At 31.0% G+C, this 52,929-nt stretch overlaps 3 protein-coding genes and 3 long non-coding RNA genes across 9 annotated transcripts; 4 read left to right on the forward strand and 2 right to left on the reverse strand.

The window, feature by feature from the left end:
- The first annotated feature begins 850 nt into the window (after positions 1-850).
- LOC108463731 (uncharacterized) lies at positions 851-9,629 on the forward strand. Its single transcript, XM_053024385.1, is given in 6 exon segments — positions 851-1,165; positions 1,285-1,575; positions 2,209-3,081; positions 4,060-5,214; positions 6,855-9,354; positions 9,356-9,629. Coding segments are annotated over 5 exon segments (4,824 nt in total). The 5' UTR covers positions 851-1,165; positions 1,285-1,385; the 3' UTR covers positions 9,462-9,629.
- A 136-nt stretch (positions 9,630-9,765) lies between these two features.
- Positions 9,766-12,108, reverse strand: LOC108463732 (uncharacterized). Of its 3 annotated transcripts, XM_017763637.2 has the most exons (5): positions 11,861-12,108; positions 11,009-11,155; positions 10,617-10,910; positions 10,466-10,514; positions 9,766-10,384 (listed from the first exon to the last, which is right to left on the reverse strand). In XM_017763637.2, the coding sequence occupies exons 2-5, from the start codon at positions 11,141-11,143 to the stop codon at positions 9,885-9,887; spliced, it is 978 nt and encodes a 325-aa protein (XP_017619126.1). In that variant the 5' UTR covers positions 11,144-11,155; positions 11,861-12,108; the 3' UTR covers positions 9,766-9,884. The 3 variants fall into 3 exon arrangements, with proteins under 3 accessions (XP_017619126.1, XP_017619125.1, XP_017619124.1); XM_017763636.2 differs by having other exon boundaries at positions 9,766-10,514; positions 11,009-11,126; XM_017763635.2 differs by having other exon boundaries at positions 9,766-10,514.
- A 14,689-nt stretch (positions 12,109-26,797) lies between these two features.
- LOC108463442 (uncharacterized) lies at positions 26,798-29,330 on the forward strand. Of its 2 annotated transcripts, none has more exons than XR_001868067.2 (3): positions 26,798-26,962; positions 27,102-27,253; positions 29,156-29,330. It is a non-coding gene; the product is annotated as an uncharacterized LOC108463442 (long non-coding RNA). The 2 variants fall into 2 exon arrangements; XR_008277548.1 differs by lacking the exon at positions 29,156-29,330 and adding an exon at positions 28,727-28,951.
- A 9,741-nt stretch (positions 29,331-39,071) lies between these two features.
- On the forward strand, positions 39,072-39,926 carry LOC128286400 (uncharacterized). Its single transcript, XR_008276941.1, has 2 exons — positions 39,072-39,254; positions 39,701-39,926. It is a non-coding gene; the product is annotated as an uncharacterized LOC128286400 (long non-coding RNA).
- Positions 39,927-41,445: 1,519 nt separating this feature from the next.
- On the reverse strand, positions 41,446-44,351 carry LOC128286911 (uncharacterized). Its single transcript, XR_008277601.1, has 4 exons — positions 44,213-44,351; positions 43,691-43,766; positions 41,935-41,976; positions 41,446-41,783 (listed from the first exon to the last, which is right to left on the reverse strand). It is a non-coding gene; the product is annotated as an uncharacterized LOC128286911 (long non-coding RNA).
- Positions 44,352-47,509: 3,158 nt separating this feature from the next.
- On the forward strand, positions 47,510-48,305 carry LOC108465836 (uncharacterized). The gene is made up of 3 exons (XM_017766213.2): positions 47,510-47,713; positions 47,796-47,947; positions 48,068-48,305. The coding sequence occupies exons 1-3, from the start codon at positions 47,569-47,571 to the stop codon at positions 48,086-48,088; spliced, it is 318 nt and encodes a 105-aa protein (XP_017621702.2). The 5' UTR covers positions 47,510-47,568; the 3' UTR covers positions 48,089-48,305.
- The last annotated feature ends 4,624 nt before the right edge of the window (positions 48,306-52,929 follow it).

Here is a 52,929-nt window from a genome sequence, read left to right on the forward strand (position 1 = left end):
TTTTTTACATATTCTCTAGGGACTTATTATAAAATCCTTAGTCTCCACTCATTTGTTTTGTGAGCTTAATTTTGCAAACACGCACCTATTAGAAATTTATCGTTACCTTTCTTAGTATTGGGAAAAAAGATATACAAATTGTAAATGTTATACATTTTCTTTTAAAGGTAATGATTCTTATAATGAAGTAAGTAATCCAAAACCCTTAGTTGAAGTATATTAAAAAAGTGGAGGTAAACAGTTAGGAACGAACTATTATAAGTTTAAGAGTCCGAGATTTTTTCCTTTGCTATTTTATCTTGGAATAAATTTTAGATTAAATAAAAATTAATTTAAAATATTAAAAAGTAAGAATTGATTAATGTAATAGATTTGAATGGATAGAATTTGGTTGTTATTTTTCACATTCAATTTAATTTCAGGTTTTTTAAATCAGATTGGTGGTCAAATCAGTCAGGTCACGGATTCGTTGGTCTAATTAAAAATTATTAAAAATTTAATTCAATTATTAATTCAATCAATTTTTTAGTCGTTTCAATTTATCTGTATCGACTCTAATTTGATTCAAACAACATTTATTTCAATTTAATATTTTAAAAATTATAATAAGATAAGATAACCATAATTTTTAAAAAACTGATTGAATCGAACCATTAACCGTCTAGGTTTCTTTAAACCAATTGCAAAAAACATTCTTTAATTAAAGGGCTTAATTGTAAAAACAAAAGAGAAAAGGCTTTAACTAAAAAATAAGTTTCGAATGGAATCCAAAATTAAATAATTTATAATAAAGTCTTTAAACAATATTTAAATTTAATTATAAAAGAAAAAGAATTTTTTTTTAATATAGCGGACGTGAAAGTAGAATGAAATGTGGTTTAATAATGCCGTTGAGATACGGATGCCTATCTCTCTCCTCCCTTTCTCTCCCAAACCCTTTCTCCCTTATCGGCTTCACGTTCTCACTTTTTCGCCTTCGCAGATTTTCTTCCCAAACAAACAGAATACCCTTAGAAAATCCGATAAATTCCAAGAAAATTCTCTGTTCTTTTTTTTCTCTCTTCAATTCCCCATTTTAAACAAAGATAACCTTTCAGAAGCTGAAGATCCCCGCCGTTGCCGCTGCAGTTGGATCCGGTTCACTAAGTTCGCAAAATCCGGTTCGGTAAGTTTCTATTCTCGAAGGACGCCACAGTTATATTCCGTCACGGTGCCATTTTGGTTTCTGGAACTAAGAAACCCTAGTAAGAACCGGTTTTTTTGTTTGTTTTCTTTTCGGTTTAGAGTAGAAGTCCTTATGTTTTCTTAGAGCTGGGTAATTTGGGGGGAAAAAGGAAGGAAAACGGTGGCGTTTTGTTGGGGGTGGTATTGCCTCGTACGATTTGATGCCGCAAGAACCGTTGCCTTGGGATCGGAAGGATATTTACAAGGACAGGAAGCACGAGAGGGCGGAGTTGCAGCCACCGCCTCTGTCGGCAGCTCGATGGAGAGAGGCGTCTTCTATGTCGTCTTATCAGCACGGGTCCTTTAGAGAATTCGCCCGTTGGGGATCCGCTGACTTTCGTCGTCCTCCGGGTAAGCTATTACCTCAATTAGATTTAGTTTGTATCATCATGAGATTTCCCGTATGATATTTTTTTTGGGGGTGGGGGGAGTAAGATAGGGTTGATCCATGGGTCTTCTAGGTTTTGATTTAATTTCTTTTGAGCATTTTGATTTTTTGTTGTTCTTTTGTTTCATTCAAGGATATATGTTCATTATTACAGTTGAGGGAAAATCTTTTCCCTTTTTGAGTAACTTTTGCTTTTCTCGTTTTGCCGTATCAAAATCAACGCTCCTGGGTTTTCTGGGCAAATTTTTATTTTCTTTTCATCACGGACATGAATATTAAGTTTCCTTTTTCTTGGGTTTATGGAAAAATGTATTTGATTTTGATGAGTGGGGAACTTTAATATATTTTTTAACATTCTTCCTTCCGCTTTGTTGATGGTAATATTTTGACCTTTTTTTTTTTGTTCTGGTAATAGTAGGAAAGATCAATTTGAGACTTTTAGTATTCGTTTTTTCCTACTAATTAAATTATTTTTTGGGCTAAGAGTTGAGAGATTGATGAAGGTCTTTTGTTTTTTTTTCCTGGGATTTCTAAGAAATACATAAACATCGCATTTTTTTGTGAATTTTCTTTTATTGTTTAAATATTTTATGAAGGTCATGGTAAGCAGGGCAATTGGCACCTGTTTCCCGAAGACATTGGTGGTCATGGATATGTGCCATGGCGGTCAAGTGACAAGATCTTGGATGGTGAGACCTACCGTCAGTCAGTTTCTCGTGGAGATGGGAAATATGGTCGAAGCTACAGTAGAGACAACAACAGAGGGTCCTATTACCAGAGAGATTGGAGAGGTCATTCTTTGGAAACTAGCAATGGGTCACCAAACACTTCTGTGAGGCCTCATGATGTGAATAATGAACAGAGGTCTGTCGATGATATGTTTACCTACCCGTCTCGTACTCATTCTGACTTTGTAAACACATGGAATCAACTTCAAAAAGACCAGCATGATAATAGGACATGTGGTGTCAATGGGTTAGGGACAGGACAAAGATGTGAGAGAGAGAACTCTTTAGGCTCGGTGGATTGGAAGCCTCTTAAGTGGAGCCGTTCTGGAAGCTTGTCTTCATGGGGGTCGGGCTTTAGCCATTCAAGTAGCTCAAAGAGCTTAGGAGGTATTGATTCTGGCGAAGCCAAGCTTGAGTTACATCAGAAAAATTTAGCCCCAGTTCAGTCCCCTTCTGGGGATGCAGCAGCCTGTGTCACATCTGCTCCACCTTCTGACGAGACAACTTCAAGGAAGAAGCCACGCCTTGGATGGGGTGAGGGTCTAGCTAAATTCGAGAAAAAGAAGGATGAAGGCCCTGATACAAGCATTAATAGTGGTGGGGCTGCAATTTCTCTTTGTAATACTGAACCTAATACTTCTCTGAATTCTAACTTGGTAGATAAGAGCCCAAGAGTTCTTGGATTCTCTGACTGTTCTTCTCCTGCTACTCCTTCATCTGTTGCTTGCAGCTCCTCACCAGGTATATATTATATCTTCTTATATGTTTTTCAGTGTTAAGCATACATGTTTAAAACTTGTGTAATATCATTGAAAACCTTCCTTGGGAACCGTATTGTTGCTTACGAGGGCTCTGGGGAAAATAATCCTTGTGCTTTTTTTTACTGTTCTCTTCATTTACCATTTTTTTTACTGTTCTCTTCATTTACCAGCTTTAGTTTGACAGTGATGTGACTTTTATATCGGTATGACCCTTTGTCTGCTCATATGCTATTGATCTTCACTTCTTGCTCCTCCCTGCCATTCACTTAATAACTTGAATATCAAAATATGATAGGTTGGATGGTTTGATATCTATCATGATGATACTGTAGGCCTACATGACAATTTAAATTGATGTTTTAATATGTTCTTGGTATTCTGCATACATATCTTTTTTAGTTGTGATCTTTATTTATTGGCTTTAGTTTGATAGTTACGTGACTCTTGTTGCTACCATGACCATTCAATGGCTTCTTATGCTTTAAGAACTGTTTATATATATGGTTATACACCGTTATACACATACATTCTCGACTCTCTACTTCCTCCTTAAGCTAATTCTGTATTGTCTTAATGACTATGAGGTGTTTGCTCTTTTCCTTCTATCATTTCTAGATTTCAGATTTTGATGGTATCCATGTGGAACCCGGGCTTTACTTTGAAGGAGGGAAAGTGTTAAATATTTGGCAAGATTAGTTGTTCTTTGCTAGGAATTTACCTTTGTCCCAAAATGTATTAATGTTGAACTTCGCTTTCTTCGTTTTTGACTCACTTATTCTCAAGTTATTTTCTTCTAGCTTCAAAAGCCTGTCCAAATTAGGTTACTTTTTAGTTCCCTTTAAATGGAAATTATCTAACTGCTGGATTTCAAATAATAACCCTGCTATCTGTGCCCTTTTCCTTGTGTTGAGTAGTTTTTGTCTCATTGATTACCAAAACATGTTCCTGGTTATTGCAGGCGTGGAAGAGAAATCATTTGGTAAAGCTGCAAATATTGATAACGATGTTAATAATTTGTGTGGTTCTCCAAGCTTTGGGTCTCAAAATCAGCTGGAAGGGTCATCTTTTAGCCTAGAGAAATTGGATATTAACTCAATTATTAATATGGGCTCTTCACTTATTGATTTGCTTCAGTCTGATGAGCCTAGTACAATGGATTCTAGTTTTGTTCAATCTACCGCTATAAATAAATTGCTACTATGGAAGGGTGACATTTTGAAAGCATTGGAGATGACTGAATCTGAAATTGATTCTCTTGAAACTGAACTTAAGTCATCGAAAGATGACCCTGGAAGGAGATGCCAATGCCCAGCAACATCCAGTTCTTTTCCTGTTCAGGAAAATGGAAAATCTTGTGAAGAACAGGAGGCTGCATCTAGTATGATTCCTCAACCTGCCTCTTTGAAAATTGATCCTTCCAATGATGTTCTTGAGGTCCTGCAAGAAGCTAATGCTGATATAAAGGATGGGGTCATTGATAGTCCTGGAACAGCTACATCTGATTTTATGGTATCGTCATCTTTGGAGAAAGCAGAGTCTCTGTGTGATGTTGTGAAGGTTCAGGATTGTTCTGGTAATTCTAGCTCTGCTCAATTGACAACAATGGAACAGGTGATTTTAGCTACTGATTCTTGTAATGAAGAGGCTGCTGCAGTCGTTTCTGGGGAAGGCAGTGTACTTGTAAAGATTGATAATGAAGCTCATGTTCCAGAATCTTCAAACTCTGATGCTGCTGGAGAAAATATGACATGTGATGTAATATTGACCACGAATAAGGAATTGGCAAACAGAGCTTCTCTTGTATTTAAGAAATTATTGCCGAAGGATCAATATAGCATTGAGATTTCTGAAATTTCCAATGCTGTATGGGGGCAGATTAGTTCTTTGATCAGGGAAAAAATTGCGATGCGGAAGCGGCACTTAAGATTTAAGGAGAGGGTTTTAACGCTCAAGTTTAAGGCCTTTCAGTATGCTTGGAAGGAAGATATGCTTTCGCCAGCAATGAGAAAATATTGGGCAAAGTCTCAGAAGAAGTATGAACTAAGCTTACGTTCAACCTATGGTGGCTACCAAAAGCATCGGTCCTCGTATCGTTCTCGAGTTACTTCTTCTGGTAACTGTTTGAGACTCCTGCTTCAGAATTTTTTTTGTGTTGTTCTGGTATGATTTTGCATATGGTTGATTGGCATTACTTTAATTTAAGTACATGTTGCAGTTGATTTTCCTCTTGCCTATCTATTTGATTATTCATCTACTTGAATGCATTTAAGGAAAGTGTTTGATGATTATTTCATATAAAATTAAAGTGTGGTTCATATTAGTTCCTCTTGAATGCAATTATCATAAAGTGTTGCTGATGATCGGTATGCGAAATAAAAGTGAATCTTGAATGGAGAAAAGGAGAAGACTTACCCCTCTTTTTTTAATAATATACACGTGGATAATCTAGCTTCAGTTCTCTGAGGCCTGGAGAATATTTGTTAAAGAACTCTATGGTACATCAAAGCAATTCAAGAGAAGAATTTTGTCGCTTGATTTTAATTCAGATAATAGTAGTCAACAATATGAAGGTTAGCAAAGCTCCTATGAAAAATCATTATATTTGGATGCTAGGGTCCTCTGAAGAGATGGTTGTTCTAGCTGAATCTTGTAAGGGAAGATGCAGTATTAGACATGTTATGGATTGAAATATACCTTTTATTTGCACAGTGTGTCTATATACAAGTTTTTTAAATGTTCTTTCATTCATGGTATTAGAGATACTGGGTTATTCATTAATAAGTGGAATACATAGAAGGTAAATAGTACATCATAAGCTAAACCTGTGCTGACGAAAAGCCAACCCACGATGAATAGGGAAGGTATAGTAGTACTGCAAGTAAAAGACTAACTATGATTTCTTGGAATTTTGTTACCAAAACTAGTCTACCTCATTCCTCTCCCAAGTTATATTTTGTGAATGTAGGGGTGGGTGCATTATTCTCAATATGCCTCGTGTGTTATATATGTGAGCTGGTAATACTGATTGCTTGGCAAGACTATTTTTAGTTGAATGCTTTGTTGTTGGGTCCTATTCTGGAAGATGTGATAATCATATCTGATTTGACAATTGCATGTTGCTGCAAATGTTGGACTGTCAAATGAGATAGCTATGATCTATATTCTCAAACTTTCTGAAGAACCGTGATCTCAAGAAATTTTGCATCATGTCAAACAACTTTGGATTTGCATGGTTGTGTCATTGAACTAGGATTTGCTCGACTGGATGGATTTGGGTTCACCTAGTGTGTTTTATGGTTGGAAATTTAAGTATTATGAAGAGTCAAAATGCACATGGAACTTATGGCATCTTTTCACTTCTGTAGGTAGTTTAATGTCTGATGCATTTAATGCAACATAATGTTTGCCTCACTGCAATTGCATTAAAATGCAATTTTTGCTGTAGTGCTGTTTTTTCATATGCTTGTGGCAAAGTAAGTTTAAAAAATAAATGTTTCCCTATATTTTGTTTCGCTTAAATGACTTTTTCCTGTGCTAACTGTATATCTAATGCTAGCTGTTTTATTTTATTTAATTTTATTGTTCCATATGGATGTATTGCTTGTCAATTTTTAACTAGTTCTGCTGCATTGTGTACCACTAATCGATTGATAATTTCTGTTCCTTTACTTTATGTTCTTTGAGATTGTTTATTTAAGGATTTAGCATTTATCAGCATGTTCTCAATGAATTTTGGGTTTGTTTTTTCAGCAGGAAATCTGGTCTTAGAACCTACTGCTGAGATGATAAATTTTACAAGCAAATTGCTTTTAGATTCCCATGTCAAGCTTTACAGGAATGCCTTGAAGATGCCAGCATTAATTTTAGATGAGCAAGAGCAGCTGTCGAGGTTTATCTCTAGTAATGGATTGGTTGAAGATCCATGTGCCATTGAAAAGGAAAGAGCTTTGATCAATCCTTGGACATCAGAAGAGAAGGAAATTTTTATGGATAAGTTGGCTGCGTTCGGGAAGGACTTCCGAAAAATTGCCACCTTTCTGGATCACAAGACGACTGCAGACTGTGTTGAGTTCTATTACAAAAATCACAAGTCTGAATGTTTCAAGAAAACAAAGAAGAAGCTTGATCTGACTAAGCAGGGGAAGTCCTCCGCGAATACCTACTTGTTGACATCGGGAAAAAAGTGGAGCAAGGAATTCAATGCTGCATCCATTGACGTTCTTGGTGCAGCTTCAGTCATAGCTACTCATGCAGAAAGTGGCATGCAAAAGCATCAAACATCTTCTAGTAGGATCTTTTTCGGAGGGCGTTATTCTAAAATATCTCGAGCTGATGATAGGATTGCTAATAGGTCGAGCAGTTTTGATATTATTGGGAATGATAGAGAAACTGCAGCAGCTGATGTCTTAGCAGGTATATGTGGTTCGTTGTCTTCAGAAGCCATGAGTTCTTGTATCACTAGTTCTGTTGATCCAGGAGAGAGTTTCCACCGTGACTGGAAGTGCCACAAAGTTGATTCTCTTTTCAAAAGGCGTTCAACATCCAATGTTGCTCAGAATGTTGATGATGGTACTTGTTCAGGTGAGAGTTGTGGGGAAATGGATCCTGCTGATTGGACAGATGAGGAGAAGTCTGTCTTTATACAGGCTGTCTCGTCTTATGGTAAAGATTTTGCAATGATCTCGCGATGCGTTCGAACAAGATCCAGGGATCAATGCAAGGTTTTCTTTAGCAAGGCTCGCAAATGCCTTGGACTGGACTTGATAGATCCAAGAACTAGAAACTTGGGAACACCAATGAGTGATGATGCCAATGGTGGTGGGAGTGATACAGAAAATGCTTGTGTACTTGAGTGCCTGGTTGTTTCCAGTGATAAGTTGGGATCTAAACCGGAGGATTTGCCTTCCAATATAGTGTGCACGAATATGGATGAACGTAATCCTACCAGCAAACTAATTTTGCCAACTGACCTGAATGTACCAGACGAAAACGATCGGAAGCTAGTAGATCATAGAGATTCTGAGGCAGTGCAAACTGTGGATTCTGATGCGGGCCGGGCTGAGCTGATTACTGAATGTAGTGTGGATATGAATATTGATAGCAAGGCTGGGTCACTGCAGGTTCAGAAAAGTGTTGTTGCTTTGGGGAACCTAAATGCAGGAAGGGATGTTACTGAACAGGGTGTTTCTGTTGCAGTATCAGCATTTCTTGGGGCAGCAGCTTATCCTTGCATTCCTAGTTTAGATTCTGTGGCTGAGTCCAAACCTGCTACTAGTTTGTATGAACATGATACAAAATGCAGTGCAGAGACTAGCAGCCAAAGTATATGTAGGATGGATTCGAATAAAGCCACAGATGAATCTGTTGGTAAAAACTCTTGTTCAAGTTTTAGCTTGAGTGCCAAAGGTTTGCATCAGATTCCTCCTGATTTGGATTCTGCCAAGAAGCCTTCCGTTAGTAATAACTCTTCTGCTAATGGTTCTGCATTGCATGATTCGGATGCACTTCGATGTGAGAAAATTTGCAACCTAGATAGGCTGTCATCAACACTTGATTACAAGGAGAATGAAACCAAACAAGCCCAAAAATCTGTCCGTGAAGATGAGTCTGGTCGTCTATCCGGAAAGACCTCTGTGAATATTACCGAACCCCGCCGGATCTTAAGGGGTTATCCCTTGCAAGTTTCAACTTTGAAAGAAATGAACGGTGATGTTAAAGGCCTTGCAACATCCAAGACGGGCTCTGCTGGTCCGTGTTTGGCTCAAGAATGTTATCTTCAGAAGTGCAATAGCTCAAAATCAGCTGCTGAGCTTCCACTCCTAGTGGAGAATTTAGAACAAGCCAAGGATCGTCCGAAATCCCATTCTAGGATATCAGATACAGAAAACCCTGGCAGGAATGGTAATGTTAAGCTTTTTGGTCAGATACTAAATTCTAGTTCCCGGGATGATAAGGTATCCCATTTTTCGAAACAGAACACAAAACCATCAAATTTGAAACTCATTGGTAATAATGTTGATGGAAACTCAAAGTTCGATGCAAATAATCATGTAGCAGAAAATGTTCCGAAGAGGAGTTATGGTTTCTGGGATGGGAAAAGGATTCAAACGGGGTTGTCATCTTTGCCCGACTCATCCATTTTAATGGCTAAGTACCCCTCTGCATTTGCCAATTATCCTCCCACATCCTCATCTCAGATGGAGCAGCAGGCATTGCAGACTGTGGTCCACAGTACTGATCGAACCTTGAATGGTGTCAGTTTCCCCCTCAAGGGAAATAAGCAGCAACAACGGTGAGGCCCTCATTGTACCAAGGTTATGCCATTTAGTCTATCCTGTCCTAATCATTTCGATCTGTTAGTATATAGATTTTGGTATGTTAGTATATTCGTGTTGTATTTGTATTCTTTTTGATATTATGTCGTGTTTTTAGGTTGTTTTTTTTCGTCTGGGCTCAAAATAAGGTTGAGCTTGTTTGAACTTTGTTAATGGTTTTTTAATAAAAAAAAAAAATCTTCTTTCATGCAAAGACGGCATGTGGGATATCTGGCGTCCTTTGTAAAAATAACACCCAAATTGACAAAAATAATTGACATTGAAAATGTCAATAAAATGTGGCTGGCAGTAGCCACCTTTTATTAATTTATTCCCATGAAGTGTTGCAATTGTATATGTTTATCAAGTCAATCTTTCAAGAGCGAAATATGCATTAAAAGTGTCTGGTACAAATAAAGAAACACTTCAAAACATGTAAAGATCAACATACAATTGGGGGAGAAAATGATTAGCAGAACATGTCTGTTGATGAAGAAGGTGTTGCCACCTGAAGAGAAACTGGATTCCATTCGTCTTTCCTGCAATAACCATCCTTAAAACCGACGACATCCAAATGATTTGCAGCACCAACAGAAACAGAGGATTCCCTGATATGTAATTGTTTTGCTGCTACTGCTCTCAATCGATACCGTTCAGCCCTAGAGCCGATAACCTGTCCTAATATGGATGCTGCAATTGTGAAAGCCATAGCTGTCTTTGGCATCAAAACAGATTTCCGGAGCATGGCTATGAATGGAACAGCCGCATGGACAGCCACAAACCAAGATGGTGAGAACTTTTTGGTATGCTCTCTCCATATCCCCAACGGAACATTTGCCGCCATGCCTAACATCCCTATCACCATTACTTTGGTGGGCAAGGATTGAGGGCGGAGGCTCTTGGCAAAAGCAGTTTTTGCCAGTGCTGCCCGGGCTGCTACCACTGCAGGCGGGCACTTGAATTTCATTCCTGGAGGTGGCTGAAAAACTTTAGCAACAAGTGGCAAAACACCCGTGACTGCCCTATATGATTTTGCTATTGGACAGTTACCATTTTGCAGCCATTCATTGCCCGATGCTTCGTGATTGGAATTTCTGCCCTGAAACATGAAAAGATTTTGATGATGATTGGTTTTAGGTCTCAACTCTAAACTACCATCAGTGAAGAAATGGGTACATTCTGCGAATCCAAGTTTGATTACCTTTGAAGAAGATTCTTTCTTTGATGGTTTTGATTTTCCATTTTGATTCTTCCACTTATTAGAGAACGCGTAGAAACTGAAAGGCCCTCCTAATCCAAATGATGAGAGACTAATGGTGGCTGCCTTCGCAGCCAAAGGATTGAACTCGGGTGGGGCTGTTTCAGGCTCTGCTTTCTTAACATGCAAGGAAGATCGTTCCGACAGTGGAACTACTCCATCCTGACCATGAAAAAGCCTGAACGCCACGTCAAAATTGGGCCCATCTTCAAAAATCGGGCCTTTGGCTCCTCGTACCTAAGGCATAGAAGTGAAAAGCTAATGAGATCACGAACCAAAGACATGATGCAAGAAGCGTAGAGCTCTCATGATAGACATGAAACTTCAAATCTTACCGGCAAGGGAAAGGGCAAAGCCGACGAGAACGAAAAGTTAGTCGGCTCATTAATGTTGCTCAAAAATGGACATCTAAGGATTTCCATTTGGGAAGTTGCAGAATCCTCATTTAAGCTTCTAAAGTTAAAATTCATTTCAGATAACCTCTACAAAGAAACATAATTACTATTAAACAAAGTCGCTAAAAGCACGAAAACACCTCATTGATACTAAGCAAAAACATTAACATGTTAACAGTTTGCGTAAAAACCGATCGAACTCTAAGCATATCGAAATCCTGAAACAACTATACATTACAAAAAACAGAAAAACAATTTGGTTATGTATTGCCATAACAACATGTAGACAAAGACTAGCATTCAAAGAGCCATATTTATATGAATAAATCAAAGCCCATATACATCAACATTGTTGATCAAATTAAAGCAGTCTAATCCAGAAGATTGTGAACTTGTTACTCGGACTCTTCGATATAACCTATAAAGATGCTCTGAATATATGCAAAAAACATAGAAAAATCTATGGAATACATGGAATTTACTAAAATCATTCTTGAATGAATGTAAAGCTAAAGAAATTGACGAGTCATGTTAACAAATTACACTAAAAAATAACCTGAATACAATACATGTTCTTCATAGACAAGTAAATGGTAAACTAAAAAACAGTAGAAAACAGGGGGAAAAAAGATGAACCATTAAATAAAAATCTGAAACAAACCCATCAAAGATTAAGAAACTGATAAACAATTAGAATCAAAAGGAAGGTAAAAAGAAAAAGGCATTACAAGCAACGAATAAGGCAAAATCTATCCAAAAAAACCCAGAAAAAAATAACTGAAAATTTTGTACCTTTCGGCAGATAGAACAGGATCAAGAAGAGCAAAAAAAAATGGAAAAAAAAATGAGGGTATTGGACTTTGAGAGAAAAATGAAAAGAATGAGAACAAAGAAAGGAATCAATGGAGTTAGGTGGCAATAAAGAGCATTTAGAAAATTTATGAGACGTTCACAATAGTTTGAGAGAGTGGAAACGACGCCGTGGTCAGACTTCTTTTTGGAATGGTCATCGTTGGCGTGTGGCGGCCATTATTGTTTCTTTCCGAATTAATGGAGTATTTTAAAGATTATTGGGTAAACTTCTATGAGTAAGTTTACGTTTTATTTATTTAATTTTTAAAAATTACGAAATTATCACTAAATTATTCGAAAATTTTTATTTAAGTCATTGAGATATTAAAATCATTATTATATAGCAGTTTCTGTTTACACTGTCTGTACTAATTGGAAACTTTTTTTTTTCCTTTCTCTTCTGTAATTCAGTTTTTTTCATGAAACATTTTTTAATGTTACGAATTGCGAATCAAAATCCAAACAACTTTTTTATCTGATCTTCGACATAGATAGTCAGATTGATTTGGATTTAAGGTATGTTCTTCTACTTGTTGATGGGTACTAATCTATTGTATTGATAGTCACTTGGAGCTCGCTAGTTAGACTTTTTTTTAAAAAATAAAAAACTTAACAGTCCAATGACGTAAATAAAAACTTTCAAATAGTTCAGTGACTTGATTAAAAATTTTCAAATAATTTATTGATTATTTTATAACTTTTTGATGTTGAGTGACTAAAATATAATTTTACTAATAGTTTAATGATCTTGAGTGTAATCGTCCTTAATATTTTCATTAATATTAAAAATTTATTCAAATCATAATACTGCTACAATTTATCAGTAAATTATTGATAGTTTGAACAAAACATATCACAACTAACTAATTTACGCACGACACAATCCGGCCCATAAAGAAATCAATCATCCACCAAAAATTCCATATATTATTGAACTATCATGTGGTTGAAAAAAATTTGTACTTTTCAGCCACAAGATAATTCAAAGGTACAAAGATTTTTTTGGGGTTGAATTGAGTCATGGATAAATAAGTTGAGTATGATATATTTTATTTAAATTATCAATAATTTAACAATAAATTATAGCAGTATCATGATTCAAATAAAATTTTAATTTACAAGGATTATTTGGAGTAATTTTTAGTAAGAAGAATAGTAGTACAGGGACTCCAGGTAGAATTTAACCTTTTTTATGCCTAAATGAAACATGTGCCCTCAACTTTTCCTTTTTTAGAATCTAAATCAATCATTGTACTTTAAAAAATTATATAAATCATGACATTGTTACAATTTATCGTTAAATTACTAATAATTTAGACAAAATATATCATACCTAACTTATTTACCCAATACCCGATCTACTTGATAAAAAACTCAACTATCCCTGCACAAAATTCATGTATTTTTGAACTATGTTTATAGCTGAAAAGATCCATTAAGTATATTATTTTCAGCTACACATAGTTCAAAAATACATAATTTTTTTAGGATAGTTAGATTTTTTTATGAGTTGGGTTATGAGTAAATTAATTAGTTATGATATATTTTGTTCAAATTATTGATAACTTAACAAGAAATTGTAACAGTGTCATGGTTTGAATAAAATTTTAATTTACAAGGACTAATTTAAAACAATTTTTAATAGAGAGACTAAAATGAACTTTACATAGAATATGTAAGCTCAGGGTCAATATTAACCTTTTTTGCACCTAAATAAAACATGTACCACCGACATTATTTATAGAATCTAAAAACTTCACCGTATCAAGTGATTTTCCATAGTAAAAGGATACAAAATATATAATTCACAATATTGTTGACTTGGGTATTTAAATAGTACAAAATATTTAGGGGCTTGGGATCTTTGGCTGTATAAGCTTGAATTTACATATCAATTATTGGACCTCACATTATTCAAATATCAATACATACTCCAATTTAATAGTTTATATAATTAATATTTTAATAATTCAATCGATAATTTACTATGATATTTGTATTTGTTATGTATGTAAAATTTTAAATCGATTTGATATTTCTATCATATCGATCTAAAATATTATCTATATTAATATATTTTTAAAAATTATTTTTTATATAAAACAAATAATTAAAAATTTTAAGAGTAAACTACTTATCTAGTCACCGGTTTACCCGCATTCCTACTTTGGTCACTCATTTAAAAAATTTGTTATTTTAGTAACTCTTGTTAGATAAATTGTTAATTTTAGTCACTCCCTGTAGATGAGTTGTCAGTTTTAGTTACTCTACCGTTAAAATGGATTTTATCATCAAATGAATGTTGACGTGTCTTGGTATATTAACAAAATTAACTCTCAATATTTACCCATTTTATTAATTTAATCCTAATTTTTTTAAAATAACCTTTAATATTTACACATTATATCACTTTACTCATGGTCCTCAATATGAGTTCTCCAAGCAATACAATTTTCATAAGCGGGTTAGATACCTTCTAAATTAACAATTCAACCCACTTACGTGTTCAATAAATTGCCAATACTCAAATATGAAAACTGCCATTACATAGCTCTAGTGTTGGGGAAATGGGCACTTCCCTAACACTTAAAAACTAGTTTCATATTTTTCAACTCCGTGACTTAACCTATCAAGTCACTGATTCATTTGGTTTATGAAAATCAATTTGCTTAAAACTTAAAATTTGATATTCATTATTCAAATTTAATTTAATTTTTTTAATAATTAATAGAGTCAAATGTTACATAACTATTTTTTTCTTAAATTGTGTTATTTATGTTCTTCAATAGATTATTTATATTTATATTTTATTTATTATTGATTTAAGTGAATAATTGGATAAAAATGTTTAAAGTTTGTCGTTGATAAAAATTTTACGGAGCGAACTTTCAACATAACATTACTTCAGTATTTTGACCATAATTTGAATTACAAAACTTAATTTTGGGCTTATAATATTTCAATTCGAAGGAAATTGAGAGATCCAATCTAAATCATGATAACTTGAGCCCAAAAAACATCAAGAAAGTGTTAAAAATAGGCCTGAAAGTTTGATGCGAAAATTGTCAAGAAACCTAGAATAGCTCTACTTTATTTAACTAAGGTTATTTTTGTATTTTCTCCAATATATTAATTATTTTTCCGATAAATAGACATTATTAGGTTAAGATTAAAACATATCTAGACATCGCCGCCTAGTATTATTTTTACTTTTTGTGTTTTGCTTTCTTTATGAATTTCTAAACTTCATTTTCTAGTTAAAGGATTATCGAAGTTTGATTCTATAAATTCGTGAGTCTTAATTTGTGTTTAATGTTTATTTGTTCTTTAGTATTTACACATCTTCTGTTTAAATCATAATTGTGTAGGTTTTTAAATATGTGACCAATATTTGAAAACTTAGAATGATTACTTTACCAATTAGAATAATTAAATTTATTCTAATACTTATGAAGAACTAAATAATTGTGTATGTCATAGTTTATGATTTTGTGGTGTGAACTGTGAATGTTTGATCTAGCTTAAATAAACCTCGTTGAGGTGAGTTTGTTGGTTAGAATTAAGTTTATCTTGTTCTTAATGTTGCTGATAAGTTAAATCTTAGACATTGAGTTGAAAGATTATTTATTGGTTAGGGAAATAATTTCAAACGAGTTGTCTCTTAGTTACCAAATAGGTAATGAGAGATTGGTTGCCTGGCATTGAGTTAACAACTAGAATTAATTTATTAAAGATATTTAAAATATCATTTTGTCTATGATTGGATTTACGAATTAAATGAAGATTTTAACTTTGACTAGAGTTTTTTCTCATTGATTTTTCCATACAATTAATTACTGCTTTCTTAGTTAAGTTTTTAATTTAATTTTAGTTTTGATTTTCCAAAAACCCCATCACATTTACTTTATTTATTTTTGTTCAAGAAATAAAATTATTATCGATCTCTATGGATACAACCCTATATCTGTTATCTATTAATATTATATTTTAAGTAGATTTTTATTTTTATAGGTCTCGACAGTCTAACATACCGAATTCATTTATTTATATGAATATGAATTTAAATATTTCGGATCATAAAATTTCAAATAAATTAAACAAACTCAATTTATAGTATTTAAAAAGTACTAATATCCTTTTTTTTCTTTACTAACAAAAATTGTTATTTTTTTAAAAAAATAAAATGTAATGAAACTAAAATGTGAAATAACTATATTCAACGGTTTAATAAATATAGACTTATGTACTAGAAAAAGTCATTGAAAATTGCAATCAATTGACCCATTGATTGAAAGTTAGCAATCAATTGAGCTTGTAATATAATTTTTCGTTGAAGCCTCTGATGAGCTGTTAAGTGTTAACATGGTAGTTGATGCGCCGGTTGATATGAGAAAGATGATGATGTAACTCTTAATGTGACATTTGACGTCAAAAATGCTGGTGTGAAAAGCTTAATTTTTTACAAGGACTTAATTGACTTTTTGATTATTTAAATTAAAACCTCACAAAATATCTAGCAAATCAATCAAGCCATCCATGTTAGATATATTTTCTCGTCCACTGCCCTGATAGCTGCCACATCATCATATTTCCATGTCAGTTGTTGCGACGTTAATCACCATGTCAACACTTAATAGTTCGTCAAAGGATTTGATCGAAAATCATATAACATAAGTTCAATTGATTGCTAACTTTGGATTAATTGATTATATTTTTTGGTTGAGGATCCGATTATTTTTAATTATTTTACAAGAAAATTTTTAGTACTTAAGTCATAGAAATAAAACAATTTGATATAGTCAATTATAAATAATTCAAATTGAATCTTGGATTCAATTGTTGTAACAAAAAAATAAATTCGAACATATTTAAATATATTTTTTCCTCAAATTTACAAGTGAACAAATTTATAGGTAGATTAAACATTGTATTGAAAAAAATTAGTTCAAAACGGTTATCGTAGATTGTAGATGCCCTGATAACAAATAATTATAGAAGCTGTCCCCATTGGAAAATAATTCAGCTCCATAGCAGCAAGCATAGATTTATTTTTGTCTAGTAACCTAATTTGTAATTCCCCCTTTCTTTAATTTCTTCCAAGTTTTAACAATGGTGGAACAATAGAAGCTTATTTCTATTAAATGCTAATCTCTCTCCATAACAGGAAAATGGGACAAACCAGTTATTAAATTGTCGAGAAACAAGCAAAAGATGTCTTCCGTTGAGCAATCCCAATTCCCAAGGTGTTTTTGAAGATAAAGAGAAGCAATTGGTGTTGGCTTTGACAGGGACTCTCACTCGGGTTGTTTCCTCATTATTGAGCCAAAACCAAGATAGACTCACTGCGGAAATTTTCCAAACATTGGGTGGGTTATTGTCATAAATGGAATACCACCCTCCGGTGAATGCTGCACCCTCTCTCTCGACCTTACAAAGCATCTTTGAGACATAAAGTTTTAACCTCTATAGGCACAGCCATAGGGTCGAATCGATTCACTCTGCATAACGAATAGAGTGGTACACTTAAAATAATCGGTTAAAAATTCCATCAATATGTGCGGTTAAATAATAATTTGATTTTTTAGTTTTTTATTTCCTTAAGTGATATGGAAATAAATGATGAGTAGTATTAAGTAAAGCATCATGGAACCTCTAAGGAGTCGAGTTGCATATTATTATTTTATTCAAAAAAATATAAATTGACTCTTTATGTTAGATTAAAGAGTAAATTAGTAATTTTGTTAAAAAATTTTTCTATTTTTACCGTTAAATGTTGATGTGATTGATGAAGAAACCATGCACTACGACGTGACGTGCCACATATAAATCATGCTAATGTGACAATATTTTAAAAATTTAAAAATCTTTAAAAAATAAAAATATATAATTATTTAGAAAACCACATCTAATATAAATCTAGACTGATGGTTATCCTAATTCATTTTTCTTGGACATGTTTTTCAAAAAAACTTATAAAAACATAGAGGATTATTTAATAAATTTTAAGAATTATAAAAAATTTAAAATTATTAAACACAACATCAGAGCGATCCTCAACAAATGGTTATCCAAGCTCAAATGAACTTGGAGAATCATTTGTCTCGATTCCTTCTAAAGCAATTTCTTAAATAATTATAGAAAATTACTAATAATTACAAGAAATTAAAAATAATGTTAAAATTACATATATATATATATATATACACACAAACAATAATTTTAAAGAATTCAAATATACCCATACACATATGTATCTTCTTAATCGAGTTGATATTTTTAGTTAATTAAGTTGACAAGTCCTATGTTATTAATTTTTTATAATTCTTAATAAATATTAAATAATTTTCTATAATTTTGTATAATCATTTAAGAAGCAACTACATAATGAATCTAGATAAACAGTTGTCTAAGTTCATTATAGACATTATTTTTAATAATTTTAAATAATTTCAAATTTTTAATTTCTTATAAAATTTTAAAAATTTATAATTTTTATAATTATTTAAAAATCACTCCAAGATTAACAATTTATCTAGATTCAACTTGGTCTTTTAAATAATTATTAAAATTTTGAGATATATTTACACAAATATAAAATGTGCATTAATAAGATTAATTTGCATGTGCAAGCAGGAAAAACATCACACGCGTGAAATACATCCTAAGGAGGCCTTTGCCAATGCGCTAAAGAGATTAGGTCTACATCTCAAATGCTTCAACCAGCTCCAACGATGGCCTCTCTTGCCATCAACATTTCTACCGTTACCGACGTCCACCATCGCAATATCATCGGTGGCCACCGGAGGAAACATGGGTAATGGGTGGTTTCTTCTACTTTGTCTTTTCTTCATATCATTTAACTCCATCTTTGGTTCTATCTTTGATATCCCTATCAAAACCTTGTGCTTTCCTAAAGAAGAACAGCTTTGAGACCTAAAACCTTTGGTTGATAAAGAAGAATTCGCCTTCGAATTCAATAAATAAATAGAACCCAAATCATTTTTGTTGTTGTTGAATTGCTTGGCTGAAGATAAACAGAAAAGATACCTACTTTGATCACCATCACCATCAACAAACCCTTGATCCTTGATGAGTTTATCACAAAAGACGACGACATTTTCTTTGTTGTTGTTTAAGGGAGTTTTTGGAATGAAGGGAAACTCAAAAATATCATGATCATAAGAAGGAGAGTTTGGTGAGTGGTGAGAAATATCATCAAGGTCTTGGTCATCTTCAAGAGAAAGATCACAAAAGGAGAGAGTTTCTTCAAGCTCTTCTTGGTTGATGTTATAAGTATTGTTTCTATCCATTTTTTCTTTGGTGGAGGGGGGGGGGGTTTGAGAAGAAATATGGGTGGTATACTTTTGTAGAGTTTGGTAGGACAATTTAGGTTTATAGTATATGGTTTGGGGTTCTAGAGAGTGATGTGGGATATACATAGTTAAATATAATTGCTTTGAAAGGAAGACTTCTAGAGGGAGAAATGGTCAAATATAGACAAATTAGTGAGAGGAGACTTACTAGCATGAATGATAATAAACAATGAGAAGGAGAAGCATTGATTAAGAACAATAATAATATAAAATCAAAACTTATATAGAAAGAAAGAAGAAGAGGAGATTTTATAATCCATACCATATCTTTAGGATCTTGTTTCCATATCAAAACTTATATAGAAAGAATTTTGTGGGTCTGCAGCACATTGTATACGGTTGAATTATATATATATATATATAAGTTGGTTTATGGTGATTAGACTGGGTAAATTAAATATGGCTGCCAAAAACACTCTGCACAGTACTGCTATATCTTTAAATCCTTACAGGGTCCTAAGCAGATACAATATCCTCAAGATTTCTCCATTTCTCACTTGTGGCTTGCCCTTCGCTCATCCAAACCATTACTCGGTTGTGGGTGAGCGAAACCATTACTCGATTCTGGGGCGAGGTTCCTTCGACGAATTTTAAGATTGGATGAGTGGAAACTTTGTTTTCGTTGGCTAGTTAGACCAGGAATCAATCAAGGTATTATTGTGAAATAAGGGTTGAATTCGTTGACTTGTGAACTAATTGAATTTATTGAATTAATTGGTTGAACTAATTGAATCGACTTTCTCTTTTTAAGTTTTTGATTTAATAAAATAATTTATTGAATTAAACTGGACAAATCAGTTAGACCAAGAATTGATGGTATTAGGGAAAGACGAAGTGTTAGTATTGAAGCGACATTAATGTTAAAAGGGCTATGTTTATTATGGGATAATAGATATTGTCAGGTTGGACTTGAATGTGATAATGTCCTTATGGTGAAAATAATTTTGGCTGGAGAAGCTTTTGATAGTTTTTTTTATAGAACTACGAGCTATTCATAAGTTAAAACAAAAGAATTGGAGGATTCGTATCTGTCATACTCCTAAAACTAACGCAGTTGCAGATTTCATGGCCAAACATGCTACTACAGGTTTCACAGGTATCTAAGTGTTTATAGAATCTCCACATTCTGTGCGGGAGCTAGTGCAGAAGGATATTATGAATTTTTGATTTCCTTATTTCCTTAATGCTGTTTTATTTTTAAAAAAAAAAAACCTTTGCGAAACAGTGAGAGATTCTTCCATTTAGGTCTAATTATGGTTTTAATCCCTCTACTATGTTGAAGTTTGCACACAAATCTTTCTACTTTAATTTGATAAAATTTTAATCTCTATTTTTATAATCTAGTTCATTTATGCTTTTACATTTTTTAATTCATTAAAAGTTAAATTTATTGGCGTAATGACAAATTTAGCCATTAATATTTATATCTTTTGTCAATTTGATCCTTATTCTTTTTGAGTTAAACTTGAACCTTAATCTTTTGAAAAGAACCAAATTTGACCATCAACCTTTTTAGTCAAATAACTTCAACAAAAATATTGACTAAAACATTAGATTTTTATACATGGCAATTCACATGTATTTCATGCTCATTTTTAAAATTTTATCAACTTAATATTATTATTTTGAATTTTTTAATTTTTAAAAATATTTATTGATATAGTGACATGTCAACATGAAGTACATGTAAACTATCATACGGGTTATCACGACAACATCATTAAAAATTAATGTTTTAGTCAACATTTTTGTTAAAAAAGTGATTTGACTCTTTTTGAAAGGCTAACGGTCAAATTTATCTAACAAAAAAAGATCAAATTGGCAAAAATACAAACATCAAAAGTTAAATTATACCTTTTCTATTTTACATACAATCAATATAAAGTAATATTATTCAAAATTGTTAAATATAATTAAATGTATTAATTATTTTGAAATTACAACAACAAAAAGTATACTCCATACCATGATTAAACTCTAAATGAAAATAATAATGAATTTTTTTTTGTGATATTTTTCTAGTATAATTTTCTTTCCTTAATTCAAACATTAAGAAGACTAATTAAAGCAAAATTCCAGTGATTAATTTCTATCTGGTTGGGTTTACAAGTCTATAAAATTAGAGGATTTAATTTTTTAAATAATTACTATTATTTAATAAAATAATTTTAAAAATAATTATTTTTATTCAAAAATTAGAAACCCAGTGTATGCGGGTCAATTTTGGTGGTCTCTCTACTATGTTTACATTTATGATTTAGTATCTATACTTTAATTTGATATAATTTGATTCTTCTATGTGATATTATTAATTAATTAAAATAGCCAACACCCTTAATTGTTTCGATTAAAATATTAAGTCCAAAGTTTTTCTTGAAAAAATACCCTTAATTTTTTGTGTGTGCGGTAGAAAGGTTTTTAATAAAATTTACATCATCATTTTAGCCATAATAGTTAATGATATAAACTATTCGGATTGATTAATGCCATTATAAAAGTAGAGAGAATTGAATTATGTCAAATTAAAATATAAAGACTAAATTCTAAGTGTGAGCATAGTAGAGGGGATCAAAATTGAAAATTTACCATTACCTTATAGTGACTAAAAGGAAAAAAGGAGTTATTTCATTAGTTAGTCCAAAAATTAACATTCTTAATGATTTATATAACTGACATGATTTTTTAAAATATTTATGCCACTTCATTATGCTAAATTTTTTTTCTGTAGAATAGTATTTTTAGAAAAATTATGTCAACAATTTAATGAAATATTGACCAATTTTAGCTATTTGGTTTAATTAATAACATTATAATTTTTTTTGTGTTAGAATGGTTTTAAGACAATTCACTATAGATTATTTGAATTAACTAATGTTATTGTAAAAATAAATGACCAAACTATGCCAAATTAAAATATAAAGCCTACATCTTAAATGTGAGCATAATAAAGGGATCAAAATTACAATTTTACCATTGTAAGACAAAATGGAAATGATTGCGTCATTAATTAGCGGAAGAAGTGGAAAAATTAATTTTTAATTAATTATATACTATTATAATTGTTATTATTTTACATCTATTTTTATAAATTATTGTTCTTTTAGTCACGTGAACAGAGAGAGTGAAATAATTCAAATTTGGTGTGCGAAATTGCAAAGACTTGGTGTTTAAGTAATTAGTAAATAAAATTAAAAGAATAATAATATTTATTATTTAAATAACAGATTAGATACAATAAATAAAAATAATAATAAATATACTTTCAGAAAAATAAAAATATAAAATTTACATTGATAAGATTAATTTGCTCATGCGAGTTGAAAAACAGCTTCATACTCGTGGAATACATCCCAAGGAGGCCTTTGTCGCTGTGCTGAAGAGATTGGGTCTACATCTCAAAGGCTTTAACAGGCTCCAACGATGACCTCTCTTGCCACCGGCATTGCAACCGTCACCGGTGTCCACCACCACCATATCACCGTTGGCCATGGGTGGAAACATGGGTAATGGGTGGTTTCTTCTGCTTTGTCTTTTCTTCATATCACTTAACTCCATCTTTGGTTCTATCTTTGTTATCCCTATTAAAGCCTTGTGTTTTCTTAAACAAGAATAGCTTTGAGACCTAAAACCTTTGGTTGGTAAACAAGGATTTGGCTTTGAATTCAATAAATAAAAAGAGCCCAAATCATTTTTGTTGTTGAATTTCTTGGTTGAAGATAAATGGAAAGGATACCTACTTTGATCACCATCACCATCAACAAACTCCTCCTCCTTGATCAGTTTACCACCAAAAACTATGTCGTTTGCTTTGTTGTTGTTGTTTAAGGGAGTGTTTGGGATGAAGGGAAACTCAAAAATATCTTGACCATAAGAAGGATATTTTGGTGAGTGGTGAGAAGTATCATCAAGGTCTTGATCATTTTCAAGTAGTGAAAGATCACAAAAGGAGAGAGTTTCTTCAAGCTCTTCTTGGTCGATGTTATAAGTATTCTTCCTATCCATTTTTTCTTTGGGGGGGGGGGTTGAGAGGAAAATGATGGGTTTTTCTTTGAGAAAGAAATATGGGTGGTATACTTTTGTAGAGTTTGGTAGGACAATTTAGGTTTATATACATGTATAGTTTGGCATCTAGATGGGGTGAGGTGGATAAAAATAAGGGGTACATAGTTTATTATAATTGCTTTCAAAGGAAGGCTTCTAGAGGGACAAAAGATCAAATCTAGACGTAGTAGTGGCAGAAGGCTTCCTAGATTGAATGATAATAAGCAATGAAAAGGAGAGTATTGACTAAAAGTTACTAGAATATAACCATACAAATTACAAATAATATTATAAAATCACGGTGACTAAATTATTACTAAATTTATGTTTTTATCACTTAACTTTAAAAAGTTACAAAATGGTAAGTAAACTATTCAAAAGTTTTTATTTAAGTTACTGGGATGTTAAAATCGGCATTATATGACCTTCTTTGTTCTCATCTTCGACACCAAGCAAAAGGGTAAACTTTCCCTCCTATTCTACAATTTAGTTTTTTTATGAAACAACTTCAAACGTCATGAATCTGTAAACTAAAATTCGAATAGCTTTCTTCTTCGATCTCCGACACCGAGCATCGGATCAAACTTGGATCTGAGATATATTCTTCTATTTGTCTATGGGTATTGTCCATCGTACTGATCGTAGAATCATCGCTCAAAGCTCGCTGACCGAATACTAAAAAAAGACTTGACAGTCTAATGATTTAAATGAAAACTTTTAAATAGTTCAGTTACTATTTTAAAATTTTTTGAAGTTGAGTGACCAAAATATAAACTTACTAATAATTTATTGACATTGGGTGTAGCTTACCTAAATCAAAACTTATTTAGGAAGAAAGATAAAAGTAAGGATGACAATGGAGTGGGATGGCGACAAATATTGCTAAAATCCATCACCGCTCCATCTGCCCCTCTCAACTACGGATATTTAATTTTGAAAACTACTACCACCTCAATAGATGTTGGGTCTTTGTCCCATCCTGCTCCGCTTCAATTTAAATTTTGCTACTTATTTTTAATATTGAAAAATATATGGATTTTTTTCCATACTATGTCATTACAGTTTTTATCATTTTAATAGTTTATGCATACAAAGGTAAAATAGTAATTTCATATAATGAAACGAGTTAAGGTAAGATAAATAATTACTATAACCGCTCAACATTTATCATCTAAAACAAAAAATTTAAACCTTTTCCTTCTACATCTACTTTTTAAAACAAAAAATCAGTTCAAAATGGAGGGATTCAAATCATTAGACACCTACAGCAGCCAAATAAGAAGTCAACAAAATGATCGCATACGCCTATGTCACATTCGATCTATACTAAAATTTTCTGGGTCTGCAGCAGATTCTTGTGGTTGAATTAAATGTATAGCAGGAATTAAATACCGCTAGCCTTTTTGCTAGTAGAAACCATTTGGATAAATATATATCTAAAGTTTTATTTTCATCCAATTAAGTCTTTGAATTTAGTTTTAAGATTTAATTTAGTATTTGAATTTGATTTATTGATTTAAATTGATATTTGAACTCAATTTTTAATTCAATTTAATATTTAGGTAACTTATTTAAATTATAAAGTTAAGTTCAAATACTAATTTAAATTAAAAAATTAAGTTTAAATATTAAATTGGATAAAAAATCTTAAATATTAATTTAGACTTTGAAGACAAATTCAGGTACAAAATATATATTTACTCAAACTATTATTCAAGTACAAAAACTTTTATTTTAGTCATTCGAATTATTCAAAAATTTTATTTAAGTAATTGAATTGTTTTCTTTTTAGAAAAAATAGTTCGAGAGTTCCAATATCACGATTTAACGATTAATACAATAAATCAATATTTATTGATAAGTAGATTGATCATGTGAAGGAGAGTGAAATAATTCAAATTTGGTGTGCAAAATTGCAAAGACGATTAGTAAAAAAATTTAAAATTTAAAATATCTAGATATTAATTACAGTAACTACAAATAATAAAACATACACATAAAAAATGTGAGTTTGCTCGTACGAGCAAGAAGACAACTTCACACGCCTGGCATGCATCTCAAGGAGGTCTTTGCCAATGCACTGAAGAGATTAGGTGTACCCCTCAAACACCTTAACAGACTCCAACGACGGCCTCTTTTCTCTCCGGAATCGGAAACGTCATTGGCTTCCACCATCGCCATATCACCGGTGGCCATCGGAGGAAACATGGGTAATGGGTGGTTTCTTCTACTTTGTCTTTTCTTCATATCACCTAACTCCATCTTTGGTTCTATCTTTGTTATCCCTATTAAAGCCTTGTGTTTTCTTAAACAAGAATAGCTTTGAGACCTAAAACCTTTGGTTGATAAACAAGAATTTGACTTCGAATTCAATAAATAAAAAGAACCCAAACCATTTTCCTTCTTGTTGAATTGCCTGACTGAAGATAAACGGAAAACAGACCTGCTTTGATCCCCATCACCATCAACAAACCCTTGATCATTGATGAGTTTACCGCAAAAAACGAAGCCGTTTGCTTTGTTGTTGTTTAAGGGAGTGTTTGGAACGATGGGAAACTCAAAATGTTGATGATCAGGAGAAGGAGAATTTAATGAGTGGTGAGAAATATCATCAATGTCTTGGTAATTTTCAAGTGAAAGATCACAAAAGGAGAGAGTTTCTTCAAGATCCTCATGACTGATCTTGTAAGTATTCTTTGTATCCATTTTTCTTTTTTGAGAGTTAAAAAATGGGTTTTTTGAGAAAGAAATATGGGAGGGTATGGTTTTGAAAAGTTCGGTAAGGTAATTTTGGTTTATATACATGTATGGTTTGGGGTTCTAGAGGGTGACATGGCTAAAATTAAGGGGCATACATATAGTTAAATATAAATTGCTTTGACAGGAAGGCTTGCGGTGAGGGAGAGGGACAGAAGGTCAAATATAGATAAAAGTAGTGGGAGAAGACTTACTAGAATCAATGTTTATTCATGAAGACTTACTAGGAAACAGGTACTTTTGACTAATTGTAACTAGGAATGCAAATATAAGCTTGCATGTATTTGAGGAGCCCCCTGAGTTGGTGCGGTCTGTCATCCTTCTAGATATCACTGGAGCCCATCTCCAAGCTGATGGTGTTACATAAGTTCTTTTATTTCCAAATAAAAAAATCAAAATTAATCTAGAAAGAAAGATGAAGAGGAGATTCCATTCTTCATATCTTCACCATTATTGAAAGTAAAAACCCTTTCATTAACAGTATGTTGCTTCCCTGTATATATATTTGGGTTGCATCATCTGATACCAACAGCAACCATATGCATATGCATATGCCTATGTCACACTCAATCTATAATCAATTTTTTTTTGTCTACAATACACATCCTATCCGCCATATGGCCGAGACGTGTAAGAATTTGTATAATCAAAAGAATCCACATGTCAAACATATATTTTGATGGGAAACAACGGAAGTACTTAAATATTCATCTGCAAAACCAGTAGTAGTTTACAGATAACCAAGCACTGTCTTCCACACTAAAACCCCTTTTAGTTTTGAAGGTATTAGAGTAGAACCTAAAAAGATGCAGTCAATGAGTCAATGATGGAAGCAGCAGCCGATGCGGGGAAGGCCTCCATACAGGACAAGGTTTCATAATCATTTCATGCCATTTTGCATTGATCATATATTAAGATTTTTCTTTCTCTAAAATGCATGATTAGTAACTAGTATGTTGCTTATTAAAACATGATGTAAATTAATAAAGTGGAAATGGTTATTTAATTAGGTGAAGAAGAGGCAGAAGAGCAGAGAACCTACTGAGAAAGAGATGCGGAGAGAGAGGAAAGAAGAGGCTCTCAATCAAAAGGCAATTGCTTGGCAAGCGGGTTTTGCTGCAGGTGGTCTCGACGGAGGCGACGTCAACCGTGACAAGACTGGGTAAATTCACGGTTATCACAGTTAATCTATAATCAAATTTTGTGGTCAATTAATCTGCTGTTTTTTATATAATATCTAAAATTATTCATAACTCCTTCTTAATAATGAATCATGAGATAATGAGGTTTAGCGAATTCAAATATAATTATTTTTGCATTCGCAACAATACCGAATTTAGTAAATTGAAGGATAAATAATAGTTTTCATTATCAATTGAGTCTTAGCTCCAATGTGGAGGACGTAAGTTTAAGTGTGCTAAAACGTATTATTTTTTTATTTTTGGGTTGGGGAGGGGTTATGGGTAATTCTAGGCATTGTGTTAAAAAGAGCTGATATGATCAAAACCTATAATGAGATTATTAAAAAAAAAAAAAGAATGGATTCCAATCCTTGAAGAAAATCAAGAAAAAAAAGTTGTATCTAAAAATTATATGAAATAAATCTTGTACAAACGAAATTAATTTTCAAAGTTAAAAACTTTATTAATGAATGAATCAACTGATGCCTTTAGTAAACAATAAAGAGACGGTGACCAATTATATCTAAATAAAACTTTCAACTATAACGAAACCCTAATTAATTTAAACAAGAGTAGTTTTAGTAAAACTAAATTTTCTTGTTGATTAAGAAACATAAAACTCTTAAACAATTTTAAATACTTAAAACTATCTTAAAATTCAAAATAAATAAATAATAAGTATAACCTAATAAGTACAATATTGGACTCATATGTGTTTAAATCATTGGTTACCCTATTAATTATCTCAGACAGAGTCATATATAGTTGACATGCCATAGGATTAGTGTACGAGAATTACTTTGGATTGTATAGATGAGGCCAATAGCATAATTTATACTTTGGACGTTCCAATGAGGCGTGGAGTACACATTACTTCGGTTTATACTGATGAGGCACGAAACACAATTTATACTTCAAACATTCTGATGAGGCATTGGGTACCAGATATATTGGTGTGTTGGTTGGATAATCCGCGTATCCGTCTTGTGTTTGTGTCCAATTAATAGGGCTAATAAAACATAAACTTTGCCTAATGACATACGATATGTGAAACTAATAGTCAATGGTGAGATTTGTATCTATGTGACAAAAGATAGCATGTGAAAGATCATGCGAACTGATTTAAAATGAGTTTTGAAGGTTGATATGGATATGAAACAAATCAATAAATTCGAGAAAAAAATGAGATAATTAAAGAAATGAATAAGTGATACGTTATGAAATAAAAGTGAATGTGATAGAAAACAGAGTCTGATTTATTCATATGTGGTCGTCAGATTAGATATGGCATAAATTTTGGTGCATGAGACATGAATGGTAATTTGAATTGTTGAAAGCTAATCATATTTTGATTGTATTTGTGACATGCTATGTTTATTATATTATTAATTTAAATCATGAAAGTACCATTGAGTCCTATTGCTCATCGTACAATTTGTTTATCTCGTGCGTAGGTGTCAATAGATCTTGAGGATTTGATGAGTGAATCAATATCCAAAACTCAACTTTCGACTTAGCAAACTTAAGCATTTTGTTATGTTATTAGTAGATAGCATTTACCTATGGTTGAGTTAGAATTTTAAGCTCAGAGTGTTATTTGATATATATGATGAAATGGTTATATTTTGGGTGTAACCAAATATGTTGATGATAAGTATCTAGGAACATTTACTGAATAATGTCCAATTGCCATTAAGCCTGGTTGCATTCATGATTCAGTTGTTTCTTGTTAACTAAGTAAATTAATAACACGTTCTTGAAATCATATATAGATAGATGTTTGATTCATTGGGAATGTTAATACGACTTCTGAACTAATGCCTAAATTGCATTGCTATTGAGTTTCTAGGTCACTTAGACCATTTGGTATTACGATCTGGCAGGTTGAATTGATTGACGAAAAGATCAGGGAAAATTGCTTTCGAATTCGCAGAACTACCCCTTTTAATGTCGCGACATTGAGTGTAATACTCCCTACTCGTATTTATTTCTGGAATAGGGTACGAGGTATTACTGGAGTTTACGAATTAAATTTTTTATTTTTTTAACTCAATATAACCCCTTTATAGATATCTAACCTTCCTTGCAATTTTAAACAAAAAACAATCCACATCAACCAATCCAATTCAACATAGGTTAACGCATATAGATTCACGCATATTTATAAGATAACATCATCACATACCAAAACCAGGTTTGTTAACCATACCAATGACTAAATTTACATTCATTTTACGTTAACATTTAATTTATGAGCTTATACATGCCATTGATTTTCAAAATAAAGTTTTTTGATATACCAAAATCTTGAAGTTGATAGTGTGATATGTCTCCAAACAAATCCGACCTCCAAGCTCTTAACACTACAAACAGGGAAAAAGGAAATAGGGTAAGCACTTTGTGCTTAGTAAGTTCATGTAACAAGAATTATACTTACCTAATATTTTCAATACAATGCAATAAACATTCATATATCCACTCAATGCATTATTACCCTAACATGCAGAAACTCAACATTCAAGTTAGTACAATAATTTTCATGTGTCAATAATATATATACCATGATTGAAGAACTCATCAATACCATGATTTTCATTCCCTTATTATTTTTTCATATTTATCCCGTTGAATTTCTCGAAATTTTCGATGGATTTTCAGAGGTACACTTTTAGTGTATATTTTCGGGTCCGTTAATTCATATTCATGTGCGCATATTTCCATTTCAGAGAGCACACTCCCGCGAACCTCATCCTTCAAGCGGGATTACCAGTCTAGGCTAAATCTTCTGTAATATAAACTCATAGAGTATTGTCGGAATTACCAGTCCAGGTTAAATCCCCTGCAACGACAATTACTCTAATGAGCTTGGATCGGAATTACCAGTCCAGGTTAAATTCAGACCCTGATTCGGATTACCCGTCCGGGCTAATTTCATTTTACACATATTCTTCGGGAGGGCTATATCAAGATAGGATCACCCGTCTGGGCTAGATCCTTTTTACCGTCAATTCATTTTCAGAGATCCATTGAAATTTCTTTTCATTCAACCGGGATTTCTTCCTTTTTTATCAAATATATCAATATTTCAATTTTCATACAATGAGCATTCAAATCATATTCACATAAATAACATACATTTCAAGAATTTAAGAATATAATTCAAGTTACACGAACTTACCTCAATACTTGTTTGTAAACAAAAATCTACTAATCCCGAAGTTTTTCCTTTCTTCGATCTAGCTTCGTATTAGAATCTTCTGAATTTAGTGCAAAAATTATGAAATACCAGCTTAGAGAACCCTTCCTATGGCGTTTTGGCTGATAGGAATCAAGAAAAATGAAGAGAAATCTAGATATTTCCTATTTAGTCCTATATTTATTTAGTTAATTATGCAATAATCCTATTTTGCCCTTAAATCATCAATTTTCCTGCTGATTTCATGCCCTTGGTCCAGCCCAAATAAATTTTGGGTCTAATTTCCTTTTAAATGCTTTCTTATTAGACACTTAAGCTATTTAATCATCCTAGCAACTTTTACACCTTTTACAATTTAGTCCTTTTCATTTAATTGACTACCCAAACATTAAAATTTCCTAACGAAATTTTAATACCACATCACTAACATTTCATAAATATTTATAAAAAATATTTCCGACTTGGTTTTATGAGATCAAGATCTCGATACTTTGTTTTTACCCAATTTTTTTAATAATTTTTTTTTCTAACTAACCACTAAATCGGTAAAATTTTTTTATCGATATTTTCATACGATTTTCCTATTATATAAATATTCATGCAAAAATATTAAAATAAATTTCTCTTTAAATCGGATTTGTGGTTACGAAACCACTGTTCTGATAACCTTGAATTTAGGCCATTACATTGAGCTTTTGTCTTTATAGTCGCGATTCTCCCATGCTGCAGTCGTGCATTAAATCTCCTGTCCTCCAAGTCTTAGTGTCCCCTATTGGAGTCTTGATGTCAATCTCTTGTCTTCAAGGTCACGACTCATCTTGATCGAAGTTGCGATGTCGAGCTTCTACCTTCAATGTCGCAACATGATTTCTCTCATGGTCGCAACGTCAACGTGGTATCTTGCAAAATTTACAGTTTAGTCCCTCAATCATTATCATATTTGTATGATAACTTTTATAAGCTTTTTTAAACCTGAACTTTCGTAAATTATTAAAACAAAATCGAAGTTACTTCGGCAACGAATGTGGCATCTCACATTTCGAGTCTGACGACCGTGTAAGGTGTGGGGTCTTACACCCTCCATTGTCGATTGAAAATAGCTATATAAGTTCTAAACAATCCATTCAGGTAACGGTAAGGAAAAGAAAAGAAAACAAACCTCATGGGGAACAATTATGTATCGAATTCTCTTTAGAAAGTAATACTCTCGTTACATTAGCCTACTCTCCCATGAAACCCCACATTGAGCGAAGTGACTTCCCTCTGTCATCCCATGCTGTTGTTGCTCACCATTAATTAGTTAGTAATTTATCATGATTAAGAAACCAAAGAATCTGGTGAACTTTCTAGGTTGCATTAGCTTTCTACACTGAATTCTAGTTCGGGCTATTATCACCCATCTATGCATGACATATAGCTTTATAAGTTTCTAAAGCAGAGAACATTCCACTTTTTGACCACTACCAAGTGCACATATCCATACCCGCATTATCTGAAGGAAGTAGTATACCTTCAATCATGCGTAAGAGGTTAAGAGGAAATACTTCGCCTCTAAATAGTTAAGAAGACGATTATTTTAGGTTTAACGAAAATTTAAATTTTTTTCTAAATCGAGTTGTTGTGTTATTAATAGCGCTAGCTTGACCGAAATAGTACTTGTTTTGTATGAAGTGGTTAACTCAAACTTGGCTTTTAACTGATTGACTTTTTTCTTTATCCTTGAATCCCAAATTGCCTTAAGTGTAGGCTCGAACAACACAAATCAAATTACATAATGAAAACTTTTAATTAAATTCAATAGAAAAGTTAATTTCTCTTTATAACTAGTAATTACATGTTTTTTTCTAAAATAGAATTTACTCGTGAAATAAATTTTCATTACATTCGATAGAATAACAACGTTTATCAAGTGTTCTAAATTGTTTAATTGATAGTTTCTATTAAAACACTTCTAGTAAAACACTAGGGTTTTTCATCCCTTACATGGTATAATGTCAAGTTGAACATTTCTTATATTGAATCTAATTATATATGTTTCCTAGACTTTAATTCAACACTTTTATCCAACCTAATATTTATTTTTATTACCTTAAATATTATTTATTTAATTTAATTAATAAAATTAAATTATTTTTCAATCAATTTCTCATTTTGTTAAAATCATTGTAACTTTGCCATATTAGAATTTATGAGGAAATATATTTAATTGTCTTATTCAAGAAACCCATAATGACTAATTGATTTGATTTCTATTCGAACTTCAATTATTTAATTATAATTATTAAATAATAATTTGAAATCATATATTAATTCTTAAGCCATTTATACTTGGTAAGAAAACACATTCATTACGGATAGTGATACATGCGGTGTATTCTTCTTACTTTATCATTTTCATTCATTCAATATTATTTGGTTGTAATGCAGTTTGTTTTTAGTTATCTCGAGCTAGTAAAGGGATCGACTGGACATGTATAATTAGGGCTGAAATAATTTGTAATTTAGTCACGAAATCATTCTACTAAAGTATTATGATTGAGTTCTGCCTTATTATATACCATTACAAAAGTCACTCGTTGAGTACTCGTCCAATGGTCCTGTCATAAGGGTATTACCCTTATTAGATATTCTTAATCTCTTTAGGATAAATCTGTTCTTTTAATATGATCTTATTTTATCGCACACAAATAATTATATCTTTTTTCATGAAAACTTAATTACTAACGAATAGTAATTAATGATATGTGGCAACATTATTTTTTATCTATCATGTAATGCCAAAGAGATGATTTCATTTACTCTATAATTGGACTATTAATTTTATTGTTGTGGAATGATGCTATATATTGCAGAAGTCATATAACTAAGACATCAATTTTCGGTTCATTATCTATTTGAACTTAAATTTTCATTTTTATTAAATTATAGTTCATTATCCACTCAGGATTGAGATATGTCACACTTTGAACATGATAAGTGAATGGATCCATAAACATATGTAAATCTATTCTACTTGGATCTTGTCTGATGTATTGTAAATCCAGTCAGTCACATCTATATCTCTATCTCTAGAAGCCATCTGCTTCGATATTTAAGATAAGATATCTCCCTAATTGGATTTGATAGATGACATATTAGATTTTCAATTAATTTGTTCAATTTCGATTAGACTAAGAACATGTTTAGATTATAAATTATCTTTCTGTATTACGATCCGATCACGTTATATAGCTTCGCATGCAAAAACCATATTAAAAATATATTATTTAATAAATTATACTAAACAGTGAAACCAATGAATTATCGTTGTACTTGATATTAAAGATCCCTTTGGATATTTGCCTCCAGTGCGGGCTCTAAACCGATCAACATTTTCGTATCTCGAAGGATTGGCATTGAGTAAAAGGGATTCAACAGTCTGCAGGTAATTATTACATCATACTAGTCATACCCATCAAGGTCCAGCCATGGCACAACTGTTTGACGTTGCAATCCAACCGTATTACCTAGACATTCATTCTTGGAATATCATATCTCGAAGGCACAACAATCAGGGACCATTTACAACCATATCCCAATCTTTTTCTTTTTTACTCTTTCAAATTGACCATAACAAAATCTAACAATTTAAACTCATTAAACTTAAAAGATAACTGAATAAAAAAATAGTTCAATTCAAAAAATTTACTAACAAATTTAAAGATGGCCCAGCCCAAAGGTCTGCCGAAAAGTAGGAGAGTTTAGGTAGAAATATAAGCCCCAAAAATGGGCTTAGACAAAAAAAAATGCTTGTTTAGAAAACGGGTCGAGCCTCGGGTAAGGCTTTTTGGCCCGAGCCCGGCGTAGCCTGAATCTACAAAAAAAAATTGCTACTTTTTCTTTTTACTGTTCTTGCTTTTTTTTTTTTTGCTATTTTTTTGTTGTTGTTTTTCACTATTTTGCTACTATTTCACTACTATGTTGCTACTATTTTGTTGCTATTGTTTGTATATTGTATAACTTTTGTTTTATTGTTAATTTTGTTACTATTTTAGAAACATTTTCTTGTTAAGCTGCACTTATCTTAGTGTTATTAAGTGTACATATTATTTTTAAATTTATTTTCAATTTGTTGGGAAACATCTATTTTAATGTTTTTAGTATTTTTGATATATTATATTTTTTTTAAAAAAAATTATATAAAAAAATTAATACTACTGGGCCAGACTGGGCCCGGGTTTCAACATTTTTATTCGAGCTGGGCTTAGATAAAATTTTAGGCCTATTTTTTGGGCAGGGCCCAGGCCTAACAAAAGGGCCTAAATTTTTGGTTGGGCTCGAACCATGGACACCTCTACTCAAATCCCTAAACTTATAATTAAACATAAGTAAAAAATTAGGGTAAACTATACCATTAGTCACTAAACTATGGGTAAATTTCGTTTTGGTCACTCAACTAAAAAAGCTACAATTTGGTCACTAAACTATTTAAAAAATTTCATTTATGTCAGTGGACTGTTAAAATCTATAATATTGTTTAGACTGCTAATACATTGGATAAGACCCAAATTGAATTAATCTTAGATTTGTTTATTAATTTACTCACTTGTGACATTCATAGCGTGACTTATCTAAATCCCAAGTACCAAAATGACCATGTTTGTATAACTCATGTGCTTTGATATAATTAAAATATGCGCTCATGATAGTGGGCTGGAAGTTGGTATGTTGGGTACATGACTTATGCATGATATAGATTCCCTCACAATAGTGGAATCATAACTTGTTAAATGAGTAAATAATATACTCTCACTAGTATTGTATGAATTATGAAAATAGAAGCTAGCATAGGTCATTTGTTTAGGACACATAATTTCTTTATTAATAAATTGAGTAATGGTCATTTTTATTGTGAAAGATACAATGGTGACCATATGGGTGTAACTATGTGCTTTGGTATATTTAAAACATGTGCTCTAATGATAGTGGACCGGAAGTTAGTATGTTGGGTATATGACTTATACATGATATGGCTTCACTCACTATAGTGGAATCATAGCTCGATAAAAGAGTAAATGGTATCGTCTTACTGAAATTTTATGGATTATGAAAATAGAACCTAGTTAAGGGTCATTTATTTGGGACAAATAATTTCATCATTGCTAATTTGAGTAATGACAATTTTCTTTGTAGAAGATACAATGGTGACCAATTGATAACGCTAACCGAATTAAGTGAAAAGATTTAACTTAATGGGATCATGGATATTCTATAAAGGTAACACACATATAATGAGGTCATTGGAATAAAGCTTGAATTCAGTAGCTTTCGTAATGATATATAATAAGAAGTTTAGTTGTGGTGTTATAATGGAACGTCTCTATGAATAAATAACTTTGTAATTAATAGACAAAGTGTCAAAATTTAATCACAAATTATTTAAACCCCAATTATATATGTCCAATCAATTCTTTCACTAGCTCAACAAAACTCCTTAAACAATTGCATTTTATATTAATACTTGCATAGAACCACAAACGATTGAACAAGCAGAAATAGTACATTGGGTTTACTCATTAGGGTAACACGCGTTTTTTCAATTTAATGATTAGAATGATATAAGGTTAAATTAATCATTTGGGATATCTATTTAATTAGATTAAATGAAGAATCTAAAGTGGAGCTAACTTAAGTGATCATGTTATATAATTATTTTGAATGGAACAAAATTAATTAATTAAATAAATTTATACATGCTTTTTAATATGGTAAAGTTATCATGATTTTAACAGGATTAAAATAGAGTTTGTGTAAATTATTTAATTGGGTAATTAATTTTTGTTTCTTTACTGAAAATAATTAAGAGTCCAAAATATGTATTTGGGTCTGAAGGTGACCCAACTAGGGTCGAAGTAAGGTCGATGCATATGAGGAATATCCTTGTCGCACAAGCAAGGTGAATGGCATAGAGAGTCCATGATAGACTCCATTTGCAGCCCATATAGTTGTTTCAGCCTAAGACTTTTTTTTTTATTTGTAGTTCCAAGTAATTAGATTTCTAGTAAGTTCTTTATAAATATCACACATTTTCTAAAGAGAAATGATTGATGAAAATCAACAAATTGATGAGAACTAGAAAACCTTAGTTATCAATTCGCTTATTCGACTAAAAAGAGAGTGTTTGTTTGGAATCATTTTTCTTTATGGAGTTCTAAGTTTTTACTTATGTTTGTGTTTTGAAAATACATGAGTTAGAGAATAGCGGAGAAGATCTGATTAGTTGAAAACAAATATTGAAGTTATGTTAGAATAAAAAACCAATCTTGTAGGATGCCACAGGGTCAACTCTAACTAGACATTTCTCAATGGTCCAACTAATTTTTGGGATGATTTTAGTGCCTAAATCATAGATCGTTTAGTTAGCCTTGAGGTATTTTATGAATCACCTAATTTCGTGTCCTGTGTCTGAAGAAATGGTCGTTTTTGTAAAGTAATGCAATTTCTAAAGGAATTTCGAGATTAATTGTTGGGTTTCACAAGGGTAAATTGGACTAGACCTTCTAACCATCTTTTGAAGCAGTTCTACTGTCCAAATACTATATCTTCAAGTTCTCTTCATAATGATTTTTGAATAACCAAAGTTTGAGTGCTACCGCCCAAGATATGGTTATTTTCGTAAAGCAATGCAAATCACTACGAGAAGTTCGAGATTGATCGTGGGGTTTCACAAGGGTAACTTCAACTAGACTTTATTAGACCTTCTAGGCACCTTCTAGGGCAACTCTTGTGCCCAAATTGTAGATACTTGAGTCATTTTTGCATCAATTTTTGAATCACCGAAGTTTGAGTTATAAAGTTTGCGATATGGACGTTTCCGTAAAAGGGTACAATTCTTTACGAGCAATTCAAGTTCAATTGCAAATCTACTATTCTCCAACTTGTGAAAACGGATCAAAACATGTCCAAATACTAGATTATGGATTATGTATTGTTCTTAACTATCAAAGTTGGTTTTGGATGTATTAACAATTTTAAAACTTTGTTGTACACATTTTCCATGTTTTTTCTAAAGCATTAGAGCCATCTTGATTTAGTTATTAACATAAATCAAATAATCTAAAACTCTATTCTCTCTATGTATGAATTCAGTTGATAAAGAGTGGCATTCTAAGATCTTTTGCTTGCTACTAAAATATATGTGAATGGATGTTGGTGAATTATATAATTGTTGTTATGCAATTTTGACAATGTTGTGGTTCCTAAAATTAGAATGGTTGTACGTAGGTTATTTTTTTAATATGTAATCAGACCATTTGTTGCACCTAGGTTTTTTAATTTATTGAAATTAGAGAATCTTGTGAGCGAGAAGCGGACTAAGAATCTTATAATAAAAATCAAAATAGAGACCCTATACCGAGAAGATAAAAAGTCAAAACCCTCCTCTAGAGAACTTCAGATTTTGGTCAAATATGTCTTTGATCTAGTTTCTGATTGATTGATGCAAAAATTAAAATTTTTCATGTGATTGAAGTTTTGGACATCATGGAAGAGTTAGATGTCAAAAACAAGATTAAGGCCTATGGGATATAAAAAGTCAAAAATTAGGGTTTCATGAAAATTATGGTTTCCTCATTTTACCCAATTTTGAAATTGTATTTAACTTTGTGACTTCAATGTGTGTTGAATCTTCTAAAAGACTACTAAAGTAGACTTCTTTTGGATTTGAAAATATAACAACCCGAATTTTAAGGTTATTAGAAAAATGTATTTTCGGGTCTCCGTTTCTAAAAAAGGGGATTAGAAAATATTTATTAAAAATAATTACGAAGTTAATTGAGTAATTAACTAGGCTTTAATTAAGTGAATTTAGCTTAATTAAAAGATAATTAGGAAAAAGGATTAAATTGAATGAAGTGTGAAAGTTTAATTGTAGATTAAAAGAAAATAAAAAGGACCAAAATGGGAATTAAGCCAATTTACTATAGATGTGGCGGCAAACTTAGATAAAATCTAAGATTTTTATTGGATTTATTTTTATATGTTTAAGGTTTTAAATTAATTATATTAATTATTATTAAATAAATAAAAGAAAGATAAGTGTATGATAAAAATAAAATACATGTGTAATAAATATTGTACATACATTTGTAATACATGTATGTATTTACTTATTATTTAAGTAAATATTAATGTATTTATTATTATTAAATTGATATTATGTGATGAATAAATTAAATAAAGACAAATGTGTGAATATGATTTGATACAAGTGTATAAATAAAAATACATAAAATTGTAATACTTGTATTTAAGTATTAATAGATATTTATTATTTATAAAAGATATTTATTAATTAAATAATTATATTATAAGATTTTATGTGATAAATATATTAAATTAAGACAAATGTATGGAGCATATGGTGACATGTGTGATACTAATATACATACAATTGTAAAATACATGTATATTTACTTATTATAAAAATATATTATTAAATTATATATTATTATTAAGTAAAAGATATTTATATAATAAATAAATTAAAGAAAAACAAGTGTGATAATATAAATGGATACAAATGTTAAAAGAATATTTGTTGTTAAATAGATTTTATAATAGATATTTATTAAGTTATTATATATATATATATATATATATATTCGTTTAATGAGAAAAAGGAAGAAAAGAATAGAAATAGAAACAGAAAGCCAAACGAAACAGAGAGCAGGGGAAGGAAAGAAAGAAAAAGAGAAAAGAAAGAACAAAAGGGAAAATTCAAGGTTTGAAGCTTTGAAGTTTAATTGGTAAGTCAATATAGCTCTTATCACTTAATTTTGATGTTTTAAAAGCTTTAGAACAAAGTTTTGATGAAATTAAATTAATATTTTGAAAGTTATTAGATTTCTAAATTTTGTTCATGTTGAATAAAAAGATGAATTAGGGGTTAGCTTGATAGGAATTCAAGTTAGAAATGAAATAAGGATTGAATTGTAAAATAATTCATAAGTTTTATGTTGTAGGGACTAAATTGATGAAATTTCGAAATTAGGAAAAATATGCTGGAAATTTAATAACTAAGTATGAGTTTGGACAAAATTTGAATAGAAATGAAGTATGAATTGAGACAGAAAAAGTAAGTGACTTTAGTTAAGATTAAATTGAAATTAAAGTAGAAATTGAATAGAAATTGTATTAATTAGATATAAATTAATAGTGAATTAACGAATATGAATTGTTTTAATTCCCGTAGCTAATGTTGTCTCGGGAAATCTCGGCTAAGCAAGAAAAAATGGCAAAGACAACGGGTGTTAGCTCGAGAAAATACAGTTTGTATTTCTATAATCCGAACTTAGTCATTATTTGTTATATTTATATACATATGGCAATTGTTAGTATTAGAATTATGATGTTTTACAATTGGAATGGACTGATTTTGGTATGCGATGAATTTATTGAACTTATATTGATTGAAATTATTTTGATTGAATTTTTATTGATTGAATTATATAATATATATGATTTATGTAAAAATTTGAATATTGAATGAATGTTATATTAAAAAAATATATTGATTGGAAATATGAAATTGATATGAATATATGAGATTTGTGATATTTGAATATTTAATTTTGAAAAGTGAATTGAATTGTATTGAATTATTAATTAATGTGAATAATTGAAATATATTTGTTGAATTAAATGAAAATGTATGAAATTGTGAAAATGTGTGAAATTCTTTCATCAATTACCATTCTAATAATTTCATATATTTCACAATTTTATACATTTTCATACATTCAACAAATATATCTCAAGTATTCACATTAATTAATAATTCAATACAATTCAATCAATTTCATCATATATTAATATTCAAATATCAACAAAATCATATATTCAACAATTGAATTTAAAATCAATATATTTGACCATATAACAGTTTTTCATTCAATATTCAAATTTTTACATAAATCATATATATTATATAATAACATTCATAAGCACCCAAACCCGCCCGAAGTTATGGCGGATCCGCATGCCACATCAAAAACGTTAAAAAAATTTCATTCTAAGTCCAAAAATCGTACTTGATGTTCAAAAGAATAATTCATTAAGGGTTAAAGTGAATGGAAGTCAGTGCACCGTAGGAAACCGGAAAAGAGGTGGTGAGTCCATCGGATCGCTATACCAAGCTCCTTCGGATCCAATCCTAGACATGCATACCGCCATTGCCACACCTTAACGTCATGGATATTTCTAGGAAACCGATTTGATTAAGTCATTTTAGGAAAAGTGATTAATTTTGGAAAATACTTTCATTGCGGAAGCTTTGCTTGTTGTCGTGTTATTTTGAAATCAACTGTTGTTTTTTAAAACGCGCCTAAAGCTATCCAATTTCAACAGTTAAAATAAGTATTACCTATCTTAGTAATACATATTAAAAACCATCAAAATAAATAAGCGGCCTTATTACATTTAAAAGCCCAAAACTTCAAACGTAATTAAAAGGATGTCCAGTTCACCGAAGAAAATCAAACTTTCGAAGCGGTGGCCACTCCGAATTCCCTCACGACTCCAAGCCCACTATGGTTGGGGATTACTGCGTGGATGAAAATAAAAGGGTGAGTTTGGGGAAACTCGATTGTGTAAATTAACCCAACCATAGTCTAAATCAGCTCAACCCACGAAACATAATAAGTTGGCCTTAGCCTGAATGTAATTCGAATAAAGCCCATAGGCCCATAGTAAAATGTAATGATATTACATGTTTATGCGAAACCCAACCATATCCAACCGTATACACCCCATACCAACCTTACACCGTGTGGGAGACAACTCGACCCACCCAACCGCTACACACCACGAATTTGCAGCATGGCTGCTGAGCGAATAATGTGATGAGTCACCAGATCTGAATAATCGTGGTAGAGCCACCAGAACAGATATATGTGGCAGAGCCACCAGATCAGATATTTGTGGCATAGCCACCAAAACGCTTCCTCCATAATATAACCCATGTTTTCCCATGCAACAGATATATAATCATGGCATACATCATACAGAATCAGATCGCTATGCTTTTCAGTCAAAATTAACCCTAGGGGTATAACGGTAATTTTGCACCTAGGGGTATAACAGTAATTTTCCATACATAGGGGTATTATAGTAATTTTCCATACATAGGGGTATTATAGTAATTTAGCTACTTTTAGGGTTTTCATGCATATCCTAACTATTTACGTACTACCAGAACACTTACTGCGAATACTTACCGAATTGGGCCCGTTGGCCCATGAACCCGATCTTTGGCCCATTAAGCCCAATCGCGCGTACTGCAGTTTATTACTTTAGATTACCAAATATACAAACCCAACTATCTTACGAGCATTCGCACACTCGCAAATTCCCAAAATACCGACTTTTCGACATTTCGGCTTTTCGACTTTTACCAATCTAGTCTATGAGAGGGTGTCAGTTACACACCTGTTTGCGACGATATGTTGACGAGATCCACACACGAACCGCCTACAATTGGATTACTAACACGTTAATCTAATTATTCAAATACAAACTACGATACCCCTTACAATATTCGCCAACCACACCTACAGATCATAGTAAGCTTATAAGAAATCAATAAGCAACTCATTAACAAATTTTTGTCAATGTTTACCACATAATCATAATTTCACTGCAAGCTGTCTTCCTGAGCAACAATCACTAAATTATTTATAACTGGAGCTACGAAACTCCAAATCAAGTGCCGTTAATTTTCCCTGAAAATAGACTCATATATCTTTTATCCATAAAATTTTCAGAATTTTTGGTATGGCCAATCAATACCAGATTTTTCTTAAAGTTTCCCATGTTTCACTGTTTGACTAATCTGACCACTCTTCATTATGAATCAAATTTCTCATTTTACAGAATTCAAAATATGTTCTTGTTTATTTCATTAGAAACTAGACTAAATAAGTTTTAATTACATAATTTATTCAGCTTCTAATTCATCTCCCACAATTTATGGTGATTTTCCAAAGTCACGTTACTGCTGCTGTCCCAAGCAGATTTATTACCAAATCACTCTTTCACACATACCTTGCATGCATGTTATTTAAACATGTATATCACCAATCAATCATCACATATCTATGATTTTACTTAAATATAATCTCCATTTCATCATTTTAAAGCACAACATGTTAGCTGATTTTTCCCTTTAACATCTAAGGCACATGCATGCTCATTTGTTTGGCTCAACTTCACCTATCTTCCATTTTTCATCAAAAGAACATGAAACAACAACCATTTCCTTCATTTTAATTCATGACTAAATGCTCACAACACAACTAAAAATCAAAATATACTTCAAGAGTTAAGGTAGAATCAAGAAGAACTCATGAACCTCAAAATAGAAGCAAGGTACCAAGAACTTACCTTCAATTTTCCTCCTCCTAATGACCAAATACTCAAGAGTTTTCTCCTCTCCTTTCTCTTCTCTAACTTTCAACTATGATGAACAAAGATGGACAAAACTTTGTTCTTTTCACCCCTTTTTCTTTTAATAAAACTTCATATTTCATCCATTTAATTCTTTAATACAAAAGACATGAAATTCTTATCATGAAACATTTACCTAACCCATTATCATGAAACATTTACCTAACTCATTATCATGGAACATTTACCTAACCTATTATCATGGAACATTTACCTAACCTATTATCAATTTGTATCAATTTGTACCATAAATTATGGATATCAAGTGTACATTTTGTCTACAACAACATGATGGCTGGCCACTTCATGTAAAATGGGAGGTTTGTCATGCAAATCCTCCTATTTTGCACTCCTATTTATTTGGCCACTTCAATTTAGCCTATAGCATTTTCAAACATTTTCACATAGGTCCTATTTCATCATTTCACCCCCTTTTTCTTATGGAACAAAAATTAACTAAAATTGCCGGGTTCTATCTTAAGCTTGGGCTTTCTAGAGGCCCACTAACATAATTAAACCTATGCCAACATTCACAGGATTCCCGAAAATTGGGGCGTTACAAATTCAATCAATAAAAATTCAATTAAAATAATTTCAATCAATATAAATTCAATAAATTCATCGCATACCAAAATCAGTCCATTCTAATTGTAAAACATCATAATTCTAATACTAACAATTGCCATATGTATATAAATATAACAAATAATGACTAAGTTCGAATTATAGAAATACAAACCGTATTTTCTCGAGCTAACACCTGTTGTCTTTGCCATTTTTTCTTGCTTATCCGAGATTTTCCGAGACAACATTAGCTACGGGAATTAAAACAATTCATATTCGTTAATTCACTATTAATTTATATCTAATTAATACAATTTCTATTCAATTTCTACTTTAATTTCAATTTAATCTTAACTAAATTCACTTACTTTTTCTGTCTCAATTCATACTTCATTTCTATTCAAATTTTGTCCAAACTCATACTTAGTTATTAAATTTCCAGCATATTTTTCCTAATTTCGAAATTTCATCAATTTAGTCCCTACAACATAAAACTTATGAATTATTTTACAATTCAATCCTTATTTCATTTCTAACTTGAATTCCTATCAAGCTAACCCCTAATTCATCTTTTTATTCAACATGAACAAAATTTAGAAATCTAATAACTTTCAAATTATTAATTTAATTTCATCAAAACTTTGTTCTAAAGCTTTTAAAACATCAAAATTAAGTGATAAGGGCTATATTAACTTACCAATTAAACTTTAAAGCTTCAAACCTTGAATTTTCCCTTTTCTTCTTTCTTTTCTCTTTTTCTTTCTTTCCTTCCCCTGCTCTCTGTTTCGTTTGGCTTTCTGTTTCTATTTCTATTCTTTTCTTCCTTTTCTCATTAAACGAATATATATATATATATATATATATATATAATAATAATAATAACTTAATAAATATCTATTATAAAATCTATTTAACAACAAATATTCTTTTAACATTTGTATCCATTTATATTATCACACTTGTTTTTCTTTAATTTATTTATTATATAAATATCTTTTACTTAATAATAATATATAATTTAATAATATATTTTATAATAAGTAAATATACATGTATTTTACAATTGTATGTATATTAGTATCACACATGTCACCATATGCACCATACATTTGTCTTAACTTAATATATTTATCACATAAAATCTTATAATATAATTATTTAATTAATAAATATCTTTTGTAAATAATAAATATCTTTTAATACTTAAATACAAGTATTACAATTGTATATATTTTATTTATACACTTGTATCAAATCATATTCAAACATTTGTCTTTATTTAATTTTTCATCACACAATAACAATTTAATAATAATAAATACATTAATATTTACTTAAATAATAAATAAATACATACATATATTACAAATGTATATACAATATTTATTACACATGTATTTTATTTTTACCATACACTTGTCTTTCTTTTATTTATTTAATAATAATTAATATAATTAATTTAAAACCTTAGATTTTATCTAAGTTTGCTGCCACATCTATAGTAAATTGGCTTAATTTCCATTTTGGTCCTTTTTATTTTCTTTTAATCTACAATTAAACTTTCACACTTCATTCAATTTAATCCTTTTTCCTAATTATCCTTTTAATTAAGCTAAATTCACTTAATTAAAGCCTAGTTAATTACTCAATTAACTTCGTAATTATTTTTAATAAATATTTTCTAATCTATTTGTTTTAGAAATGGAGACCCGAAAATACATTTTTCTGATAACATTAAAATTCGAGTCGTTACAAACTAAAAAAAAATCGATTCTTAAGGTCTTTAGGAACCCAAAAGTTGATTTCTTAGGGTAATCTTATCTTATTCGTCTTTCATAAACTTTTAATTTTTTTTTAGAAGTAAGTTTTGATGGAGATTGGACTAGTTCATGTGATTGAATGATTGCATGGTTAACTATCTAGAGAAGTTGAAGACTCAAACAATGCTTTGGGATAAACTTTGTAAATCTACTTGTAATTTTTTCTCTTTCTTAAGACAAAATCATGAAAACTTTTAGATGGTCAAAATCGATTTTATTTTCAATTGTTAGATAAATTTTGTTGATATAGTATGATTAATATATGATGAAATTGATTAAGCATGTCATGCATATACGACAATGTGCTACTTAGACTAGGAAAAATGGCACTTGGTTATATATGCATTTGATCATACATGGAAACTAAAATTACTTTTTTGGTCATTGGTTTTATTGCACATTAAGAGTTTGTTCAAAGTTTAATCAAATTCATTCATTTAACTAACCTTGTAATTTATTCATGCTCACTACAATGGGACTTTAATAGAATGCGGGCATGAACGGGCCTGCTTCTAGGGAACTAGTTCAGGGATACTAAGATATGATGAGATGAGATTGGAAGTGTCTCACTATGGATCTCTTTGTGATCTGGTGCGAGCCACATAGCTTAAGGGGCACAATCTTATTTAAGCAGACGACTTAACTTCAGCCTTTATTCGAATATGCTTCTTCTAGATAAATCTTACTCTAAGCAAGATGAATAATTACGTATGAAAAAATTCAACCCGAACTGAATCAATCGAGAAAAGTTTTTAAATAATTAGAATTGAAAAATGAAAAATAACAATATATATTTCATAAATAGAGGTCTATGTATAGCTAAAAACCTAATTTGGTGTTAAAGACATGTGGAGGAAATTTCATCACCAACTACTTTTATAAATATAAAACTAATAAAAATATAAATATATAATTAATCAATACAATCTAAAAAGGAAAATATTTGTTACATTGGCAATTAAGTTTTAAACTTTTCAAGTAAGGTTAAAAAGTTGACAAGTGTATAATAAAATATTAAAAAACATATAACAATTTTTGACGTCGGCTCGTGGAATAAAAAAATTATTGTTAATGTACCAAAACTAATCCATCTAAAAATATAAATTTATTACTTTTTTTACTTAGCTTATATTTTTAAAAATATCAATTTATGATTTTGGTCCCTCAATTATGCTAAAATTTAGTATATAATTTATTTATTTTGTGATCATTTTATTTTTATGATGTTATTAATTAGTCTAAATTGTTAACATTATAATGGTTCCTTTAAAGTGCTAACATGAATTTGTTAAAAACACCCCTAAGTCCTTGGTTGACATGTAATCTTTTTTATTGGATTAAATTGTTTAATTGAACTTCTTAAGTATTAAGTATTAGGGTCTCTTTGAAATTTTTACCTGAGCACTTTTATAAGAATAGTTAAAAATGTTAATAATTTAGATTAGTTGATAATGTTATAAAAGTAAAAGGATTATGTTAAACTGAAATCTAACATTTTAATATAGTGGAAGGGTCGAAACTACAATTTGACCATAAACATATGAATAGAAATGGAAGTAGAGATATAATTAAGCAAAGGAAACAAAACAGAAAGAGTAGGCTTGAAGATCCAGCCAACAAGAGATCGATGGCATGGCATGGCATGTCTCTCATTAGGACCTTCAATAATAATACACACATGGAGTTGTCCCACACATGGTTCAAATATATGTATTAATATTTAAAATTATCTTTTTTCAAATAAAAAGAAACTTGGAATGATTTAACTGTAATTAAAGAAATTAAGAATGAAAAAGTAATATTAATGGCGGTGATGTTTACTCCACGTACGATAAATATCGCTACATATTTTATGACAGCATTAAGAAAAAAATGTTCCTATTGGTTTGAAAATTTACAATGTTTCTCTCAAGATAATCAAGATAGAGATTCTATAAGATAATGTTGGTGTTAGATATAGTTCCGGTTATGGCTAAATGTATTTAACTTTTTTAACTACTAAAAAATATTAATTTTAAAATAAAATAAAATATTTTAAGTAATTAGTATTTAGTTATGCTTCATAAATGCCCCCAACCCAACCCAACCCAATCCAACTTAACACATCAACATCCATCATTCACAACTTATTGCTGTGTGGATGTGACGAATATAAATATATCAAAAAGTATGTAACACAAAATATTAATGGAAATTCAAATAAATTACCAATATTTTTCTTATAAATGACCCCATGAACATCTACTCAAATGCAAGCATATTTTTGGTGCTTGAAAAGCTACCAATTTCCATGAAGCTAATTGTCATCAAAAGGAAACCCACCTTTATTGTTTTGCTGCTGCTGCTTCTCATGCTTTCCATGCCTTATTTTTTTGCAGGTAAATTTTTGTAAAAGTTTTAATTGTTCTTTTTATTTTAAAATCAATTAATTTGTTTATTTTATTTTATTTTATTATCAAGGGAGCTTTGATGTTGCGGATAGAGAAGTTTATGAGATTGATTATAGAGGCCCGGAGACACACTCTTCAATCCCTCCACCCGATAGTTCTCATCGCCGTCGGCATTCGATTCATCGGGAAACCGATACTTTGTCACCCCATAAAAAAAGAAATGTAAGTTTCTATTATGGTTAACTCAACAAATTACATCTTCAAACTTTGCTTTGCTTATCCAATTTTAGATTCTTAGATACAGACAATTCTTTTTTTCCTTTTATTGGTATTCTTTCGCAGGTCAGGAAAATCCATGGGTGATTATCTGAAAAGAAGTAGAATGTTTATGCTAGGTTTTGGCTATTTGTTGGTTGCTTTCTCTTCTTAGATGTGAAGATTTTATGTTAGAATTGAGAAATATTGCTTAATTTAGGTTTTAAAATTGTAATCGTAAACCTCTATTTTGTAAAAAAAAATATTTTGTTTAGGATTTTTGTAAAGTATGAGTGATTAAAAGTATTGATTTATGATTGATATATTCTTTTTATCTCTTTTAAGATTTGAATTATTCTTTCTTCTTCTTTTTTTGTTAAAAATAAAGAAAAGATGTTGATTGAGTTTTAATTCGATTAGCATAAGCATCGTTGTTAATGCAGAATGACATGAGTTCGAGTGTGTTTCTATTTATGAAAAAAAAATATTATTATCAATGCAAAAGGATACGAGTTTAAGTACGCTGAACCGTATTATTCATCACGAAAAAAAAAAAAAAGAAAGTTATATATTTCATTTCATTACACTACTACCGACATTTGAAAATCTGTCGGTATACATTCTAAATTCGTCACGAAAATACAAAATACATTTAACTACACGATTGATTAGTTGAATTATAAAAGAAAAAAATATTAAAATCTAATTTACTCATCAATTTTATTTTATGAATTATTAATTTACAATTAATGGACAATTCATCAATGATGTTGCAATATATCTACTTTTGAATTCTTAATTGGTCATGAATCCCGACAATATTGAATAAGATATTGTCGGAAACTTTTGTTGTTTGTTCCATTTTATGTTTCAACAGTAAATATAATAATAATTTTAGTGTAGTTTAAGTTTTTTTTTTTAGCATATTTAATTATTACACATGTATTGATTGTATCTCGTTAAATTAATAAATGAGGAGAATTTTGTGCCAGTGTCATGGACTGTGTACAAGCCCAATTTTGGGCCCAATACCCAAAACCCCCAATTACAAACCAACCCCTAACTAAGCCCAAAAACCACTAAATCCCTAGCCCAAAACCCATCTACTAACCCACTAAGCCCAACAGTAACCTAAAAATACCAAAACCAAAGAAATAGAAACCCTAGCCGCCAGCATGTGCTCCCTTCTGCTCCACCACCGACGCCTGCAAGTGGCCTCTGCTCCACCACCGTTTACCTGCATCAATAAAGGAAAAAGAGACAGACAACAAAGAAGCAAGTTGTAAAAAATGCCTATAAGAGGCTGAATCCAAAACCATTGTAGGGATCGGCGTTTTTTTAATAAGAAATAACATTAGATTTGAAAAATACACAAAGCAAAGAACAGATCCAGCAATATCGGAAGCAAAAAAAACAGTCCAAACAGAGAGTCAATATCTAATAGCCCAAGGTGATTTCATTTAGTATCATCGTTATTTTCTTTCTTTTTAACCTATTTTACTCAAAAATACACATATATTATAGACATATAAAAAATACAAAAAAAAGAGGTAAAAAATATACCTGAGGCGATTTGTACGGTGGTTGAACAATGGCAAGACGCAGGCCTCGGCTGACCGTGGCGATCGCCCCGGCCGAAAATCGCCCTCTCCCCTCTCTCTGACCTCTTTTTTTTCTTTAGCAGCTAAAAATGAAATTTTTTAGAAGTTTTTAGGCTTTTATAGCCTACCAAAACGGCATCGTTTTGGTGCCCAGGCCAAGACCCAAAAATGACGTCGTTTTGAAGCGACCCGACCCGATCCGACCCGCTCCACTCAGGATCCGCGTGTTTTCGCTCCTAGGGATTAATTGCATGGGTCCTTCCGCTTTTTCTATGATTTTCAATCAGGTTTTTCTTGTATTTTAATTTGGCCCTATAATTTATTTCACTTTCCAATTTAGTCTCTGTTGGTGCGCTGCGTTCTGATCAAAAGGAATAATTGCTTCCACGGTCCCTCTGTGTTGTGCGCACATTCAATTGGGTCCTTTTATTTTAAATTCCCCTTAACTTCATTGTTAATTCACTTTTGTCCATTTTTTACTTTTTCTCATTATTTTATTTTAGTCTTAATATTATTCATACTATTCTATTTTATTACTGCTATCATTATTATATTTTATTTATTAGCATGGTATTATTATTATTATTATTACTTAGTATTATATACATATATATCATATAGTATTATTAATTTGTTTTAATATTATTATTTTGGTTAATGTATTTGATGACCTCATATGTATTCTTTTAAAATATATATATCTATATATTATACTCCTCATTATATATACCTATATTAACATTGCATTGTGCCTATTCTTTAAGCATTATATACATATATTTTTCTTTTATATATTATATATATTTTACGTACATACTTTTAATATTATCAGTATTCATTTTTAAAATATACGTATATATTTACGTAATATTGTTCATTTTTTGTCACATTGTTATTATTCCGATATGTATACACCATTACTATACCTATTTATTCTTGACGGTTATTTTACTATTATTCCTAATATATATATTATGTACACATTTTTTAATATCATAGTATATATATATTTAAGCATATATTCTTGTTATACCTATTTTCACCTTTATTATGTTTTATACACAAATATATATATATACTATATAATTTTATTACGTATACATTTCTATATACTACGATGCGTATCCTTTAATATTATATTATTGTTATTATGTATGTATATATTTCCTTATATATTTCTTATCACTTCTATTATTATGTATGTACCTAAATACATATATGTATATACCTTTTTATCATTATTATCATTACCATTGTCATTTTATTTTACCATTTTTCTTACATTCATTTATTTATTTATTCGTTCGCGTGTTCGATTGTTTTATTTCCCTCACATATGTGTTTACATTTACATATTTCTAAGCTTCACTATTGTTTCATTTTTTAATTGCTTTTTGACGCTATCACATCTATCATGGTGTCATTATACATATTAACACCATAGCCTTTATGTTTCATTATAAATCACGTTTTTACTCAATATATATTAAAATAACCCTTTCATAAAAGTGATATTCCGTATTTTGTAATTCGAGATAATCGTGCCCTAACTTACTGGGTTTCGACTTTTCTCATTTAACCTAAATAACGGAATATATTCTTTTTAAATCATTATACAAGTTAAAAATGCTTATTCTCGAAAATGTGAAGTGTTGTGCCCTAACTTACCGGGTATGATATTTTGTCATCTCGAAATAAGAATTTTGTTCAGAAATAAAGGCAATATTCGGTGTTTGAGAATTCGAGAAAACGTGCCCTAACTTATTGGGTTTCGACTTCTCTCGTTATTCTAAATAATCGAATACCCTTTTAATGAAATACACAGATTTCATAAAAGGCAAGCTCGCTCTCGAAAATTTAAGGTGTCGTGTCCTAACTTACTGGGTGTGACATTTTATATTTTGAGACGAGAGAGTCTTTAACACTTGAGCTTTTTATAAAGAAGGATCGTATTTTAAAATTCTTTCAAACTTTTTTTAATTTTCGATACTAAGACACTAATTAATCAACTAGGTACCAATTTTGGGCGATCGAGGTGCTAATCCTTCCTCGTATGCGTAACCGACTCCGAACCCATTTTCGATTTTCGAGGCCAAAATTATCGTTTAGGTAAATCTTAACTTTTATTAAAATGATTAACTTAAGGTGATCCGATCACACCTAAAAAGATTGGTGGCGACTCCAGTTTTTTTCATTTTCATTTTTAAAATCCAAGTCGACTACCGTTTTACAAAAAAATGGTTACGACAGACTGCATAAAAGAGTTCGTGATCAAGGTATACTTTGATCCTCTCATTCATTTGGGGGTCATTCGGGCCCACAGGACTGATCCATTATTTGGAAAAGATTCAAGGCTCATTTATTTGAATCATGATTAAATTGTAAATTGTATTTTTATTAAGATAATTATTGTAAATATTAAAGGATAAAGTTTCTTGGGACTCTCTTATTGTAGATGGAAATTCAATCTATACAGTTGGATTTAAGAAAACTCAACTATAAGTAGATTCCTCCCCCTTCATTTGTATTAATTCGATTATTGAGTTAAAAAGAATACTTTTGACGACATTTACTCAAGCACTTGGTGGGTTATTCTTTTCTTGTGGTTATTTTATTTGTTCATGGCTCCTTTCTCTTTTTGAGTCGCTTTATTTTCAGTGCCTGAGAGAATTTTCGAGAGAATTCTCACTTTTCGAAAATTAGGCTGACTTTGGCATATTTAAAGCAAAAAAACCGCCTAAGGCCACATAGTTTGCTGGACTTAAGTTCTAGCTCCATGACATTAAAATGTACTTCATTTACATCTCTATAAAGGGATGTTAATTAAAACCATTTATAAAATAGGTTCCATACTATTAACCAATTTTTAACATCATTTGATATAGTCGAATTTTGAATAACATGTCCATAATCACATTTTCACAAAATGTGAACAATATTATACAATAACATTCTAAAATCAATAACAATAAGTCAATTAAAATTAACATAATTTCAAGGTAAAGATTTTAATAGCTTTTTCTATATCTTACGGTCATTTCGGTACTTATCTTACCGTCATTTCGGAACTTTAGACTTATATCGACACTTGTCAACTTAAAGTAGGACTTTGTACTTTGACATATATTTTTACCATAATGGTCTTACTTAATCTTTCCATAATAGTGGCATGGTTCATACATGTCCACCTATATTTCCATGACAACCCAAAATTCTCACATCATAATTTTAATTGATAAAGCACTTTATAGCTATATAATTACAACTTCACATTTTAATGTGTTATTTCATATCTAGTGTCATGGAATTTCACACTAATATTAGCACTAATAAACACTGAATTATAAA

The sequence above is a fragment of the Gossypium arboreum genome, chromosome 13 (genome assembly GCF_025698485.1).
Source record: "Gossypium arboreum isolate Shixiya-1 chromosome 13, ASM2569848v2, whole genome shotgun sequence".
NCBI lineage: Eukaryota > Viridiplantae > Streptophyta > Magnoliopsida > Malvales > Malvaceae > Gossypium > Gossypium arboreum.

Bases quoted from the DNA above. Each gene is read 5' to 3' on its own strand.
- LOC108463732 (XM_017763635.2), bottom strand. From the start codon at position 11,143: ATGAATTTTAACTTTAGAAGCTTAAATGAGGATTCTGCAACTTCCCAA. The intron at 10,911-11,008 runs GTAAGATTTGAA...TCTATGCCTTAG, and splicing joins CTTTGCCCTTTCCCTTGCCG to GTACGAGGAGCCAAAGGCCC. The intron at 10,515-10,616 runs GTAATCAAACTT...TTCATGTTTCAG, and splicing joins AGAAAGAATCTTCTTCAAAG to GGCAGAAATTCCAATCACGA.
- LOC108465836 (XM_017766213.2), top strand. From the start codon at position 47,569: ATGAACATCTACTCAAATGCAAGCATATTTTTGGTGCTTGAAAAGCTA. The intron at 47,714-47,795 runs GTAAATTTTTGT...TTTATTATCAAG, and splicing joins CATGCCTTATTTTTTTGCAG to GGAGCTTTGATGTTGCGGAT. The intron at 47,948-48,067 runs GTAAGTTTCTAT...ATTCTTTCGCAG, and splicing joins CACCCCATAAAAAAAGAAAT to GTCAGGAAAATCCATGGGTG.